At 39.8% G+C, this 72,089-nt stretch overlaps 1 protein-coding gene across 1 annotated transcript; it reads left to right on the top strand.

Annotated features, from left to right (window-relative positions):
- Nucleotides 1-25,374: 25,374 nt before the first annotated feature.
- Nucleotides 25,375-58,304, top strand: Btla (B and T lymphocyte associated). The gene is made up of 7 exons (XM_027412597.2): nucleotides 25,375-25,401; nucleotides 26,571-26,664; nucleotides 47,186-47,506; nucleotides 51,157-51,192; nucleotides 52,856-53,014; nucleotides 55,128-55,174; nucleotides 57,873-58,304. Exons 1-7 carry the CDS (start codon nucleotides 25,375-25,377, stop codon nucleotides 58,119-58,121), a joined length of 933 nt encoding a protein of 310 aa, XP_027268398.2. The 3' UTR covers nucleotides 58,122-58,304.
- Nucleotides 58,305-72,089: the final 13,785 nt, after the last annotated feature.

Genomic DNA, 72,089 nt, shown 5'->3' with positions numbered 1-72,089 from the left:
GAGGTTGTATAGATGACTTATCTAGTGCTGACCGCTCAGTCTCTTATTCTCTCCGTTTACTGCTGTCCAATGTGAAAAAGAAGTTTCTCTGACCAAGGTTGAGAGCAGCATGAATCTTATAGATATAGACATAAATACCAAGAAGGACTCTTAGCTGCTTGACCATTCAGAGAAACACCACCAGTAAATTATCCTCCCCAAAGACCTATGAGCTCCCAGTCTTTTCTCTCTTTTCTTTCTTTCTTTCTCTCTCTCTCTTTCTTTCTTTCTTTCTTTCTTTCTTTCTTTCTTTCTTTCTTTCTTTTTCTCTTTCTTTCTTTCTTTCTCTTTCTTTCTCTTTCTTTCTTTCTCTTTCTCTCTCTCTTTCTTTCTTTCTTTCTCTTTCTTTCTTTCTTTCTTTCTCTTTCTTTCTTTCTTTCTTTCTTTCTTTCTTTCTTTCTTTCTTTCTCTCTTTCTCTCTTTCTTTCTTCCTTCCTTCCTTCCTTCCTTCCTTCCTTCCTTTCTTTCTTTCTTTCTTTTTGAGGCCACCATTTTAGACCTTGAATCCAATCAGAAAAGTTGTTTATCCCCCTACTGCCACTGTGGTATCAGTGGGTACAGCTGTGCTGGTGAGTTAGTACTGTAGTGGATCCATTGATGCCTTTTCTCTCCCATAGTAGCCTGTAAGAGCACCTTGTGATTCTATGAAAGCTAGCTAGCAGGGAGGTTTCCTGGTCACTCTGGGGTTGATTTCTCAATGTATGGAAACCAAAGTTGGCAGTGTCTTCAGAAACAGGGTTTTTAGTATTTATGGTGGGCAACCAAGAACAATGGAAGTAGCAAGTTGATTTGGGTGCCTCAAGTTCTCTGTCACCAATAACTGGTAAGAGAGTCATTCTGTGCCTGGCATTTAGATTTTCATTAAGCAACTCATGTCTTCTGAGAGCAGTATTGTCCACCCTTACAGGGTACCTCTGCCCAAACTCCCCATTTTTTATTTATTTTTAATAAGCTTATTAACTAGTGTGTTTCCATAAAGCTTCGTCATTTATCCTTAATTTTGATGAACCCATCCCCTACCCTCCTATTTCTCCTACCACCTTGCTCCCATCCACACTTAAACCTTTAACTCAATATCTCCACTCCCTTTCTATTATGCTACAGTGTTCTATCCCTCTACTTGGTGTGTAAGATCATAGATTTCCATATAGCTTTTTCATAGCACGTTTTTGGCTAAGCCTTCCACTCCATGTTTGAACCTTTACACCCTCAGTGTTCTCACCAGTTTCCACTCTCAATGTCTGTTGATAATTATTGGCTTTCACATGTACTCTAAATTAAAGATGATTCAGAGATGATAATTACTTGGCTTTCACATGTACTCCAAGTTATACAAAGACTCTTCAGAGCTGGATCCACATAAGAGAACATGCAGCATCTGCCCTTTTGATCCTGGTTGGCTTCAGTGTGATCATTACAGTTTAATCCAGTTACCTGCAAGTCTGACGATTTTGTTTACTCTGAAACAGTTAAGGGCACAAAGAAGGGGGGACCATCAACTTGTAGGTAGAGGTATGGACTTTCTTAATAGGCCTCCCATAATGTGGGAAGTAAGATCAGCAATTGACAAGGGATCTCAGACCGTAGAAGGCTTCTGTTCAACAAAGGAAACTGTCCTGGAGTGAAGATACCATGCAGAATAGGAGGAAGTTTGTCAACTATACATCCAACAGAATATACAAAGAACTAAAATATCTGAACATGAAACAACAAACAATGGGCTTTGTGGGGCTGGATAGATGGCTCAGGCTAGGATGACATGCTGCTGTCATGAAGGTCCCAAGTTCAGTTCGCAGCTCCCACGTTTGGATGCGTACAGCCTTCTGTAACTTCAGCTCCAGAGGATCTGATACCATCTTATAATCTTTACTGGCACACACATAAATGTGTGCACACATACATGCATGAACATAAAACCATTTTTTTTCTCTTAAAGGTAAGTTCTCAAATACAGATGGCTTGCAAACACAAAGTGTTCAACATCCTAGCCTGTCAGGGGAATTAAAAGTACTTTACAATTCCATCTCACCACGGTCAGAATGGCCTTGATGAGGAACACAAATAACAGCAAGTATTGGCCTTGTGTGGGGAAAGTCGCACTCTTATATATTGTTGTTGGGAGCATAAAAATTAGTGCAGCTACTTTGGAAATCAACTTGGAGGGTTCTCAACAAACTAAATAGAACTATCCTGTGACCCAGCTATACCACTCCTTGGTAAGGAAATCAACGGATTTTACATCCTACAGCAGAGATGCTTGCACATCTGAGTTCACTGTTGCTCTGTTCATGACAGCTAGGAAGTGGGATCAGTCCAGTCGAGCTGATGAACGGATGAGAAATGTACATATACACAATGGATTTTACTCAGCTGTAAAGAAAAATGAAATCTCACTTGAATGCCTTTGCTTTTATTTTTTAAATGGTCATCCAAATCTTACTAAAAGGAAATGCCCATGATGAAGATAATTTAATGGCTGTGATGTGGTACTTGCTATGGTATAGAATGAAGATTTAAAGGTGGCGAACACTGTCTTCTCATACATCCCGTAGGCCTGTCTCCTTTCCCTTTTAATCTTGTTAAAGTTACCATGAAAAACAGGTTTCCTTATGACATTTTTTCATTCATCCGCATTGTTCTAACCTCTATAAGTCTTCCTTAATTTTCTGAACTTAATTTCCTTGAGTATCATAATTTAAAGCCTTAATACACCTTTATTGTAAATTATGTGTTATATTAGCTATCATTGGCGTGTTTATCCCAGTTAAGTCTTCCTTATGAGAAAACAGATACCTTCAGTTCCTTCTCCTTTCTGTTTGGGTAAGTAGCTGGTCATGTTTATCTCAGAAACCATTTGGTGGCTCAAATATACATACATACATGCATACATACATACATACATACGTATATTCTGCTAGATCTTTTTGGTTTCCATGATCTTGACATCTTCAGAGCTTAATGGTAGAAATTTTGTTCAGTGTCCTGAGTTTTAGTTTGTCTGTTTTCTGGTGACTAGTCTGCAGTTGGGAATTTTGGAGACTACTGCAATAGTAGTGTGCCTGCCCTTTGCATTATAACAGGCAGTAATTGGTGTCACCTAGCTTCTCTGTATTGTACTATTACCATTTGTTCTGCATTATTACAAATGGGTCTGAGCTTTTACAACTCACATATCAGAGGTTATGAGCTCACTAGGGAGAGGCTGTGGGATGGCAATATTTCTGGAGAAAGGAGTGTCAAAGAATGTGCTCTGTGTTAAAAGCACTATAAAGCTGGTAGACTTTAGGGGAGATACTCCGAGTTACCACAAATACTCAGTTTCTAGTTCCAGATTCTTCCATGGCTCTTGTCTGAAACAGGCATTACTGTGGGGTTTTAATGGTATGTTCATCTTTTTTTTTTTTAGCCTCTACCATATTGCCCAACTTACTGTAATAAATCTTGGAATTGGGTAGTGAGACTTTCAACTTTTTATTTTAAGCAGTTGTTTTTGGCAATTCTAGATTCTCTGCTTCACGTGGCAATTCCAAGATAAAACTATATACAATGGACTTTGCTGGGGTTTCAATAGAAAGTGAATTGAATCGGTAGATCAAGTAAGGGAGACTTCATATCATAATAAATCTTCAAATCTGTAAGTGTAGCATTTTGCATTTGATTTTTTAATGATGCATTTATTTTGTTAGACATACAGTTTTATGAGATTTGAGCACGACTATATCTTTTTGTCATTTCTAATTCCAATATTTTATTCCTTATATATGGAAATACAATTTATTGTGATACGTTTCCGATTGTGTATCCTTGTTAGCGTCATTAAATTACAGTGATTTCTAGGTAGGCTCTGCAGTTAAGACTGCTTGCTGCTTTTGCAGAGAACAAGTTTGGTTCCTAGTACCACCACTAGGTGGCTCACTACTGCCTGTGACTCCAGCTCCAAAGGATCTGTTGTCCTCTTCTGACCTTCAGGGGCATGTGCACTCACATACATTCCTTCCCACACACATGATTAAAAATAAAAAAGCCTTTAAAAAATTCTAGTGATTTGTTGTTTATCCTTTCCGATCTTCCTTCATAGAAAATTGTCACAGGCAAATAGTTTTACTTTTTTTCTAATCTATTTCTGTTTTCTCATGTTGAACTGTCTAGGAACTGTCAAGTACAACATAGATGCCTTTGTGATCTTTGAGAAAGATTAGTTTCTTAATTCTGTAGCATCAGCTGTAGTTTCGTATAAATAACCTTGGACTGAGAGTTACTGTGATATTGAGGTCCCCCCCTTACGTTTATTGAAATGATCAGTGTTTTGTTTTTTCAGTAAATTACTTTGATTATTGAAACAACTTTGCACTCTTTGGACGAATTGTGTGTGTGTGTGTGTGTGTGTGTGTGTGTGTGTGTGTGTGTGTGTGTGTGTTATCTATAATATATATTACTTGAGTTCAGTTTTCCTATTATGTTGATGAATTTTGAATCTATGCACACTAGGCACATGGATAGTTGAGAATGGCCTTGAAATTCTGAGTCTCTGGCCTCTGCCTCCAGAGTTCTGTGATTACAAGTGTGCACCACCATACCCAGTTTATGTAATACTAGGGATCAAATTCTTCATACATTCTAGGACAATTTCTTCTTGGGTGAATTTGGTGATTCTTTTTTAATGATTTTGGCCATCATGGAGATATCCTGATGGAATTTCTCCATATGATGCATGGCTACCATCCCACCCCCAACCCGAGTTATGTACAGCAGTAAACATTTCTCAATGCTCTCTCTGGTGTTTTCTGTTGAGTGCCAGATGGACTTTTGATAGTTTCCCCCTATTGTCCACCCTGTCTTCACCAGTTTGTCACCTGTTCTAGCTGATAGACATGGAGGGAACATGAGTCAGTGCTTTTTGATCAGGTCAAATTTTGAACCTGGTAACTTGTGTTCCTATATGTTTGCATAAAGTCTTGAATATGAATCTAGTTCTGCTCTTTAAGGATAAAAATCAACACTTCCAAGCTTCATTCTGAGACAGAAGTATCTATTTTTTTTTCTAAGCACCAGTTCAATTCCACAATAGGTTACTCCGTTAGGACAAATGGTGGGAGGTATTCTGCTCTCTGCAACAAGTAATTTAATCCTGGAGGCATAAGCTAGGGTGATGTGCACTGTATTAGAACTTGAATGTAACATTTTGATACTTATATTTTTTAGCAGTGTAAAAATGATGCATTTAAAAATCTAACTCAAATAAATTGATGATTTGAGAGTTCTAAATGTCCTCATCAAAACCGGGCTGTTTTAAGGATGCATAGAATGTGGACTTATATATCAAAGGAATGGCAAGAGATCAATTTAAAACCAAAGTCTCAACACAAAGTCCAAAACAGGTGTCTAGATTATCTTTATACAAAGAATTCCCACAAGTCAGCAAGGAAATCAGTGGGAGATAAATGTGTTTACATCTAAACATTACCCTGTAGCTCAGTAGCTTATAGCAATGACCAGCACTCATCTCTTACAGTTTGAATCCTGTGGTGGTTTGAATGAAAATAGCCTCCGTTGGTTCTTTCATTTGAATGCTTGTCGTCAAGGGGTCATCACTGCTTGAAAGGGAATAGGAGATGTGGTCTTGTTGGAGTGGGTGTGACCTTGTTGGAGGAAGTGTGCCACTGGGGTTCAGATTCGGGGTTTCAAATGTTCAAGCCAGTCCCAGGTGCCCAGGCCAGCCCACATGAGCATGCGTGGCAGGCACTTCCTCCTTGAGCCAAGCCTGACCAGAGACACCAATGAGAAAACAGGAATGCAACAAAGCCACCTGAGCCAATGGAACCTTGGGAGGGTGTATAAAGGAGGCCTAACTTCCTTAATAAATGAGTCTGCAGCATGCTCCCCTGCTCACTGACTCCCAGTTCCTTTGTCGTTGGTACTGCGTCTTCTCACCCCCCCCCCCCAACGAGTGTCCTAGCAGGATAACCAGCAACAAGCATCAATTTGAATAAAGTCAGTTATTGCCCTTTTAGTTTTCTCTAATTCCGCTTTTAATTGCATATTTATTTTGCATTTCAGACATAGTATGAATAGCTTAAAATTTCTGAATTTACAACTTCCATAGCTGAATGAACAATAAGACTCCCATGTCCCCACCAAATTCTTCCCATTACTACTAAACACCCAGTTGCTGAGCCAGTGCTAGGCGTTCTCTTAATACCCTCTCTTTCTCTGCCTCACTTATATTCTATTCCTCTGCAACAAGTCCTGCCTCCTTAAAAATATCTCGCTACTTGGGATGCTATACGATGACGTCAGTCCAGGAGATTCATGGCGCACTCGTTGAGAACCGTTTGTCCAGCAGAGGGCAGTGAAACAGCACAAACTTGGAGCATGTTTGTATCTCAATCCTGCGCTTCTATTGTCCTTCACATTTAGCACAGAATGTTTGAATGTTCTCTTGTAAATGAGGGGAATTGACCAAACCAATTATTTTTCCGTGATAATATTTTTAAAGTCCTGTTTCCAAGCGGCTTGATGTTGAAGAACTACTTCGGGGGATGCCAGGAGTTGGGGGCTCCAATTCTCTCCCTACCACCTCCAACAAGATGAATATGTTATTGTGTGGTATGCTGGAATTTCTCATAGCATTTTGGGGGATGGGAGAGTTTTATATCTAAAATTTCTATAAAATTTTTCTGTTAGATATTTTTATTGAGTTGTTTTGAATTTGTAGATAATATAGAGAAGCAATATTTAAACAGCTTATGTGTCACTACATGAATGTAGTACAGAAATGGGCCTGGTGGGGAAATAGATACTTTGAAGAAACATGTGTTTCCCTTATTTCAGTTTCTAGACTGGAATTATTCCAGGCATCTTCTGCTACACACACACACACACACACACACACACACACACACACACACACACACGTATATGTGTATCACTGTTAGACCACCTCACTCAAAAGACAGGGATGGGTCAATGGTGGGCACTGCTTAGATGTTCTGACCTCTGGCCTTCACTCCAGAATGCAGAAGGCGGACTTGTAGCAGGAGGGTATTTCTGTGTCTCTTTGTTCATCTTCCTAGTGTGGCCACATTGAGTGCACCACCTTTTCCTGCTTTTACTACTAAATTTGGCTGTTCCAATTGTGTTACTGAGGATGGATGGCAGAACCTGACTTCTTGACCCCAAGATTGGTAATAGTATGTCTCATTGTTTATTTAGAACGTCTATTTACTTTGATTTCTTTTTTTTTTAGTTTCTCTTTCTAAATATTTTTGGAACTTTTAAATCAATTGATGCAATATTTTAAAATTACAATTGTTGAACTCCTTCTTCTATATTTCATTGATCTTTGTTTTTTATTACAGAACCAGAAAGGTAGCTGCTACCCCAGGATATCTGGGAAGAGAAATGTTGAATTGAATGGATAGAGCAACATAATTTTCTTCAGATTTTATGTTAAGAACATTCAATATTTCATTATCAGGAGATAATATTTTACTAATTATATTGAGTTTTGAATTCTAACCTGCTTTGATATTCCTGGGATATTTCCTATTTGTTTGCAATGTGTTATTGAGTTTTTTCATCCAATTTTTGCTTTGCTAACATTTTGTAAAGGACCTTTTACACCTGTGTTCCTGGGAATCTTTTTTCTGGGAAGATTTTTGTTGCATATTTAATTTCATCCTATAGACTATTCAAAGATGACAAATTTGTTTGCATAAAGTTATTCACTTTTTTTCTTATCATTTTAATGTTCCTTTTGCATTTCTTCTGCTTGTAATCTCTAGTTCTCTTGGCTCCAAATGAATCGCTTTCATTAATCTTTGCAAAGGTTGAACTTCTGGCTTTCATACCTTTGTTTTGTTTCGTGTTTTTCTTTTTTTAATTGTATTATTTTCTTCTACTACTTTAGGATTTTCTCCTTTTGCTTAAATTTTTGTTTGGAACATAAGCTCATTAATTTTTACTTTTCTTCTATTCTAAAACAAGCATTTACATTATAAATTAATTCCAAGGCTATTTAGTGCTCAATGGTATAGAGTGTTTGCTGCTCTTGCAGAAGTCCATTCCTAGCACCTATTTCAGGTGGTTCACAACTGCCTGTCACTCCAACTCCATGGGATCTGATGCCTCAGGCCTCCAAGGCACCTGCACTTATGTGCATATACCCATATACAGACATATGCACATAATTAAATATAAAATATGTTTTAAATTATAAGTCTCCATTAAGAACTGCTGTGGCCTCATTCACAGATTGTATTTTGGGGTTTTTTTGTTGTTGTTGTTTTTTGAGACAAGGTTTCTCTGTGTAGGTTTGGAGCCTCTCCTGGCCCTTGCTCTATAGACCAGGCTGGCCTCAAACTCACAGAGATCCGCCTGCCTCTGTGTCCTGAGTGCTATCATTCACAGATTGTGATGCTATACTTATCACTTAATTCATAATAGTTTCTTCACCAAAGCTTAAGAAAGATACTCTTATTGATAAAATTGTGTATATTTATACAAAGTGAAATGATCAAACAAACTTGTGGACATGCTCTTCATATTACACACTTGCCTATTTCTTACTGTGAGAATGTTTGAGATCACTCTCTAGGCAATTTAAAACTATCCAACAGACTGCCATTCATTATAATCACCAGTCTTTATAATAGACATGCAGAACTTATCTATCCTAATTTGAAAATTCTAGGGGTTTATAGTTTCTCTTAAGATTTCTTTGACCCTGTAGATTGCTTTTGGCAAGATTGCTATTTTTATTATGTTGATCCTACCTACCCAGGAACATGGGAGATCCTTCCATTTTCTGGTATCTTCTTTAATTTCTTTCTTTAAAGACTCAAAATTCTTATGATACAGGTCTTTTACTTTTTTTGGTTAGCATTACCACAAGGTATTTTATGTTGTCTGTGGCAATTGTGAAGGTTGATGTATCTCTGATTTCTCAGCATGTTTATCATCCATGTATAGTAGGGCTACTGATTTTTTTGAGTTAATCTTGTATCCTGCCACTTTGCTGAAGGTGTTTATCAGCTGTAGGAATTCCCTGGTAGAGTTTTTCGGGTCACTTATGTAAACTATCATATCATCTACAAACGGTGAAATCTTGACTTTTTTCTTTCCAATTTGTATCCCCTTGATCTCTTTTTGTTGTCTTATTGCTCTAGCTAGAACTTCAAGTACAATATTGAAGAGATATAGAGAGAGTGGACAGCCTTGTCTTGTTCCTGATTTTAGAGGAATAGCTTTGAGTTTCTCTCCATTTTGTTTGATGTTGGCTGTTGGTTTACTGTATACTGTTTTTATTATGTTCAGGTATGTTCCTGTTATCCCTGATCTCTCCAGGACCTTTATCATGAAGGGGTGTTGGATTTTGTCACAGGCTTTTTCAGCATCTAGTGAGATGATCATGTTTTTCTTCTTCAGTTGGTTTATATGGTGGATTACATTTATAGATTTTCAAGTGATGAACCAACCCTGCATCCTGGGGATGAAGCCTACTTGATCATGGTGGATGATTTTTCTGATATGTTCTTGGATTCGGTTTGCCAGTATTTTATTGAGTATTTTTGCATCAATGCTCATGAGTGATTCCAATTTTTTTGTACCTGTTGAGGTTTACTATGTTGCTGAGTATATGGTCAATTTTAGAGAAGGTTCCATGTGGTGCTGAAAAGAAGGTATATTCTTTTCTGTTTGGATGGAATATTCTATAGATGTCTGTTAATCCCAATTGGGTCATAACTTCTGTTAGTTCCTTTGTCTCTTTGTTAAGTTTCTGTCTGGTGGTCCTGTCTAGTGGTCAGAGTGGGGTGTTGAGGTCTCCCACTATAATTGTGTGAGGTCTTATTTGTGATTTGAGATTTAATAATGTTTCTTTTACAAATGTTGGTGCCTTTGGATTTGGAGCATAGATGTTTAGAATCAAGACTTCTTCCTGATGGATTTTTTTTTTCCCATGATGAGTAGGAAGTGACCTCCTTCATCTCTTTTGATTGATTTTAGTTTGCAGTCTAATTTGTTAGATACTGGGATAGCTACCCCAGCTTGTTTCTTGGGTCCATTTGATTGGAATATCTTATCCCAACCCTTTACTCTGAGGTAATGTCTGTCTTTGAATTTGAGGTGTGTTTCTTGTATGCAGCAGAAGGATGGATTCTGTCTTCGTATCCACTCTATTACCCTGTGTCTTTTTATAGGCGAGTTAAGACCATTAATAAATATTGAGGGAAATTAAGGAACATTGAGTGCTTATTCATGTTTGTTTTTTATTTGCTGTTGGTAGTGGTATTGTATGTGGATTTACTCTGCTTTTTCTTTTGGGTTTTAGTAAAGTGGGATTATATATTGCCTATGTTTTTGTGAGTGTATTGAATTTCCTTAGGTTGAACTTTTCCTTCCAGTACTTTCTGTAGGGCTGGATTAGTGGTTACATCATATTGTTTAAATCTGGTTTTGTCGTGGAATATCTTGTTTTCTCCATTTATAGTGATTAAATGGCTGAAAGACACATAAGAAAGCATTCAACATCCTTAGCCATTGGAGAAATGCAAATCAAACAACTCTGAGATACTGTCTTACACCTATCAGAATGGCTAAAATCAAAACACCGATGACAATGCTGGAGAGGATATAGAGAAAGGGGAACACTCCTCTACTGCTGGTGGAGTGCCAACTCATACAACCACTTTGGAAATCAGTATGGCGATTCCTCAGTAATATATATACATATATATATATACATATATATATATATATATATATATTATGTTAAGGCACTGGGGTTTGAAGGTTGTTTGCAGTTGTATTAAAGTCTAATATATTCTGATTAAAACAGAGAAAGCTTGAGTGTGAACTTGAATTTTCAAAACTCTGACACCTAGCATTTTTGGTATCATCTTTTCCCTTTCACTACACACACAGGAATAAGGGTGGTTCTAGTAGTAGCCAGAGAGAGAAAAGAGAAAGAAAAACTTGGTGAGGTTAAGCTAGGTGTGAAGACTTTTGAAGGACATGATTCATTCATTTATTGACTTATCTGAGAAAGAGTTCAGATACCTTCTATGTGCCATAATACTTGGCATTAGGTATGTATAAGAAAAGCAGTATTATAAATAACCACTGGCCATTCAAGTGGGAGGAAGATGGTAAAAACACTGAAAGATTTCTGCAAGATGCTGGTACCTAGGAATCTGGAGTGAGTCACAGATCCTGTTATGTAAGTTGGTGCCTGTGGTTCAAGGTAATGCTTTGTTGTTGGTTTCCTGTGACTTTCAGGCCACTGTGATTTCAGATTAGCCTAGATTAGTTTTACAGATAAGGCCCTTCAAGGCCTTTCTATCCCTCATTAACCTTTTGGGCTCCAACTCTAGCCTTATACTTCAAGTATTATAGAGGAACAAGGCAAAAACTCCTGGAAGAAAAACCTCCTCTGGCAGAAGGAAGAGAACATGGGCAGACTTACAAAGTTGTAAGTTTCATGCAATTTAGAAAGTTTTAGGGCATGCTTAATTTTTGTTTGTGAAAAAGGAACTTAAATCCAGATAAGATCAAAGGTTTGATAGTATCACTAAGACAAGAAATGACCGAGCCATCATCAACCCACTGCCACTCAGTACCCGCAAAGTGTCTTCATATTTATTTTTATAAACTAAAATGAAAAACCTAAGAATCAGAAGTGAGTTTGCAGAAAATTTTATAGCAATCTAAACACTTAACATTTTTGACACCCATTATTGATTTTAACATAGTATTGAACACAACTAACTGGGAAGACACAAGGGACCCTTTTCTGCAGATGGGCTGTGAGGCACTGCTGTATGTGGCGTGGTATCTCACTTGCTGAATGTCCAGTCTCATTAGGCTGGTTGTTTTTTTCTTGGCTTTCTTTAGATTCTCTAAGAGATTTGTTTATTTCTTGAATTTTTTGTTTGTCTTTTCCTCCATTTCAAGTATTTTTTGTTTGTTTGTTTTTTCTGTTTCTTTAAGGGATTTTCTGGTTTTCCTCTTTAAGGGTCTCTATCATCTTCATAAAATAGTTTTTAAGGTCCTTCTCTTCTGCCTTATCTGCGTTGGACTTTTCAGGTCTTGCTGGTATGGAGTCCCTAGATTCTGGTGGTGTCATATTGGTCTTTCTGTTGTTGAGTGTGTTCTTATACTGTTATTGTCTTCCCATCCCTTCTTTGAGTGGGTGCAGGTGGGGTCTCTCCCTCTCCTCTAGTCTCCCTGTGGCGTAGGTGGACCAAGACTTCAGTGTCTGCAACTCTGGATGGTCCAGACTCTCCTGGTGTTCTTCTCACTCAAGCAGAGGGTGGAGGGCAGAGGGCAGAGGGCAGAGGGCAGAGGGCAGAGGGCAGAGGGCGGGCCAAGTCTGAGGTGTGGCATGACTCAGAGTGGTCTGTCCTGCCAGGGTGGGTCCACTCTATGCTCAAAGCAGGCCCAGGAAGATCCAAGGAGGGGGGAGAGGGCTGGAGTTGGGCCCCAAGCAGAGCCCACACTCACCTCAAGCAGAGGGCAGAAGGTGGAGGGTGGGACAAGCAGTAATCATATCTTGTGCCTATAACAAGTAAGCTAAATAAATATGACATATGGATTTCAATTAAAATATGGTTTTGTTTTAGACTCTACCATTCCTTCAAATGTTTATGGCAGATTGTAGGCGATAGCACATCTGTTCTTTCTTGAGTAGATTATCCTAGAATCTTTGTGCAAACTCAGTGACATTTTAGTAACCACTTTTCTATTCAACTCAGTCACTTGAGCTCTTCTATAGTCCTGAGACGGATATTCTGCTTTCACTCTTTCCTCCTTTATTCTTCCACATTTGATGGGTCTTAATAAAGTATGATTATTATCCATTTATAAGAAACTCAGTAATTCCAACTTTGGCCAATGGGACTTCTTCAAGTTGTCTTCACGTCCCTTTGACATATCCTTAGTAACTTCATGCCCTTGGTTTACATGTGTGTTGGGGGAAACTCTCATTTTTCCTCTGATATTGTACTGCAAACAACACAGGTTCGTATGAAGAAGTATACTGATTTCTCATCACCCACAAATAAACAATTGCTTATGGGAAAAGGCTTTGTATCTTTTACTTCATTTGACTTTTGACATTACCTACCTTGAGATTGAATCAGATAATACAAATTTAGAGCTTAGTCTTCAGTTTTCTCCTGCTCCAGATGCCAGTCACAATCCCAGGTTGTTTATCTTGTCTTTCTGACTGTACAGAGTTGAACTTTATCCAAACAAACAAAAACCTCAAATGACACTATCCTAATAGTTCCTACTCTAGTCATCAATTCTCCAGAGGAGGATTGTCAGGAACTGCAGAATGGCTTCAATACTTGTCAGGTATCTGATCCTTGCAGAAGGTCAATTAGGTTTTAGAATTCCACATCTTCTATGACATTACCTCATTCACCCTCTTTCTTCTCCTTCCTTCCTTCCTTCCTTCCTTCCTTCCTTCCTTCCTTCCTTCTTTCTTTCCTTCCTTCATCTTCATTTTAAAAATTACATTTTAACTGAATACAATTATATCACTTCCCCCCTCTCTTTTCCCAATCCAGCCCCTCCCATCTACCTTCTCTCAAACCCATCCTATTCCCCCCCAAGTTGTTAGGCTCCTTTTCTTTATTATTGTTACATACATACATAAGTATGTATGTGTATGTGTATATACATATTTGTTTGTGTGTATATGATTTCATGGCTGACCAGTTTGCATTGAGCAACCAATATGGGGACTCATGCCTTGGAGGCTAATTTTCCTTCTTCCAGCAGTCATTAATTGTCTGTACTTCTTTTTCTAGGGGTGGAACTCCGTGCAATCCCCCTTTCCATGATAGCATGTTCATTGATATTGCCATTGTTCTGGTCTTGTTTATGCAGCCACTTTTAGGAGAGACAGTTTCACAGCAGAATTCCTAGTATTCTGGCTGACGATCTTTCTGCCCCCTCTTTCTTGATGTTCCCTAAGCACTGGATGTAAGGACTGTGATGCAGATATATCCACTGGGGCTAGTCTCCTCATGATCTGTTGATCTCTGCATGTGTCCAGTTGTGGTTCTCTGTGATGGTCTTCATTTTCTATTATGAGATGCTTCTTGAATGAGGGGTCATAGCTTCACTTATCTGTGTGTATAAAGATGAATTTTAGAATGTGGTAAGGAATTACAGTAGTCCAGCAAAGTGGATTCTAAGATCCATGACCTCACTAGTCTCAGGAAGTTGGCTAGGTTTCCAGAACTAGGCATGATTTCTGTCCTTTTGAGTTGGCTTTCAGTCAAATTAAGCATCTGTTGGTTGCCACTGACATTTAAGTGCCATTTCTTGCACCTTTATGCATAGCCTGCCATGCTGCCAATTACTGTAGTCCATAGGTGGCTAGGAATGTTTAATTGCTTCCTTCCCTTGAGTGCTTGCACAGTATTTTCTGCAATAATGGAAGCTATGTTGCAAAAAAGAGGCTTTTAGGTCAGCTCCAGACCTAAGTCCTGTGTCTTAGGTGTGTTGTGTCCTCAGTAATAGGGAACCACTCTCAACTCCTGAGAGGCAGCCAGGGTCTACATCTATAAATATTGCTTTGCAAGCCACTTGACTACCCTGGCCAAGCATCCTAAGGGATGTTTTTCATGCCTGATACTGGGGTCTCATTACTCTCTGGTTCTTGTGGGGAGCATTGTTAGCCCAAGGGACATCATACTCCACAGATATTCACTCAACAATGTTTAGTGCTGCCCTATACACAGTAGCTATGAACAGAAACAACCTAAATGTCCTTCAACTCATGGATGATAAAAATGTGGTACATATAAACTGTGAAATGGTATGCGGCTAATAAAGAAAAAATGAAATCATACAAGTAAATGGATGATGCTGGAAAAAGATTATATGGAGTGAAGTAACTCAGATCCAGAAGGACAAATGCTACATGTTCTCTCCCACCTGCAGTTCCCAGCTCCAAATCCTCAGATATATGTATACAACATGGGGTAGCATCAGAAATCAGGAAAATATAGAGGAGCTGTAGGTGTATGTTGGATTGGGGGTTGGGAGATGTATACAGGATACAGGTGATATGAAATGGGAAACAGATTAACAGAGGGGCTCCAGCTGTGGGGAAGGGTGAAAGGTAAATGGCAGGAGAGGGAGGGAAAAGGGATAAATAACACCAGAAATCCTACGAAAGGTTTGTATGGACACACACAAACCTTCAAGATTTCCCCTTGAATAACATGGAATACTTAATGAGAATTGGACATTTACTGGTGATTTGGGTGGTAGAGTATAAAATAACATCACTCTATGACATTTGTTGGCATGGCAACAGATTACCACACATTTAGTGTCTTAAAACCTAAGTATAGTCTCATAACTTACTAGAGATCAGAAGACAGAGAGAATCTTATGAAAATAACATTAAATACCAGGAAGTTGATTCCCTGGAGACTCCATGGAAACATAAGCTCTTCATCTCTTTCAATTTCTAGAGGGTGTCAGTGTCTCTCGATTTGTGGCTTCTGCTGCTACACTGCCTGTTCCTCCAGCCATGGGTAAGGACCTATGTCCTTTTTGTGAGGACTCTTGCAAGCTCATCAGGCCTACTTGAGTAGTTCAAATAAATTAAGTTTAATATCCTTTATTTTTTCATTTTGTAATTGGTATAAATTGGGTCATTTGTTTTTTTTTTATTTTCATGCGTAATTTGGTTTGTTGATCTTCCCCCTAGGCTCTTCTCATTCCCCCATTTGTCCTTCTAATTACTCTTCTGTCCCTAGTGGCTCTATTTCTGCTTTCATGTCACATGTGACTGACTTCAACACTTCCAACTCAGTGACCCAGTTCTGCTTTCTTGACCTATACCCACAATCGTACCAACGTAGGCACACATACATTAAAAATCAAGTTCTAGGACCCACATGTGAGAGAGGGCATGCACTACTTGTTTTTGTTACCCCAACTCAATATAATAATTTCCAAGTCCATCCATTTTCTTGAAAGTTACATTCTTTATAGCTAACAATGCTCCACTGAGTATGTATTTTCCTTCTCAATTCATCAGTTCGTGGACAGGTGGGCCCATTTTATTTCCTTACTATTGTGAGTACAAAACTGCAGCAAACAAGAGTAGGCAAGTATCTCTGTGATAGAGATTTCTTGGCAGTAGATGCCCATAGCTGTAGTTCTATTATTTGTCCTTGAGAAACTTCCACCTTGCTTTCCATAGGTCTTTAAGTTATTCACAACTGATATTATATATATATATAATATATATATATATATATATATGTTGCCAAGTAAGGTAGAAGGGGTTCCAGGTGTTTAGAGTTAAGATGTATGCACACATGGAAGGCTATGAGTCATCTCATTAAATATTTCTAGATTTCTTGACTACAGAACATCCAGAAAAAGGTTTTTATAATTTAGAGACAATAGAAATGGATAAATGTGTATACTTTAAGGAACCCTTCTATAAATCAAAACTTACTATTAAAATGCTATCCAGAAAAAAACAAACCACACTGGCTATCAAGGATATTTTTTGGTGTTCATTTCTTCAACTTATCAACTCTACTTTGGGGACGTTACCTAAAATACAGTAGAGGAAAATGTGTATGTCAAATATTAGAAAAATATAGTGTCTTTTTTTTAAAGAAACAATCTCATTTTACATACCAATCCCAGTTCACTCTCCCTCCCAGCCTCCCATGACCCCCACTGATCCCCTATCCCACCCCTCATCCACATCCCTTGGAGGGTAAGGCCTTCCATGGAGGAATCATCAAAGACTGTCACATCATTTAGGGCAGGACCTAGGCCCTCCCCTGGGTATCTAGGCTGAGTGAGTATCCATCCATGGGGAATGGGCTCCCAAAATCCTTTTGTGCATTAAGGATAAATGCTGGTTCCACTGCCAGAGGCCCTATAGACTGCCCAAGCCTCCTAACTGATACCCATGTTCAGGAGGCTTGGTTCAGTCCTATGCTAGTTCCTCAGCTGTCTAAATGGGGTCCATGAGCTCCCACTGGTTCAGGTCAGGTGTTTTTGTGGGTTTCCCCAAGCATGATCTTGACCCCTTTGCTCATCTCTCCTGCCTCTCTACAACTAAATGCCCTTCCCCTATAATGAGATTGATGACTACCTTAAATGCCATCCTAGAGCCTTCATCCAGTAGCTGATGGAGGCAGAAGCAGAGATCCACAGCTAAACCTTGAGCTGAACTCCTGGAAAATGTAGTGTCTTACAAAGAGAAAAATCTTAGTATTATAATATGTCAAGCTATTCAAATGTGTGCCCTGGAGAACATGTTTTCACTTAGAAAGGCTTACAGCAACATTCTGACAGGGCAGCTAAGTGGGTAAAGGAGTACAAGGGGTGAAGGAGCATGCTACTCAGACCTGGGCTTTCTGAGTTTCTTTCCAAATTGCATTTGTATTGGTGACTTAGGTAGATGGTTACTGGGGTTTGTTGGTACTGACATCAAATAACACCAAAGGGATAAACACAGCTGAAGCTCAACCAGGGCACTGCTGTGGCTCTGCCAAGTGTTGAAATTTGCAGGGTTGTGTTTCTGAACTAGTGGCTAATGATCAGCAGTTTCTGCCCTGAGTCCTGGGGTAGTCCCTGCTGCCTTGGCTTCCCTGGGCCCTTTCTTGGGACCTTCATTATGATTCTCCTCTTTATTGATCAACTAAAATGTCCTACTTCCAGCTTCCAGGAAGCTGCTCCAGTGTTCTGGATTTCATGTCTCTCACTACTGCCCTTTCCTATACTGGTTAATGTATATTTATTACCCCCATACTCTCCATACTCTTTCTTTCCCATACTGGTTAATATGTATTTATCACTCCACCCACACTCTTCCTGAGTGAATGATCAGATTCTTTGATCTCACTATGTTCTGCAAAAATAAATAAATAACCTCCCAAATCAAAATAAATCAGCCAACCAACCAACCAACCAACCAACCAAATGACCCTCATTTTGCACTGAATTACTGTTATTCAGATGTTCCCTTTCTTGTTGCAAAGCCCTGTTGGTGCTGGAGACGTGGCTCAGTTGGTGGAGTGTTCAATTAGCATCAGAAACGCTGGGCTGGATCCATAAATAAATAGGGCATTGTGGTCCATAAGTGTACCCATGGCACTCTGGAGGTAGAAGAAGAGATAATCAGAAATTCAAGGTCATCTTTGGCTACATATGAGTTTGGGGCTAGTCTGGCATGCATGAAACCCCACCTGAAGATAAAACAATAAATGGATCCCATGCCAAGAAAAATGTGGTAGTATCTATATTGTGGCTCTGAAACACACACTTACACTTTATTTTGTTAAATTCCCACTATGCTCTTTGATACTCGTGTTTTTATGGCTAAAACATTACTCTCCATGTTTCTGTTTTATGTCTGCTTTGCACATTGGCTAATATTTAATCTTCAATTGATTGATTTAATCATATTATTTTTACTATCTTTAATACCCTCCCACCTCCTATGAAACAGATACCTGTTGTGAAAAATATTGCCTGTCGAACAAAGAATGAAGGGATATAGAATAAACCATTGCGTGTTTAATATTGGCACACTAGTATAATACTGCTGCATTAAGAGATGCCAAAATAGGATTAAATATGCAAAGATTTTATCGTAGGGAAATTCCTGTGAGGAAAAAAATGGGAAGTAGGAGAATTATTAAGTCATAGAGCAAGTTCATTTCAGGTAAAAGAAATAGGAAGTAGTGTGAGTATAAGGATCTGAGACCATTATGCAAAGCAGTATTGTACAGTCCGTCAGAGAGTCTTGCATCTTCCAGGAATAAGCCTACTTAGGCACCCCTATTGGATTTAGCACAAAAGTAGTGATGAATTGTCAGAGTCCAGACACTGGAGTATCTTGTTCAATTACCATCCTTAGAATTGGAGACACATTATAATACTCTACGCCCCATGAAATATTTCTGCCCCCAAGACTCTAATTGCAGAACAATGTCATGGATTCAGACCCTGTTATTTTGCTGAGATCTCAAAGCTGAGACATGTTGAAGTATATGTATATCCACCAAAGTAAGAGATGAAGAAGTGTGTTAATCAGTCATTATGTTGGTTTCACAAAGGAAGCAATGAAATAAAGATAAACAATACTCATTTGGGGGGTTGGACTGACTGTGTACAGGGATTGGGAAGTATGGGAAGTGTGTGCAAACCTTGCACAGTGGAAACTTCCCTGGAATCTATGAGGGTGACCCTAGTGAGTATTCCTAGTAATGGGGCATATAGAGTCTGAACAAAAGGCAGCCATCTTTAGTAGACAGGCAAGGCTTCCAGTGGTGGGACTGGGGTGCATTGGATTGAGTTATTGGATTAGGGGTTCCTGTGGAGATCCCTAAACAACCTAGGACACAAGATCACTCTCTGAAATGACACCAGGGCCCTACTGCTGAAGACAATTTCCACTTACCTCATTGAACATATAGGTAGAGCTGGTACCCACTTAGAACCTTCACCCCTGTATTCTAGTGGCTTTGGCACATGAATGTGCTCTACAGACTGTAGAAAGAGAAATCTGGACCCCATCATAGTCACAAAACCCTTGACAGACAATCTGTCATGCCTACAAAATGTGCCGGGGCAATGATTGGACTGAACTTGGGTAAGTGGCCAACCAAAGTTTGGTTTAACTTGAGGCCCACCGCAGGAGTGGGAATCCATGCCCTACATTGCCTGAATGGTCAGGAACTTGAGACTGGATAGCCCAGAGACCTAGGGTAGAACCAAAAACTACTGAAAAAATGAGATAATTCCAATGAATCTCTTCTATACTCACAAATCTGTACCTTTTCCAGTGGTCATCAGAGAAGCTTCTTCTGGCAGCATACAGGAGCAGAAGCAGAGACTCCCAGCCAGACATCAAGAGGAGGAAGAGTCTAAATTGAAGGTCTACATAAAATTCCTCCCCTCCCCTCAGAGATTGGGAACCCCATAGAAGAGGGAGAGTAAAGTCTATAGGACTCAGAGGACACCAGGACAGAATGGCCAGCTGAATCAACTAAGCAGAGCTCATATGGTCTCATAGAGACTGAAGAGTTCTTTGTTGGTCTGGACCAGGTCCTCTGCATATGTTTGCTGTTAGCTTGATGTTTTTGTGAGACTCCTAACAGTGGCAGTGGGTGTGTCTCTGACTCTTTTGCCTACTCTTGGAACTCTTTTCCTTCTATTGGGTTGCCTTTTCCAGCATTGATGTGAAGGGTTTTGACTTCTCTTATTGTGGCTTGTGTGCCCAGTTTGGTTGATCTCCCTGGGGGGCCTCTTTTCTGCAGAGGAAATGGAGGTGAAGTGGATCTGAGGCAGAGGGGGGTTTGTGGGCAATTGGGAGGAAAGGAGGGAGAAGAAACTGTTTGGGATGTATTTTATGAGAGAAGACTATATTTTCAATTAAAACTTAAAAAATAAACATTAGGCATATAAGCATATAAAAATACACTTTACACATGTGCATGGGATCTAAGAGAAGCCAGGTAGCTCTATTTTGTCCATGCTTTGGAGATACAAAGAAAAAAAAATCTCTAAGAAACTTAAAACTTTCCATTTGGAATGAAAGAAAGGAAAATGCATGCATTAGAATCTTTTATAAATTTTTGTTGCTTAGATTTACTATTTTATGTGCATGCATGAATGTATGTGCCCAAGGAGGCAGAAGAAGAGGCATCAGAGCCCCTAGAACTGAAGTTACAGTTATAAGCTGCCATGCAAGTTCAGGGAATTGATCTCTTGTTCTCTACAAGATCAACAGGTGTTCTTCACCACTGAGCCAACTCTCCAGTCCTTAGTTTCAGGCATTGTGGTAGATGTTTTCATATATATTAAATTATAATATGCTTATACTTCCATCAGCTGCTGGATGAGGGCTATCTGGTGGCATATAAGTCAGTCATCAATCTTATTATCAGGGTAGGGCATTTAAGGTAGCCTCTCCTCTGTTGCTTAGATTGTTAGCTGGTGTCATCTTTGTAGATCTCCAGACATTTCCCTAGTGCCTGATTTCTCTGTAAACCTAAAATGTCTCCCTCTATTATGGTATCTCCATTCTTGTTATCTTCTATTCTTCCCCTGACTCAACCTTTCTGCTCCCTCATGTCCTCTGCATCCCTCCTCTTCTCCCCTCTCATTCTCCTAGCTCCCTCCCCCCTCTTCCCGTGCTCCCAATTTGCTCAGGAGATCTTGACCCTTTCCCCTTCTCCAGGGGACCGTGTATGTCTCTCTTAGAGTCCTCCTTGTTTACTAGCTTCTCTGGAAGTAGAAGTAGACACCCACAACTAATCACTGAACTGAACTGGAATCCAGATGCAGAGAAGGACAAGAAGAGCAAAGGGGTACAGACAAGGCTGGTGAAACCCATAGAAATAGCTGACCTGAACATCAGGGAACTCTTGCTCCCCAGTCTGATAGCTGGGATATCAGCAGGGGACTGATCCAGACCCCAGGAACATGGGTTTCAGTGAGGAAACCTCGGAAATCTACGGGACCTCCTGTAGTAATTCAGTACTTATCCCTAGCATAGGTGTGGACTTTGGGAGCCCATTCTACATAGAGGAATACTCTCTGAGCCAAGACACATGGGGGTGGCCTAGGTCCTATCCCAAAGGATACGATAGACTCTGATGATACCATATGAAAGGCCTCACCATCGAGGGGGTGCAGGAAGGATATGTGACAGGTAGGGTTTTAGTTGTCGGGGTGGGGGTGGGGCCGCGGGAGTGGTAGGGAAGGAGGGTAGGAAGAGGGAACTCGGATTGTCATGTAAAACAATCTTGTTTCTAATTCAAATAAAAAATCTGCAGAAAATTATAATATGTAAATCTTTATGTCACTAGTCCTCATACCAACCTTCCACATGGGTGCTAATATTCTTGTTTTACAGATGAAGCGATGTAGATATATTATAAAGAATGTAAATATTATATAATTTCTGCATTCTAAATTCCTAATAGAGACTGGAATCTTCAGGCCTGCTAAGGAAGTGCCTCATTTTAACTCATTATTATTATTATGTTTTATAGAGGTTTTTGTACTGGTTTATTGATAACAGAATTAATAAAACAGTTTATGTTCTTATTTATTTTCTATTCCACACTCTGTGACTTCCTTTTCCTTAATTCATTCCTTTAAAAAAATAAGAACTCTGTTGGAGATGTAACAACAAAAAAGATGTGATATAATTTGTGTTAAGATATCATAGTGAGTAAATGGAAGAAACATAGTGTATACAAGTCTGTCAGTAAAATTGAGTAAGATGTTCTTGGAGTGTGGTGTTTGTCTGTGTGCTTCTACCATCATTAGTTGTTTGGCTTATTAATGCAGTATCTAATTTCTCCAAGTAAAAACTAACCATCATTTGGGGATAATTATAGCTACAATTGCTGATCACTGTGAAAATCACCTCAGTTAACCAACCAGCCTAATAGAACGGTATTATTACCATCTTTATTCTACAAAACTAGGAATAGAGATATGAGTGGATTTGTTTCACTGGGAGCAGATATTGAAATGATTAAGAATCCACATCTGTGTAAAGACAGAATTAAGCAGGATAGGGTGTAATTAAACTGTGTTGCAAGCCTGACAACCTTGGCTGCTGTGAAATAATCCTTCTGTACACTGTGAATATGTTTTATTCTCAGTTAACAAAAAGCTGACAGGCCAGTAGCTGGGCAGAAGTTAGGCAGGAAAGCCAAACTGAGAATGAGAAGGAGGGCTGAATCAGAGGAGATGCCATCCAGATGCCAAGAAAGCAGGATCTGTAGAAATGAGGTAACAAGCCACGAGACATGTGGCAATACATAGATTAATAGAAATAAGTTAATTTAAATGTAAGAGTTAGCTTGGAACAAGTCTGAGCTATTGGCCAAACATTTATAGACAAAATTATGCCCCTGAGACAGTTGTTTTGGAAGGAGCTGCCAGTCATTTGGGAGCAGGTAGTTGGGTCAGAAAAACTCCACCTGCACCTGGACAATTCAACGATGCATGCTAGAGCAAGAATGTCCCACCAGCATTCCATGTTGAGTGAAAAGAGCCAATGATTTGCACACTTCCCTTGGTCCATTATTGCATGCAGAGCATCAAGAATATCATGACCTTGGGTAAAGTGCTTCTCAATGGAAAACACACTGAGATGAGTTAATGTCTGAGGCTGTGTTAACTACCATCCCCAGAGCTAAGAGAAAACACATCTGTAGAGGACAATCTATGTGGGGTATCCCTAGGTCTGCCTTGGGCTCTAAGAATTTAAAAAGCATGACAACTAGTGAGTATCAAATATTTGCTACCACATGTCAAAAGTTCACCAATTCCACCCAACCAGATGATTTCTAACCATACTTTTAATCCAATGTGTCAGAAGCATGTTTGTATCTATTTCAAAAGAGCACTCTGGCCACAGCTCTGTGGGATCTGAGCCTAGCAGGTTAAGGGCTGGATCATAAGAGTCAGTCATTTTCTTTCCTTTTTGTTTTTCTGTTTTATATTTATTTTTATTATTTTTTAAGCAATCTTATTTTACATACCAATCCAAGTCCCCCCCTTCCCTTTCTGCCACTCTTTCCACTCTCTCCCTACCCAACCCCACCTCCCATGGGGAATTATCCAAGTCTGTTACATCAAGGCAGGTCCAAGGCCCTCCCCACTATATCTAGGCTGAGCAAAGTATCATCCCTCCATAGGGAATGGGCTCCAAAACGTCAGTCATGCCCTAGGGATAAATACTTGTCCCACTACCAGAGGCCCCATAAACTATTTCAGCCCCCCCAACTATCATCTACATCCAGGGGACCTAGTTTGGTCTTACACGGGTTCTGCAGCTGTCAGTCTGGAGTCAGTGAGTTCCCGCTTGCTTGGGTCAGCTGTTTCTGCCGGTTTCCCCATCATGGTCTTGGGAGTCCCTCATTTTCTAACATTACTCAGGCTGATTGTAAAGAGCAGCCATGTCTAGATGCCACTGCTAGCAATAACATTAGTGAGGAAAGCACATACATTAGAACGACTATGGTCTTAGATGTAGATTGATGCTTCTGGAAGAGGCTATGGAATATTATTTGGGTGTGGCTTAAAAAAATCAGGACTAAGAAGGATCTGATGTTGTCTAACATTGTTGTATCTAAGTTTGTGACTGCTGCTTTTTCGATCACCTGGAGGAAATATTACAGGAAATAAGGTTGCTTTACGATTCACAAAAGTAACTGAGTCAGCAAGTGAGTGAGCTAATTTGTTGTGTAAGTTGCTCCTGGGTGTTTGTAAAGCTAATTTGCATCTTGCCAAATCCTATTTTACTTTTTGTCATTCAACTTAAAACTATCAATTTGTGTTTTAAAGTTTGTGTTGTAAAAACTGTTCCTAGTATACAAAGAATCAAGTCTAAGAATTCAGTAAACTCTTCAAATATGTGCATTGACATGGAAATTACAATTTTCAGATCAAATGGCACATGATTATGGGGGGATGGTTTGAGATAAAAAGCCTAGTTACTGGATAAGTTATAAACACAAAGCAATGCAGACTTGTGACTGAGCAATGCATTTCTGAATCTGGCTTCTTTCGATTCTTTACTAGAATAAAAATGAGTGTGATTCTGAGGCAAAGTCTTGGTTAGTGGCATGCTCAGTACCCCCTGCTGTGAAGGAATAAATAGCCGGACACACTGATAAAACTATCAGAATGGACATCACTTAAAATGTTTTGTAAGTTTTTTTTCAAATTTTATTTATTAAGTCTAAACTCCTTTATATGAAAATAAAGTCATGAGGCTGGGAAGATGGCTCAACCAGTGAAGTACTTGAGGACCCAAATACAGATATCCAGAAGACACATAAAAGCCCAGATAGGGTGATGTCTATTTGTAATCCCAGGGCTGGGGAGTGGGTGAGGAGGGATGGATTTCTGGAGTTCATGGCCAGTTTGCTCTGGTTCAGTGAGAAACCTTGTCTAAAGACATAAGGTGAAGAATGATTAAGAAAGAAACCTGACCCACGAACACTCTCAGAATGCACACAGCATGTCTGCACATGTGCACGAACATTTACATACACCACACACACCAAAAGCAGAAGGAAAAGGAGGCAGGGGAGGGAGGAGAGCAACCACCAGGGTAGAGAATTATGAAGATCTGGACTTGACAGGCTTTACTTCTGGTTTAGATGGCTTATTGGGCTTTACAGTGGGTGACTCAAGGCTTTCATTTTAAACCTCTTAGACCACTTTAGAAGAACAATGGACCTTGCTTTAACTGCCATAGGAATTGTGCATCCATTCTGAGCAAGGGAAAGGAATGAGTTGTGTAAAATGCGCCATAAAGAGGGTGCTTCCTTGGTCAGCAGTCAGCTTCTAAGAACTCTGTAGACTGTATTACCTGGTGTACCTGGGGTACATGGCTGTCAATACTGGCTGGCCAACTTCCTTAAATTCAGGAGTAGTGTGTTCATTCATGTTTGTATCTCCAACTACTGTGGCTTCTCTGTTTGATCAATAAATACACAATAACTACATAACTGGAGTTTGGCCTTGAATGGATGTCACCAACTTCTAAGGGAAAGATTTTTCTATTTCTACCAATGACTACAAGTGCACAAGTGATACAAAACAAGCTTTTTCATTTGGAATTACATAAGTACCTGTTGTTATATGCTTGTGATTAAATGTGGGCCAGGAGTCCATGGCCCCCCAGCTATCCAATTTAGAACTTTTCCACTTCTTACTTTCCTGCTTAATCTAGACAACAACCACATGAAACATACTGAAAATGTATGTTTCCCTTAATTTGTATTCAAGATCTCATTTTGCTTAGAACTTTAATATTTAGAGAGAACATGTAGCCAGTATTGATGGTGATCGCGTTCCGTTGATAGGCATCTCCAGAGTGAAGAAGGAGGCCCTGTCTTCTTCTGTTAGTGAAGTACATCCTGTCAGTCATTTTCTCCATAACCTCAGATGAGTCTTCATTGCTTTCATGTCAATGAGCATTCTCATCTTACTTTGACATGATGGGGTGGGGGTGGGAGCTCTCAGATCCACTACGTAGAAGTATCATAATTAGAAGCCATGAAAAGGGGACATGCATGCTTACCATAGGTACTTTTACCATTAATTCCCCAACCCTGATTTGATCAAAACCTAAACCTAAAGGCTGGAAACTTGGATTTCGTTCAAGTTTGATTGTTCACTTTGAGGAAAAAAAAAAAAAACCTCAAGGTGATGCAAGAATGGTGGCAGGGCGGAAGAAGAAGCAGGGACCCAGCTGCTTTGCACATCAGAGGGACTGAAAGTGAAGAGCAGATTGGATCAGCAGCAAAACCACAGCACAGTCTCTGTTCACTTGCCTTCACAAAATCATTCAGGCTCTTCGTCCTGTCTTCTCCCACCTGTTCTCCTCATTTGTTTTTCCCCTAAGATGCTGCTAGGGTAGATGACACCACCCAGCTCTGAAGATCCCTAGGAGGAAGAGGAGTCTTCTGCTTGAGGAGTTCACCTCTGCCTTACAGGTGCTGGGAATCAAGACACTGCCTGCCATGCTTGGGACTCTAGGGTTATTTAGGGAACTCTTCATCCTCCACCTGGGCCTTTGGAGCACCCTTGGTAAGGCACCTCCTAAGAGGACTTCTGATTTTCTTCCTAAGTGTTCATGTCTGAGATAGTTGTCCTTGTCAAGCTTGTTCAGTGGAGAGGGACTTTTGTGTCCAGGGTGTAGCTCAGAGTGTTTAACTTTGCTTCTTGAAAATGCTAGAGGATATAAGTGAAATTAGAACATGCCATTCACCTACCTACAAGAGCAGACACTGAATCCGTAGCTTGGCCAAGTTTCCTGAGAACATATCCGGAGGGTAAGTAAAGATATTTTAGCAGATGTTATAAATACTTAAGTACAAATTCATCACTACTACTCATGAAATCTCTCTCTGGCTAATGGGAAAGAAATCTCATGTTTGCTCTGAACAGATGTCAGCAGGAAGCTGCAGTGCTTAATTGGGTGGGAAAGGTGTTGGATACCTGAGTTTATATATTGTGGCCATAGTTACTCTCAAATAATGTTCAATCTAAAAAAAATCCCTCCGTGTTTCTGTGAGACATACTATAAGAACACTGAACAAGCATCATAACTGTGACATAGAGGAGCAGAGCACTGGTGGTACTTCATTTTGTTGGACGAGATGACTTATAAGTGGTTGCCAACTGAGCATAGAAAATAGTTCTCCATAGGTGACCCTTGTTCATCCCTACAAAGCCTCTTTATGAGCCAAATCTGCAATTCCTTCTTTATCTTGCCATTTCTTGTGACTTTGCACCTGTAAGGAACCATGCACTTTATAGGGGAGAGGCCTGTGGAATGCTTAGCAGAAGTTTCTTATTCCTCAGTTAATTCTAGGCTCAAGCATATCTTAAGCAATTACCTCCCACCAGAACACATGCATCAATTTTGCACATTTGTTTTATACTGGGAAGTATAACCACTGAAGTCTTGTGGAATGTCATCTTGAGTCCGAGAACTATGATGTTTGGAATTTAACTCAGATGTCATCAGACCACACATCTAGGGGCAGAGTGAAACACCTCCTCAGTCATCCAAGCCATTATGTATTAATAGTCCATCACATGGCTACATCCGGAGTCAAATGTTAAACTAAATCTATTTAATTCTAAGGGATTATTGTAGACTGGCCTCTGTGGAACAAAATAAATTTTAATTCAGCATCACAAGTGTGTTGTATTCCATATTCCATTCTTTCTCCCAGTGTGCTATAAACTGGTATTCATGCACATAAACTTGGTTATCAGAATTGGATTCTTTCGTGGCTCTGTCACTTACATTATAGATCCAGTTAAGTTTCTTTTCCTTTCTTAGTTCTCCTTTCATTTAAAAACATATAATAATTTTATGAAGTCCCTTTGTGATGTCTATAGTGCCTAGCTATGGTAAATACATAAAGTTAAAGTTTGATAAATGTTAATGGAATTTTGCTAATAGTTTTTTCATCAGTACCTCCCATAAAATCCAATTAAATGAGAATTAAGTTTTAACATGAACGCTTTAAGTAGTTCTGGTTTTAAACCTTTTCAACTTTTTAACATTGTCAAGTACTATATATATATATATATATAATATATATATATATATATGTGTGTGTGTGTGTGTGTGTGTGTGTGTGTGTGTGTGAATGGTGATGTAGAGTTATAATACAGGCATATATTATAGAATGCTTAAATCAAGTGAACTAACTTTCCTATGACCTCATATACTTATTATTTTAAATCTATCCAGTTACTAATTTTAAAATAATTAGCTGCAGTCACTGTTCTGTGACTAAAATACTTCTATCCAGCTTTGAGTTCGTGCTTTGTGATCAATGTTTCCTTAATACTTTTTTCAAAGGTAAAATAATTAATAAAATATCTTGCGTGAAATTTTTAGACCCAAATGTAATAATCAATAAATGTAGAAAATGAAAGATTTAGGCATTGCCTGGTGTCTTGTACAGAAGTTGGTAAGGTGGATTACAGTGTTACTTCGGTTGAATTAATGGATTAGTGGATTGCAGTGGTTCTCTGAATCATGAATATAGATCAGATGCTGTTGTTATGGCTCAGTGGGTAGTGGGTAGAGATGCCTGCTGCCAAACCTGAAAACTTGAGTTCAGTCCCTGGGACCAACATGGTAGAAGGTGAGAACCAACTTCTGCATCTTGAAAGTTGTCCTCTGACATCTAAACATGTGTTGTGTACACTCACACACACAAACACACACACTCACACACACACTTATACACACACATACACACACACACACACACATTCCTGTGTGCACGCATACACATATACTAAATAAATAAATGCAATAAAATATATTTTAAAAGAAAATCAGTTGAGATAGGAGCTTTCTATGCTGTTTGGAAGTGTGGCTCCATGATAGAGCGCTTGCCTAACACTTGTGAGGGCTTAGGCTCTATCTTCAGCACCTCAGCCCCCTGCTGTCCTCTCCCTCCAAAAGAAGAAAGTAAATGGTAATCTTTGGTAAAAATGTGTTATTCTGCAAATAGTGAAAGTTTTACTTCATCCTTTCCAATTTGTATCCCTTTGATCCCCTTTTCTTGTCTTATTGCTATAGCCAGAACTTCAAGTACAATATTGAAGAGATATGGAGAGAGTGGACAGCCTTGTCTTGTTCCTGATTTTAGAGGAAACGCTTTGAGTTTCTCTCCATTTACTTTGATGTTGGCTATTGGTTTGGTATATATTGCCTTGATCATGTTTAGATATGTTCCTGTTATTCCTGTTCTCTCCAAGATCTTTATCATGAAGGGATGTTGGATTTTGTCAAAGGCTTTTTCAGCATCTAGTGAGATGATCATGTGGTTTTTCTTTTTAAGTTTGTTTATATAGTGGATTACATTGATGGATTTTCGTATGTTGAACCATCCTTGCATCCCTGGGATAAAGCCTACTTGATCATGGTGGATGATTTTTCTGATATGTTCTTGTATTCGGTTGGCCAATATTTTGTTGAGTATTTTAGCATCGATGTTCATGAGGGATATCGGTCTGTAGTTCTCTTTCTTAGTCATATCTTTGTGAGGCTTGGGTATCAAAGTGATTGTAGCCTCATAGAAAGAGTTTGGCAATATCCCATCTGCTTCTATTGTGTGGAACAGTTTGAGGAGTACTAGTCTACATTAGTGACCCGAAAAACTCTACCAGGGAACTCCTACGGCTGATAAACACCTTCAGCAAGGTAGCAGGATACAAAATTAACTCAAAAAAATCAGTAGCCCTACTATACACAGATGATAAATCCAATGAGAAAGAAATCAGGGAAACTTCACCTTTCACAATATCCACAAGCAACATAAAATACCTGGGGGTAACACTAACCAAAAAAGTGAAAGACCTGTACAATAAGAACTTTGAGACCTTAAAGAAAGAAATTAAAGAAGATACCAGAAAATGGAAAGATCTCCCATGCTCATGGATAGGTAGAATTAACATAGTAAAAATGGCAATCCTGCCAAAAGCAATCTACAGATTCAATGCAATCCCCATCAAAATCCCAACACAGTTTTTCACAGACATTGAAAGAACAATACTCAACTTTATATGGAAAAATAAAAAGCCCAGGATAGCCAAAACAACTCTTTACAATAAAGGATCTTCTGGAGGCATCACCATCCCCGACTTCAAGCTCTACTATAGAGCCATAGTTCTGAAAACAGCTTGGTATTGGCACAAAAATAGACTGATAGACCAATGGAATCGAATTGAAAACCCTGATATCGACCCACGCACCTATGGATACCTTATTTTTGACAAAGGTGCTAAATCTATACAATGGAAAAAAGACAGCATCTTCAACAAATGGTGCTGGCACAATTGGATGCGGACATGCAGAAAATTACAGATAGATCCATACCTGTCACCATGCACAAAACTTAAGTGCAAATGGATCAAAGATCTCAGCATAAATCCAACCACACTGAATCTTCTAGAAGAGAAAGTGGGAACAACCCTTGAACAAATTGGCACAGGAGACCACTTCCTGAACATTACGCCAGAAGCACAGACATTGAGGTCTGCAATTAATAAATGGGACCTACTGAAACTGAGAAGCTTCTGCAAGGCAAAGGAAACAGTCAGTAGGATAAAACGACCACCCACAGAATGGGAAAAGATCTTCACCGATCCCACATCTGACAGAGGACTGATTTCCAAAATATATAAGGAGCTCAAGAAGCTAGCCACCAAAACACCAAACAACGAAATTAAAAAGTGGGGTGCAGAACTAAATAGGGAATTCTCAACAGAGGAATCTGAAATGGCTGAAAGACACTTAAAAAAGTGCTCAAAATCATTGGCCATCAGAGAAATGCAACTCAAAACAACTCTGAGATACCATCTCACGCCTGTCAGAATGGCTAAAATAAAAAACACCAATGACAATCTATGCTGGAGAGGATGTGGAGAAAAAGGAACACTCCTCCATTGCTGGTGGGAGTGCGATCTTGTAAGACCACTCTGGAAATCAGTATGGCGGTTGCTCAGAAAAATGGGAATCAGTGTACCTCAAGATCCAGCCATTCCTCTCTTGGGTATATACCCAAATAGGGCATGTACTTACAACAAGGACATATGTTCAACCATGTTCATAGCAGCATTGTTTGTAATAGCCAGAACCTGGAAACAACCTAGATGCCCCTCTATTGAAGAATGGATTGAGAAAATGTGGTACATTTATACAATGGAGTACTACTCAGCAGAAAAAAGCAATGGAATCTTGAAATTCGCAGGCAAATGGATGGAACTAGAGGAAACCATCCTGAGTGAGGTAACCCAGTCACAAAAAGACAAGCAAGGTATGTACTCACTGATATATGAATTTTAGACATAGAACAAAAGACTACCAGTATATAATGCTCTTCACCAAAGAAACTAGGAAACATGAAGGACTCTAAGGGTTAAATGGTCCCCAGGAATGGAAATGGCATGAACTCCCGAACTAATTGGGGGCATGAGGGTGGGGGGGGGAAGGAGCTGCTACAATAAGAGCAAGAGAAGAGGAGAAGAGGAGAGGAAATGGAGGGGCAGAAACATTGAGTTGGGGGAAGAATAGAGGAAAGAGAGCAAGATGAGAGAAACGATATCAGAGGGAGCCACTGTAGGCCCGAGAAGGGATCAGGAACCAGGGAGATCTCCAGAGACCTACAAGGATGACACGATCTGACAATCCAGGCAATGGTGGAGAGGATAACCTAAAAACCCTCCCCCTAAAATGAGATTGATGACTTCTCTTTATGCCATCCTAGAGCCCTCACCCAGTGGCTGATGGAAACAGAGACAGACATCCACAGATATACAATGAGCCGAAATCGGGAATTTAGTTGAAGAGAGGGAGGAATGAAGAACGAAGGGGTCTGTACTAGGATGGAGAAACCCACAGGAACTGTTGGCCTGAACAAGGGAGAGCACATCGACCCCAGATGCTGTCCAGGAGGCCTGTACAAGACTGATCCAGACCCCAGAACATAGATGTCAATAAGGAGGCCTCTGCACTCCAGGGAGCCTCTGGTAGTGGATTAGTATTTTTCCCTGGTGCAAAAAGGGACTTTGAGAGCCCATCCCATATGAAGGGTTACACTCTGGCCCTGGACACATGGGGAAGGGCCCAGGATCAGCATAGGAAGACTTGGTGGACTTTGCTGAGCTCCCGTTGAGGGCCCTACCCTGCCTGGGGAGTAGTGGGTGGATGGGGTTGGGGGGATGGGCTGGGGGTGGGGGAGAAAGTTTGGGGGTGAGGGGAGGGAGAGGGAGAAGGGACTTGAAATAAGCTTGTTCCCTATCTAGAACTAATAAAATAAAATAAAAAAAAAAAAAAATTGCAAGTCAAATTAAAGCTAACATTCTGTCACCATCTGCAAAAAAAAAAAAAAAAAAAAAAAATGTGTTATTCTGGGCAAAACTTATGGCAGTTCCATCCCTTAAAATTATATTAATGACATAAAGAGCCTTTATATCTAGAAGAATTCCTGTGACTTTCAATAACTACTGAATTCTTTATGGGAGTGTATTCTCAAACTGTCTAAGGATGGTTTAAGCATGTTTCCCACAGTTATAGTAATATGAAATGCTCAGGAGGTGTGCTTTTGTGTTTGTCAAAAAAGAAAATAATAGAGGAATTCTCCCCCAGTTTCAAGAATGTCATTTCTCTCTGGATAGAAATAGACTATAAACACCTGTGTCTTGTGATGCTGAGAAGTTCTTAGTACAGGTGGAGATTGCTTAGTCTCTGAGGGCCTGGACCACTCATTCAGCTGAGGCTCAACTGAGGAATTCAGTGTGTGTGTATGTGTGTGTGTGTATGTATATATATGCGTGTGTGTGTGTGTTTGATCTGGAGTAAAGGCAGTACAAAATCTTTGATTGATCATTGATGGTTGTGATAAAAACAGTCATAATATGGTCCAGTAAAGAGACAGCATTTATATTTTTGATTGTGAGCTTAGCCTTTATCAGCTGAGCCATCTCTTCAGCATTTAGCCAGGCGTTGGTGGCACATGCCTTTAATCCAGCACTCGGGAGGCAGAGGCAGGTGGATCTCTGTGAGTTCGATACCAGCCTGGTCTATAAGAGCTAGTTCCAGGACCGCCTCCAAAGCTACAGAGAAACCCTGTCTTGAAAAACAAAAGCAAAAACAAAGCAACAACAAATAAACAAACAAAAAGAGACAGCATTTAAAGCCTGGCTCCTTTGAGATCACAGTGAATAGAGTCATATTGCCAACTTGGCCTTGCCTGTGTCTTCTTTCTCCTGAAGGTGAGCATTGTGATGTTTCTGTGCGGAGCCACTTTTAAATTGGGTCAGAGCAGACAGGTGCTCGGAGTCAGTCTATTATCCCTTGACAATGTGGCATGTCCTCACCTTACTTTAAAACATTTTTATTTTAAAGTTTTGTTTATATTGTATGTGGGAATATGTGTCTACCATGTTGTGGGTGCCCATAGAGTCCAGGAAAAAGCATTGGATCCCCTGGTACTCCCATTACAGTGGTTATGAGCCACCTGATATGGATCCCCTGGCACTTGATATGGATGCTGGGAACTGAACCTGGGACTTCTGGAAGAACAGCAAGTGCTCTTATTTGCTGAGTTCTTTCTCCAGCTTCTCTCTGACTCATCTTCATGACTCCAGTTAGTCCTGTTGAAATGTTCACATGGAATACTGGAAAGAGAGCTGCATCTTTCTCCAAATTCCAAACACCTTTTGTGTATCACCAAGTGTCTGGTACTTATGCAAATAGTGAGAAATATACTCCTAAGCTTCGGGATTTCCTGGATTGAGTGCAAACAGATTAAGTCATGTGCTGATTACATCCTTGACTTGACTCACTAGTATTGTGAGGCTCTTTAAATTTGCGTCACTTCCTTTACTGCACTGTAAAACAATCTTCTCTTGTATTACCGAAGATGAAACTATTACCAAACCTCCATGGGACTTTCCTGTTTAACTACCATTACCTGTATGCTTTGCTGTTACCAGGTGCTGAAAATTGCTGAAAGAACAATGTTGAAAAGTATTTGTAATCAGGATCATATGATGCAATTGACCTTTTGCTTGATTTCTTGGAGAAGCTCTGTTACACAAGTGCTTAAGAATGGGGGTCTAAAGACAAGCTGACCAGATGGCTGTTACTGGTTATGTGACTACAGCAGCTCTAGTTCTCAACTCCTCGTCTAAAAAAGAAAACAGTAATGGTGGTCCCTTGAGGTGTTATTTTGACTAAGTGCCTTGATTCTGTACAAATACCCAAAAGAGTGCTGTGTAAACTTAGCTAAGAGTGATTATTTGTTATTGTTTTCTTTTGTTTCAAACTTTAATTAGCTTAATTGTTTCCTTAATTGGTATTGGGCAGCGGTATTTCCTTTCATGCTAGCAGACCTAGTAGTTCTCCATATGATCTGTCATCATCTTGAATGCCAATATGTGTTATCTTTTGAGAGTTATTCAGTTTCTCTCACACAGTGTCAGTAAGGTGAGGTATTTGTGATTTGTAATTCACTTCTCTCAAGTTCTCAGTTAACTTACCTTGAAGTTACTTAATATTGCGCCTGTCTTATATGTTCTTGCATTTATGGTTTATGTGTTTATCCCATGATAAGAGTGTCTTATGGGCTGGGCTTGTGTTCGTGTACATGTATGGATGTCATTCTTCAAATCCTCAGAGTCAGATGTGTATGCTTTGACATTCCTGTTAAACACAGATCAGGGAATGTCTGATAGACCATGTAGGACAGTCACAAACAAAAACAAGTTTATCTGGTAGGTCTCTCTAACACCTTGTCCTCTTCCCTAATTGGCATGTTCATCTAACGAACAACCTGGAGTTCACACCCATCACAAATAGTCCACAGCTCAGAAATCCTCAGCTGGAGAAACATTCAGATTTTAGCTGGATGATCATGGCTTGTTTCATTTTCTTTTGTAATATTAGAAAAGGAAAGTGGACACTGGGGAAGTTTCTTCCCACAAACTAGCCGTGTTTCCCACAGGTCAACCATATCGGGAGTTGGGGAGCCACTGAAGTATAACATGTCATTTCCGTAGCAGGCTGTATTAGGAAGTGAGGAAATGGACTGAAGGGAAGTGAAAGTGGACTTTGCTGTACCTTTCTGACTTAACACACTCCTACTGACTATCACAAGGAAACACCTTTTTCCTAACAATGTTTGTAAAAACTTGAGCTGGTTCCTGGTATAATGAAGTACCATAAGTCAACTTGGAAAGAAAGCCAAAGTCAAAGCTGTTTAGTTTGTAGTTGGGGGCATGTCAGCCAAGCCTTGCTGGTCAGTATAATTCCATAACAATTCTATTTATATGAAAGAATTACATCTTTATACAGAATTACCTTTTTCATCTCTATATTTGTTTACCTGGCACAGATCCCACTCATTACACACCACAGTTAATCCCTTGAAAATAGTTAGGGTTAGTTTTTCAGAACGGAGGTACTTGGGAAAGACCTTTGGATTTTTATTTTTGCTGCAAGACTCATAGGTTTTATTTTTAATGACTTTTGACAATTGCTCAATTTATATGTCAGTTTTATAAATCCACCCTAGGAAATGCAAATCAAAACAACTCTGAGATACCATCTTACTCCTGTTAGAATGGCTAAAATAAAAAACACCAATGACAGTTTATGCTGGAGAGGATGTGGAACACTTCTCCACTGCTGATGGGAGTGCCAACTTGTACAGCCACAGGAAATCAGTATTGCAACTCCTCAAGAAAATGGGAATCAGTCTACCTCAAGATCCAGCAATTCCACTCCTAGGCATATACCCAAAAGAAGCACATTCATACAACAAGGACATCTGTTTAACGATGTTCATAGCAACACTATTTGTAATAGCCAGAAACTGGAAGCAGCCTAGATGCCCCTCTACCAAAGAATGGATAGAGAAAATGTGGTACATTTACACAATGGAGTTCTACTCAGCAGAAAAAAAAATGGAATCTTAAAATTTGCAGGAAAATGAATGGAACTCGAAGATACCATTCTGAGTAAGGTAACCCAATCACAAAAAGACAAACATGATATATACTCATATGTGGATTTTAGACATAATGTAAAGGATTGCCAGCCTACAATCCACACTACCAGAGAAATCAGTAAACAAGGAGGACCCTAAAAGAGACAAACATTGTCCCCTGGAGAAGGGGAAAGGGTCACAATCCCCTGAGCAAATTGAGAGCATGGGAAGAGGGGGGAGGGAGCTACAAGAATGAGAAGGGAAGAGGAAGGATGCAGAGGTCATGAGGGAGCAGAAAGGTTGAGTCAGGGGAAGAATAGAAGAAAGGATATGTGATAGGTAGGGTTTTAGTTGGGGGAGTGGTAGGGGAGGAAGCAAAGGAGAAGGGACCTGGGATTGTCATGTAAATCAATCTTGTTTCTAATTCAAATAAAAAAATGATAAAAAATAAATCCACCCTAGTATAAAAATATCAACACTTGGCATTTATTGTTGCTAAGTATAATCTAAGTGTAGTGCCAAGAACTCTCCCTACATATTCTCATTCACAATAACTTGTTTGGATAACAGTCTGTACCTTGGAGTGAGCAATCTACCTGGGTTTAAATTCTAGCCCTGAGTTTTTTTCCCAATAATTGGTGACCTATGGTAGATGACTTACTTGTTCTATAACTCAGGTTATTCTACTTAAATAAAAGATAATACCAATGATCACCTCATAAAATCATTGTGGTGATTGATTGAAGCAACATTATGTATGATACCTTAATTAGAGTGGTTCAATTTATAAATTGTCAAAACTTTACACTGGTTTATAAGTAGCATGAATTCAGCAGAAGATACACTTCAAAATTTGAGTTTTGATATTTTCCACAGATAACAATATGGGTTGTGATAGTCTTTTGAGATGCTGGCTATAGCCCTACTCACCTATGCATAAGGAGTGGAGATAGCATTGTGAGGACAAGAGGACTGGGTTTCCTTAGAGATGGGGTGGGGTTACATTCCTCTTCTTTCCTGAAATCTTCCTTGACCAAGTCAACCAGAAGGGGTCTCTCCCTCTTAGGATCTGAAAGCTAGGAGATTATGCCATGTCTAATATTAAAAAGTCTAATTGTAAAATTCTAAAGAAAGAAATTAAAGCAGATACCAGAAGATGGAAAGATCTCCCATGCTCTTGGATAGGTAGGATCAACATAGTAAAAATGGCAATCTTGCCAAAAGCAATCTACAGATTCAATGCAATCCCCATCAAAATCCCAACTCAATTCTTCAGAGAACTTAAAAGAACAATACTCAACCTTATATGGAAAAACAAAAACCCAGGATAGCCAAAACATCCCTATACAATAAAGGAACTTCCAGAGGTATCACCATCCCTGACTTCAAGCTCTATTACAGAACCATAGTCCTGAAAGCAACTTGGTATTGGCACAAAAATAGACAGATAGGCTAATGGAATCAAATTGAAAACGCTGATATGAACCCACACACCTACAGAGACCTGATTTTTGTCAAAGAAGCTAAAATTATACAATGGAAAAAAGAAATCATCTTTAACAAATGGTGTTGGCATAACTGGATGCTGACATGTAGAAGATTGCAGATAGATTCATATCTATCACCATGCATAAAACTTAAGTTCAAATGGAATCAAAGACCTCAACATAAACCCAGCCACACTGAATGAACCTCTTAAAGAGAAAGTGGGAGGTACCCTTGAACGAATTGGTACAGGAGACTGCTTCCTGAACATAACACCAGTAGCACAGACATTGAGATTGACAGTTAATAAATAGGACCTCCTGAAACTGAGAAGCTTCTGTAAGGCAAAGGACACAGTCAACAAAACAAAACAGCAGCCCACAGAATGGGAAAATATCTTCACCAACCCCACATCTGACAGAGGACTGATCTCCAAAATTTACAAAGAACTCAAGAAGCTAGTCTCCAAAACACCAAATAATCCAATTAAAAAATGGGGTACAGAACTAAATAGAGAATTCTCAACAGAAGAGTCTAAAATGGCTGAAAGATAAAGTGCTCAGAACCCTTAGCTATCAGGGAAGTGTAACTCAAAACAACTCTGAGATACCATCCTACCCAGCCAGAATGACTAAAATCAAAAACATCATTGACAGTCTATACTGGAGAGGATATGGAGAAAGATGAACACTCCTTCACTGCTGGTGGGAGTGCCAACTCATAAAGTCACTTTGGAAATCAGTATGGCAGTTTCTCAGGAAAATGGGAATCAGTCTACCTCAAGATCCAACAGTTCCTCTCGTGAGCATATACCTAAAGAATGCATATTCACACTGCAAGGACATATGTTCAACCATGTTCATAGCAGTATTGTTTACAATAGTCAGAACCTAGAAGCACCCTAGATGCCTCTCAACAAAAGACTGGATAGAGAAAATGTGGTATATTTATACAATGGAGTATTACTCAGAGGAAAAAACAATAAAATCTTGAAATTCACAGGCAAATGGATAGAACTGGAAGAAAACATCCCAAATGAGGTAACCCAATCACAGAAAGACAAACAGGGTATGTATTCACTCATATATGAATATTAAACACAGAGCAAATGTCTATCATTCTACAATCCACACCACCAGAGAAACTAGGAAACAAGGAGAGCCCCAAGAGAAGAACAAATGATTCCCTGAAGAAGGGAAGGGGGACAAGAGCCCCTGAGCAAAATGGGAGCATGGGGTGGGGGTTGGAGAGGAGGAAGGTGGGAAGGGGAGAGGGAGAGTAAGGGAGGAGGGAGGAGAATAGGAGAGATAAAGAGGACTGAGACAGGGGAGGAATAGAGGAGGGCAAGAAAGGAGATGCTTTTATAGAGGGAGCCAGTATAAGTTTGAAGAGAGGTCTGGCACTGGGGAAATGTTCAGGGATCCACAGGGATGACCCCAACTAAGAATATAGGGAGTGGTGGAAAGGCTGCCTTTGACTCCTCTCCCCTATAATGAGATTGATGACTGCCTTGGTTGCCATTTATCCAGTAGCTGATTGAAGCAGGAGCAGGCACACACAGCTAAACATTGAGCCATACTCCTGGAATCCAGTTGGAGAGAGGGAGGAGGGATGAGCAAAGGAGCCAAAACTGTGCTGGAGAAACCTATAGAAACAGTTGGTCTGACCTAGTGAGAGTACAGAAACCCTAGTCGTAAAGCTGGAGAACCAGTATTGGACGAAACTAAGCCCTCTGAATGTTGGTGTCAGTTAGGAGGCCTGGGAAGTCTATGGGACCTCTATCAGTGGAACCAGTATTTATCTAGTGCACAAATGGACTTTGGGGGCCCATTCTCTATGGAGGGATACTATTGCAGCCCAGATACACGAAAGAGGGCCTAGGCCCTACCCCAAATGATGTGACAGATTTTGATGGTCCCCTGTGGTGAGACTCACTATCCTTGGGGAGTGGGTTGGGGGGGTCAGTGGGGAGGATGGGAGGGTGAGGGAATGGGGAGATTGATATGTAAATTAAGAGTGCTTCTAAATTTAAAAAAAGAAACCATCACATTCCTAAATGATCATAGGCAGTGGGACAACTGTACCCTTAGAGTATGGACAATAAGAATGCACTATATCCATACTATCTAGCATTGATTATCACCATGTATTAGAAGTTCTGAACAATGTCCATGGTAAAACATTCCCCATGAGAGTACTTTTAGTTTAAATTCTAACTAGTTAATATTTTACTATTGAGTTTTAGTAATATGTATGTAATTTGTGAGTCAATTATGCTTGTAATATTTATCCCCGGAAGGAATTTCACTCTTCATGAAAGTTAACTCAGAATTGCCCAGCTGTAGAGCTGGCCCTGAGCACATTTGAGTTCAACTCCTTGTGGTTACTTTAAGCATTATACTCAGAATCACTAGAGTGTGATTTTGGACAGTATCGTCACATTCTTTGTAATAGTATATATTCTTAAAAACATTTTTTGTTTGGTGACTTTATTTTGTATGTATGGTCATTTTGTTATTTGTTTCCTTTTGCAATTTCAGGAAATATATTTTTCATGAGGAGATAATAGCTGTTCAAAATAGTACAACCCAACCTTCTCATTATTTAAACACTACCTGGTTATCCATTTGTATGTAGAATTTATATAGAACATAACTCAAAGAAGCTTTTGGAAGACTTTTTCAGAGGCTCCTCCACTTCCAGTGGCTCACTTAGATATATTATATGAAATACTGGCGTGGTAGGTTGTCTTACTGAACATGCTTTCATTATTCTTTGTTGAAAGTTCCCTATCAGATATGAATGTTTTAAAAAAGCAGCAGGAACAATAATACGAAGGACAAAGTGACTGGGAGCTGGCAGATAAGTCAGAGATAAAACCAACTGTGACTATTTCCTCATCAGAAAACGTTTGCATGTGAAGACAATCCAGTGAAGAGTAGCTGTGTGTCACATAATTGATTGGCATATTTAGAGGCAGGCAAAAAGGAACTGGCAACTACCTTGCCAGATAGAAAATTAGAACTGAAACATCTGACTCAGTGGATCATTCTTGACCTACTAACATCAGTTATAGGCTTTGAGGATAAGAAGAAAAATAACCCTTGCCTTATTTGCACACAGAGTGACTATTCTTAATTTCTATTGTTGTAAAAGCATCCATCTTCTATTTATTCTAACATTAAAAAAATCTGTACCAGATAATGTGATTGTCAATCACCTTTATCCCACTGAGATAAATAGTCGGAAGCCACAATAATGTTTCTGTCATTGCATTCCAAATCAGTGATGCAGTCAGGGCTAATCACAAGCTCTTTTCCATGTGTGTTTCCTCTCAAGAGTATAGTCAAAGAATGCTAAAGATGGACAGAAGGTTTGACTGTGCTATTACCATGAGGTAACAGCTCTCTGGCTGAATGAAAGAGTAATACATTGCAGTGGGGACAGAATTTGTAGACCAGGCAGAGTTTCACAGTCACACATTGAGGGAAGTAAATGTGTGTGTGTGTGTGTGTGTGTGTGTGTATGTGGAGGGTTAATACTTGAGAACTTTCCTATTTTTATAGTTCAATGTGTATCTCATTTTGAAGAAATTGAGGGTTAGTTTGATTGTTCCAAGTGTCAATTCCAAGTACACACACTGTACTGTCACTGAAATAACTATGTTAAGTAAATGTTCCCATTTTTCAGCAATTCCATGCCTTTTATATGTCTACCCAAGTTAGACAACATATTTTTGTTCTTCATGAATAGGAAAAGTTTCAATGTCCCTGAACTGTGCTCATCCTATTCATTGTGGAACAACCAATGATCTTTATCACTTCCAGAAAGCCATGATCCTGCTATGTATCAGTTCCTTGAATCTGCTGTGAGACTGCTCAATTAATGAGAAGACTTTGTTTTCCCACTTCATCAGAATCTAATACCTCAACAGTCTCTGCTCTGATGGCCAACGGCTGTTCATACACTGAAGGGCAGCTCAGCTTTCAGGAAAGCACACCAGCAGCCCAGGCCAAGTGCTTTGTACCTATGAACAGGGTTATTCTCCCATTGTTGCACATATTTATTTCCCAAAGGTAGACATAATTCCTAATTCCTATACTCTCTAACAATGAGGACACAAGACTCCTTCTAACCTTGCTCTCAAGCTTGGGTTCACTTGAAGAGAAAAAGTCCTTATCATTGCATAATTGCCCCATGAATTGAACAGTAAGTTCATTGAGGACAACAGGTCTTTGGCTACAACCACCTTGTTGTTCTGATGTACTCAAGAAAATAAAGAAAGGGAAGTGAGGAGGCTGAGGTCTCTTAACTTGATAGAGGAACGGACTTTGGAAACAGGGTTTCACTTGGCCTTTCCACCCGTGGCTTCCTTGCTTTTTGCCATAAATCTGACCACATCAGGTATTGTATTGTTAGGCACTTCCTTTTGGTCAACGACCTTACCCTTTCTCTCCAAGCTTTTGAAAACCCCACCCTTATAACTTACCTTTTGATTTTCTTTCATGCTTATTCTAAAAATTTTGAAGTAACTGAGCTATGACATCTGAAGGTGAAGTTGTTTGAGAATCCAATACAGTTGTAAATAAGTCAATAATTGGAGATGCTAAATGTTTTCTGCAAGTCCCTTGTCTCTACCTGGCTCCTGAGAATTGAATCAAATTTCTGTTTTTTTTTTTTTTTTTAGCAAGAGTTGATGATATCTGGGCAAAAGTTAGAGTGAGAAATGTATTGTTAGGAAATAGTTAAAATAAGGTCCTGAGCATTCTTCATCTTTAAAGGATGCTTTGACTATAATCTCATTTAGGCATCATTATAGCCCATGATGCTATAAGTCTACTCAGAAAAAGTACTTGAGATGAAAGTTAGTGAGGAGGTGGAGTAGGTTTATTTCCATGAAAAAGAATAGTTTAAAACTAAGGAAGAGGCAGGTGGTAGTGCATGCCTTTAATTGCAGCACTTGGAGGCAGTGGGAGGTAGATCTCTGTGAGTTTGAGGCCAGCTTGGCCTACATGATGAGTTCTATGACAACAAGGGCTACATAGTGAGATGCTGTCTTAAATATGCAAACCAAAACAACAAAGCAACACAACAATAATAATAACAAACTAAGAAAGATTCATAAGGGTGGAGGAAAAAGAACTTGAAATATTTTAATAGATTTTATTTAAATTAGAAACAATTTTATTTTACATATCAATCCCAGTTCCCCTCCTTCCCAACCTCCCATGCCCCCCACAGATCCCCCATCCCATCCCCTATCCACTCCTCAGGGAGGGTGAGGCCTTTTATAAGGGATCATCAAAATCTGTTAACTCATTTGGGGCAGGGCCTAGGCTCTCCTCTGTGTATCTAGGCTAAGAGAGTATTCCTCCATGGGAAATGGGCTCCCGAAGTCTGTTCGTGCTCTAGGGATACATCCTGGTTCCACTGCCAGAGGCCCCATAGGCTGCCCGGTGTTCCTAACTGACACCTGAGTTCAGGGGGCCTGGTTTGGTCCTATGTTGGTTCTCCAGCTGTCACACTGGGGTCTATGTGTTCCCACTTGCTCAGGTCAGTTGTTTCTGTGGGTTTTCCCAGCATGGTCTTGGCCCCTTTGTTCATCACTCCCCCCTCTCTGAAACTGGTTTCCAGGAATTTGGCTAAGTGCTTAGCTGGATCTCTACTTCTGCTTCCATCAGCTACTGGATGAAAGCTCTAGGATGGCATTTAAGGTAGTCATCAATCTCATTATAAAGGAAGGGCATTGACGGTAGCCTTACACTATTACTTAGGGTGCTAGTTGTTGTCATCTTAGTGGATCTCTGCACAATTCCCTAGTGCCAGATTTCTCATTAAACCTATAGTGGCTCCCTCTATTGATGTGTTTCTTTTCTTGTTCTCTTCTATTCCTCTCCCCACTCAATCTTCCTGATCCCTCATGTCTTCTCCCCTCCCCCTCCCCATGCTCCCCATTTGTTTAGGGTTCTTATCTCTTTCCACTTAGCTGGGGTACCATGTACGTCTCTCTTAGAGTCCTCCTTGTTTGCTAGCTTCTCTAGTGGTGTGGATTGTAGGCTGGTACTCCTTTTCTCTATGTCTAATATCCTTATATGAGTGAGTACATACCATGTTTGTCTTTCTGTGACTGGGTTACCTCACTTAGGATGGTTTCTTCTAGTTCCATCCGTTTGCCTGCAAATTTCAAGATTCCATTTTTTTTTCTCCACTGAATAGTACTCCATTGTGTAAGTGTACCACATTTTCGATATCCATTCTTCAGTTGAGGGGCATCTAGGTTGCTTCCAGATTCTGGCTATTACAAATAATGCTGTTATGAACATAGTTGAACAGATGTCCTTGTTTTATGAATGTGCATCCTTTGGGTATATGCCTAAGAGTGGAACTGCTGAATCTTGAGGTAGACTGGTTCCCATTTTCCAGAGAAACTGCCATACTGATTTCCAAAGTGGTTGTACAAGTTGGCACTCCCACCAGCAGTGGAGAAGCGTTCCGTTTCTCGACATCCTCTCCAGCATAGACTGTCTTTGGTGTTTATGATTTTACCCCTTCTGACAGGTGTAAGATGATATCTCAGAGTTGTTTTGATTTGCATTTCACTCATGGCTAAGGATGTTTCTTCACTTGATCTTAGCCAAAAGGCCGAGAAGCGATCTAAGGATGTTTCTTAAGTGTCTTTCAGCCATTTGCCTATTTTGCTTATTTGGTTTTACCAGCTCAAGGAATCCTACCCAGTAATTTTTTAATGCATCATACATAGCAGTTATAAGATGGAAATGACGCCCAAAGCCTCCTAAAGTCTTCATGATCATGCCATGTCCTCTGCTCCTTTTCCATTTGGATTTCAAAAGCAACAACACAGCCCTTCATTAATGAGAGAGAACACTTAACACACCACTGTTTTCCTGAGCAATTGAAGCTTGTGACTTTGAAGCTAGCTTCTGTTTTGAAATACCCATACTGGTAGAAGGTTTTGTAGACCAAATTACACACTTGTTTGTTTCAAGAAAGGTGTGTGGTTAAACATAATTTTAAGTTTTATGATTTTCGTGGTTTAATATAACACAATTATAGGTTGATTAGAAAATGATAATGAAATTGTAAGAACTGTGTGTAAAGTGAGGTAAATTTGGCATCTTACATTGTCTGTCTTTTTTGCTTAGAGAAGATTTTCTTCATGTGCCTGGATTCAAGTTTATTTTATGTGTTAAGATTACAAGGTGCATGATAAATTAATGATAAAATAATACATAAGTTAATGATAAAATAACTTATTCAGTGACATAGGAATTTTAAATAGTTTTTCTATGCTGTAGGTTGTTTTCATTTGCTTTTTTTCTTTTGTATTGCTTTTTAAGACAGTGTCTTGCTATGGAGCACAGGTTGGCCTGAAAATTACTATGTGATTCAGTCAGTCCTTCTGCCTCAGCCTTTTAAGTACTGGTATTATCCATATGAACCACTACTCCTGGCTTGTGTGGCTGTTTTTATAAACTCTTGGCAATTATTATCTCACGGTTCATAAGTCATTGGAGAAAGACACATTTCCAGGAGAAAAGCTCACTTTCACCCAAACAAAATAAGACATATTTCCAAGATATCTGTCTGGTAGGTATTTCCTAAAGAGTTTGGGTGCTGTTTTTTTCTTTCTGATTTGTAAATTATACAAACTTCAGCTGTTACCAGAACTCATCCTCCTTGTGATAAATTATTCTTAATTGCATGTCTTTCACCCAGATTCCTGGGAAAAATGAAAGACAGTATTAAAACCATTGATAAATAAGGGAATGATTATGCATACTATCATATCATCTGCCAATAACAAAACCTTGACTTCTTTCTTTCCAATTTGTGTCCTCTTTATCTCATTCCATTGTCTTATTGATCTATCTAGAACTTCAAGTACCTTGTCTTGTTCCTTATTTTAGTGGAACTGCTTTAAGTTTCTCCCTATTTAATTTGATATTGGCTATAGGCTTGTTGTAAACTGCCAGGCAAGGCTTTCAGTAGTGCTACAGGTACACCAACCTAATCACAAAACCTTCAATCTACAATCTGTCAGGCCTGCAAGATGTGCTGGGACAACGGTGGCACAGAACTTGTGGCAGTGGCCAAGAAATGACTGCAAACAATGGCTGGTTTAATTTAAGACCTACACCAGGAGAGGGGGTCCATGCCCAACACTGCCTAGATGGCCAGGAACTGTAGACTGGCTAGCCCAGAGGCCTAGGGTAGAAGCAAATACAATTGCCCTTCACCTCCCCCCCCCATAAAATCAATGAAATTATTCCTGGTGATCAGTACTTAGCCCAGCTGTCTTCAGTGAGGCTTCCTCCAGAAGCTGATGGTAGCAGATGTAAATTCCCATAGCCAAACATTAGGTGGAGCTCAGGGGACCACATAGAGGAGGGAGAGGGAGGATTATGGGAACCAGAGGGATTGAGGGCACCAGGAGCACATGGTCCACAGAATCAATTAAGTAGGACTCAGGTTCCAGGTTCCCATAGAGACTGAAGTAGCAATCACGGAGCCTGCAAGGGTATGCACTAGGTCCTTTGCATATATGTTATGGTTGTTTAGCTTGCAAGGTGTTTTTATGAGACTCCTAACAGTGGGAGTGGGGATGGGTGTCTCTGACCCCTTTGACTGCTCTTGGGATTCTTTGAGCCCTACTGGGTTGCCTCTTCCAACCTTGATATGAGAGCTTGTGACTATTCTTATTGTATCTTGTTAGGCAGTGTTTGTTTGATATCTAGGTGGTCCACTCTTTTCTGAAGGGAAATGGAGGAGGAGTGGATCTGGTGGAGAGGGAAGTGTGGGTGGGGGACCTGGGAGGCATGGAGGAAGTGGAAACTGTAGTTGGGATGTATCGTACGAGAGAAGGATAAATAAATAAAAAAAATCAATTCTAAATAAAATAACGATAAACATAAAGAAAAACAAACAAAAGGAAAAAACCAAGGGAAGAATATTACTAATGCCAAGTATTATAGGGAAGTGATTTTTTATAATTCCTTTTGAAGCTTGACTATAGCAGTGCTGATATTAGAAAATGTGTTACTAGCCAAGAAGTAACACAAACAAAGTAATGCTAATAAATTACACAGTAAAGGCCTTATTATGACTTTGAAGTCTCAACTTCCCTAATTACTAACATGTAACCATGGGCAAATTCTGTAGTATTTCAACCTCATTTGTAAAACAGAACTCATCATATTATTTTGTGGAGAGGATAAAATTAATTAATTAATTGTTTGTTACTTGAGACAGCGTTTCTATGCATAGTCCTGGCTGTCCTGGAACTCTCTCTGTAGACCAGACTGGCCTCAAATTCAGAGATCTGCCTGCCTGTGACTTCAGAGTGCTGAGATTAAAGGTGTGTGCCATCACCACCCAGTAAAATAATTTATTTTTAAAGCAGATATTTACTATGTGCCAGCTATGTGCCACACTGGGCTAGTGGAGGTAAAGTACTAAAAAACAGTATTGAGGAATATTATGGAATTATGCATAAGAACTCTTTGGTGGAAATAATTGCTGTGGTATCTATGGTCCTTCTAGAAGATCATGCTGATTCCAGTTTTGCTTTTGTGTTTCAGGTGAAGAGTCATGTCAAGTACAACTTACCCCTAGCAGGCATTCGAAACATGCCACAGCAGGAGAGTTCTTTAAAATTGAATGTCCTGTGACATACTGTGTTCACAGACCTAATGTGACTTGGTACAAGTACAGTGAAAAAAACTTTTTACCTCTTGTGATTGGACCTCATCAACGCACTACTTGGGATGAAAACCAAAAGCTTTCAGTTTTTATTCTCCATTTTGAGCCAATACATCTCAAGGACAATGGGTCATATAGATGTTCTACAAACATTAATTCTGAGGTTATTAATAGCCACGCAATAACCATCAATGTAACAGGTGAGTACTCTACCCTAGCCCATCTATAGCTTTTCTCATTGTGCTTCTGTGAAAGAGACAATCCAGGCCTTGGGGTGCTTTGGTTAGAAATTGGACCACTTGTATCACTTCCACAGTCTACCACATCTTCCTCATTGTGACAGTCATGAGGACATAAAGTATTTGTGTAGGGGGAGAGAAGGGTGAGGTCAAGAACAGTAGAAGAAAAGTAATGGAAGTTACTGGTCTTTTTTGAGACGGGATCTGGCTGTTGTGGAACTCTCTTTGTAGACCATGTTGTCATGAAACTCACAGAGATCTACCTGCTTCTGCCTTCTGAGTGCTGGGATTAAAGGTGTGCACCACCTCATCAGGCCTTTAGAAATTAAAACATTTATTTCATAGGCTCAAAAGTGATCACAGCAACATTGCTTTCTTTTTCCTTGATTGTTTTTCTCTTGTTGACTTTTATTTGATTAGAATTTGTAAAAGTCATGTTCATATAAGCAGCAGATTTTTAGCATGAATCATCAAAGAAATTAAGATGTAAAAATACCCAGTTGTCATCAGCTGGGAAGACTCACTATTATAACAGATGACAGACCCCAAGATTGAACATCATCTCCATCAAATCATACTTAATTCTAAAATTCACATCATATTGTATAGCAGACCTTGAGTAGCCAAAGTAATTTGAATAAAGAAGAGAGTTAGAACATTAAGACTTCTCTATTTCAAAACCCGTTATTGAGCTATAGTTATTTGAATGCTGTGGTGAGATCAGCTTAGTAGAGTTGAGAGTATAGAATGAAATTCTATATATGATCAGTTGACTTGTTATATTATCTTTATTTTCTGTGCCTGGGTGTTTTAGTCTGCATGTATGTCTGTGTACCACATACATGACTGGTGCCTCTGGGACTGGAGTTCCAGATGGTTTTGATGCTCTCAACCACTGAGCATCTCTACCATCTCTACAACAAAAGAATTGACTTTTGTTGTTGTTGTTTATTTTTGTTTTGTTTTGCTTGATTTTTTGGAGACAGTGTTTCACTATGTAGTCTTTGCCAGTCTGAACTTGATGTGTAGACGAGGCTGCACTGAAACTCACTATCTCTTCTTTAAAATACTGGGCTTAAAGGTATGTGTCACCTTGCCCCATGGCCCTCAACTGATGTTGGAGAACTGAGTTAAAAATCACTTACTTAAAAGAAAAGTCTTATTTAACGATAGCATCTGGGAACTTAGCTCAATGGTAGCACTCTTATGCGCCACACTGGAGGCTCATGATTTGATCACTGGCACCAAAAGAAAAAATATCCACCAAAAATGAAAAAGAAAGAAGGAAAAATAACCCCAGCACAAATGATATTGACACATAATTGTATATACCTATGCTGAAATTGAATTTGAACCTTCTGCTGCATGTAAATAAGTAAGTCAGCAGGAGAGGGAAGAATGTGTCAGAAGGAAATGATGTGGGGGGCGTTGGAGAGGAGCAAAATTCATTATATATGTGAATGGAATGTCAAATAATAAGAAAAAATCCTCCAAGTTGAACAGAGATTTAAATATAAGAAATCAAACTACAAAACTACTTTTACATCAAACTATATAACTGCATAAAGAAAACTAAGTCTTGGTCTTGGATTATGTCATCATTTCCTAGAAACGATTACAAAAGCATAAAACAATTCAAGAAGATGGAGTAGACTTTGTCACAATTCAACACATTTCTGCATCAAAGGACGTTACCAAGAGTGAAAAGGCACCTCACAGAACATGAGAAATGTTTGAAAATCACATGCCTAATAAGAGACCATTGCCCAAAATACATAATGACCTTCCAGAGCTTTCTCCCTACCCTCCTTGGTCACTTCAGGAAGGAACCTTTCCAAGCTGAGCAGCCCTACTTTCCATTGCCTCATCTTTGTGTGTGTGTGTGTGTGTGTGTACAAGTGCACACGTATATTCATGTGTACATATATGTGTCTGTACATGTGTGTATGTGGAAGGCAGAGGCTGATGTCTTCCTCAATTGCTCTCCACATTATTTTTTGAGATAATAAGGTCTCTCAGTGAAGCTGGGACTTAATTGAATTGTTAGGCTGGCTAGTCAGTGATAACCCAAGATGCTCCTGTTGCTGTCTCCTTAGCATTGGGGTACAGACAGGAGCTGTATTCTGTCTCTTATGAGGACACTGAAGATTCAACATAGACCCTCAAACTCACACATGTAACACATCTCCCCAGGTCCAGCCTTATTACATCTCCATCATCATCCTTGCTATGCCATTCTCATCTGTTTCAGAATATCCACGTCCATACCTATCACAATTATACCTTTGCTTTGTAAAGTCTATGTCTCTCATTTATCACACATTTCCTTTCCCTGTGTATTATATAAAAACATGACAAGTTCCATAAAAGCTGATAGTGCCTTACAAAACAGAAATCATATCTTTCTTTTGGGGTTGTTTTTCCCTTGTAGAAGTCAAGTACATTTCTTTTTAGGATTTTTAATTTTTTTTAATTTTTTAAATTTTTAAATTTTTAAAATTTAAGCTGAGTACATAGTCTCATTTAGTGAAATGGTGATTTCCAGGAAAGAGTAAAAATATTCCTTTATTTTTGAACCCAAGAGTGCTTAGGGAACTGCTTGTGAAATGAGGAAAGAAATATGTCTTAAACTGGGCGTTGGTGGTGCATGCCTTTAATCCCAGCACTCGGGAGGCAGAGGCAGGTGGATCTCTGTGAGTTCGAGACCAGCCTGGTCTACAAGAGCTAGTTCCAGTACAGCCTCCAAAGCCACAGAGAAACCCTGTCTCAAAACAACAACAACAACAACAAAAGAAATATGTCTTAGAACTATGTCCATACTGATAATTAGTAAAATTTGGAGATATGATACAAGTATTTTGTTTTGTTTTTCCTTTGAAATATCTTTCTGAGAGGATATTGAGAATTTTTTTTTTTTTTATGTTCACAATAGAAATTGGTTTGTGTAAGGACAAACGTGGACAGAAGAAGGCTTGGGTATTCTTGAGAAGGTGATTGTCTCCTAGAATGAGAAAAGGCACCTTGTGGAACAAAGCTGGTCACAGAGGTTATCTCACAGAGCCAGAAACAGCCACTACAGTGTATACATTGATGTATAACTCCATGCCTCTCAAGTGTCCCAGGTCAGTTTCTGATTGGGGACTGTAGAAAAGAATGCGGAGGTCACTGTGCAGGATGAGTGTTGAGTGAGAAGGCAGGAAGTGAGAGAGACAATCTTTGTTTCACAATGAACACTTCTCATCTCACCCAGAGTATTTTCTCCCTGTGGCCACCCACAAGCTCAGGAGCACCTGTGGGTTGCATTATTATATTGGAGGTCTATGTGTTCTCATGCCTCAGAAATGAGGAAGGGAGTACCAAAGATGTCAGACAAAGGTTATATTGTGTTGATAGAAATCTTCCTTTAGGCTTGAAAAGAACCCCTTTGCTTTGTGTACCGTGATCTCAAGGTGAATATCTATGAATTATGCAAACTGAACTTGACCTGGATTACTAGATTCTCTATTGTTGTGGCAACACTGGAGTCCTTTCTATAGAGCTCTGACTTTAAAGATAACTTTGATAGGGTTTTATCAATCCATTTTGCTACTTAATCTTGTTTTCTATTTCAGAAAGGACTCAAAATGATTCAAAGCACCATCTAATAAGTAAGTATCAAACCAATCAAAATTAGCAAGTTTGTTTGATGTTCAGATAAATGCTAGGAATAAGGTCTTCTTAATTGAGTGTGTTTGTATTAGATTATCTATTGTTTACCATCAAACTGCCACCTCTCAGACAGCTGTGTCTGCTTCTTGGCTGCTTGCCCGACCTAAACAGCAGCTGCAGTATATTTGCCACCATTGTGTATCATTAAACTGTATGCCCACTGTATGTCCCCTTCAATTGCTCCTAATTGTTTTTACCCTCAAAGAAAGGATCTGGGGTATGGGGGCAGAGGGGTCACACATATAATTCAATGCTTCACTTTCACTGCTTTTGATACTGTGTTAACAGTAACCCCCAAGAAGCAGTGCATCTTACATCATAACCCAGAACACACACACACACACACACACACACACACACATAAAAGGCAATCCACAAAAGCCCACAGATAGGGGAGTTGTTTCATTTCTGTGCTATGGGAATGGAGGAGTGCCCTGCGCAATGCAGGGAATTCTCAAGCCCCTGACTTCTTACTAGATGCAGACCCTCTCCCACCTTGTGATACCAGAAATATCTCCCCCAAATACCACATGTTTCTGGGGGATAAGACATTTTCTGGTTTAAGACCACTGCTGTAGCGTGCATTATGAATTCCGATGTTTTTAAGTTTGTTTTATATTATTTAAAAATACTATTTTTGATCCACCCATCGGGGTAAGTTGATAAGTTGCAACCAACCTTGATCAAACAGGGACCTGGTGAATGTTAACACTGAGCAGTCATAACGAACATTAGCTGGATGCTAAGCAAAGCATATTTGGTAAAAACAAAACTACTTTGTGTTGTCGATGGAACACAAAACAAGAGATTCATTAACCATGGAGTTTATTAAAGGGGGGAGAGCAAGAGGGAGGGATGAAGAGAGAGAGAGACGACGAGAGAGAGTGAGAGAGAGTGAGTGAGTGAGTGAGGGAGGGGAGGGAGGGAGGGAGGGAAGGCGGGAGGGAGGGAGGAGGGAGGGAGGAGGGAGGGAGGGAGGGAGGGCGGGCGGGCGACTGGGGAGGAAGATGGGGCGAGCAAGAGAGCAAGAGTGGGCAGGGGTCTGTTTTTTTAAAGGGGTCCTTGGCACCTGTGTGCAGACTAGTACTCATGGAACCCTAGGCTGACCAGAGTACTGCCTGAGTGCATTCTGCCAGGTGACAGGGGCGGGCCAGCATAATGCCTGAATCATTACACTTTGTGTTTGGAGATAATGATGACTTTTAAGAGGGAGCAAATTGTACCATCAGAAACCTGCTGGTGTGGGTCCCTACTGCCATTCATGAGCTGTTTGTCTTTGGGCAATTTTTGGAGCAATAACATTTCTCTCTCTCAAGTTTTAAAACTATGTAAAGAAAATGACTTCCTGATCACTGAACTAAATATATAAAGAGAAGGGCCTGGTGGAGTGGTTTGTGAGAACTATCATAGAGATATTCCTACAGATGAGTCATTCAAGCAGAATGTGAGATGTCCACAAAAGTTAAAAAGATGGGTTGATGGTACTAGCACCCCCAAAGGAGAAACAGAGGGCTTAGCCTGAAAGTTCCTCTATTCAAATTATGACAATGCAAAGGGGTATTGCCAACTCTAATGCTTCTAGGACTTCTTAACTGTTTTCAGCAGTGTCTGACATTCCAGATGCCATCAATGCCTCAGGACCACCCACCATGGAAGAGAGGGCAGACAAGACCTGGCTGCTTTACAGGTTGCTTCCTTTGGTGGCATTGCCTTTGTTGCTTGTCTGTTTCTGCCTGGTCTGTTTCCTGAAAAGGCACCAAGGTGGGTTGCAATTTCCCTCTGCCCTCACCTGCCACACATTTTGAGGTTTATTTTCTAGAGTTGATAGATTTTGTTTTTAGCTGGCTAGTGTTTGCTTTCTGGATGATTCCTGGGGAACTACTGTATTCTACTAGAAAACTGAATGGCTTAATTTGGGCTCCCTCTAGGCATGGTAAAGCATACTCACCACATCACAGTGCTAACCAGGGTTGTGGCTAAGAGGACACATTGCTGGAACTTTCTCATACTATCACATCAATCTTAGGTGTGTTCAAGAAAGCATTTCCCCAAACTTCAATCACGTTGAAATAATCTCTTGAATCAACATGTTTGGTTTGAGTTATTCCTTTTGAGCCCTTTCCACAACTCTACCACATAATTCCAATGATACACACCCTTATCTAAATAAAGAATCATGGTCTGCAGAAGGATTTCATATGGGTTTATACTTTCTATTCCTGTTATAAACACATACTTGAATTAGGCTTTTACTCAATAGCACTGCATTTGAGAATGTGAACTTGCCTATAATGAAAGAGTTGTTAGATTTTGAAAACAGTTGCTTTTTCCTTTTGAAATCATGTCATCGTCACCACTGAACAGTAAAACTCAGCAGGAGAGGCATGCTGGTCCATCTATATTCTCTATTTCGCTGTTCCTCTCCACGTCTTCCCCTCCCCTTTTCTACAATATGAGCAACAGTGTGGGTGTAGAAACTGAGTGGGACAAAGCATCCCCTGTTTGGCTGCCACAAGAGAAGCTTTGTCTGGGCGGAAGTGCTTCTGGTGTTTTGAAGTAAGTGCTTCTGGATCCCAGAGCCTTTTCACAGTTATGAGGAACCCCCTGTAAACCTACCTCTGTAACTACATAGCACAAGAAACTAGAATAATCTTTATTGGCCATCATATCCAAAGAGAACTGGGAACATGGATGTGACAAAAACATTAGTTACATTTTTCTAATTTTGTTTATTGAGAATTTCATACAGAATACATTGCATTTTGATCATTGTCACCTGCTCCTTTTCTTTAACCCCTCCTAGATCTCCCTATGTCTTCCTCCCAGTTACACACATTCTCTCTCTCTCTCTCTCTCTCTCTCTCTCTCTCTCTCTCTCTCTCTCCTTAGGGGTTTTATTGCTGTGAAGAGATTATCATGACCAATTGGAGTGGCTTGCTTACAGTTTCAGAGGTTCAGTCCATTATCATGACGTGGAGCATACAGTGTTCAGGCAGATGTGATGCCAGAGTATTAGCTGAGAGTCCTACATATTCCAGGCAACAGGAAGTCAACTGACACACTCGGTAGTATCTGGAGCATAGGAAACCTCAAAGCCCATCCCCCACAGTGACACACTTCCTCTAACAAGGCCATAGACATTCCACCAAAGCCACACCTTCTAATTGTGCCACTCCCTATGAGATTATGGGGGCCAATTGTGTTCAAACTACCACAATATATATCCCATTGGGTCAATTAGTGTTGCTCAAATACATACAGCCATGGAGATTCACTGGGGCATTGTAACCTACCAGAGACCACACACATAAAAGAACTGACTCTTCCTCTCCTAGCAGCCATTATCTGTCATCAGCTAAAGGTTGCAGGGCTCCTGTACTGGGATGCTGGCTGGCTTAATCTTGCACAAGTCTGTGCAAGAAATCACAGGTGTTATGAGTTATTTAATACAATGGCATAGTCATGTCCAGGAGACAGTTTTTTCCTCAGTCTTCACAAACCCCTGGCTCTTACAATATTTCTTCAGTGTTACCTGAACCTTAGGGAAGGAGTATGATATAGATGTCCCATATGTCACAGAGCTGGAAAAAGCGTGTTTACCACTGAGTATACAGTGACTCCCAAAATTTGAAACTGTCCTACTCCTTCCTCTTGGATGTGAAGACTGTTGGGTGATGTAAGAAGTGAATGCAGGGAAGTGGGCATCTGCATTCTTACAGGCTGAGGTGTGTGATAATACTAGCCAAGACAGTCAGCAAGGCAAAACTAACAAAATGACTGCTGGCATGCAATGAGGTGGGCATAGTGGGAAGATAATTTACCTTGCCTTCTTAACACCTTTTGATTACCCCCCCCTTTTTTTTCAATCTTTCAGGGAAAGAAAAGAAGCCTTCTGACTTAGCAGGAAGGGAAATTAACCGGGTATGTTTGAAATATCTGTTAAGAATACATACACATTTTATATTATACCATATGTATTTTCCAGCAAATTTATATGACATCAATACATACAGACACACACACACACACACACACACACACACACACACACACACACTCACTCCAGATTTTTTTTACATCAGCTGTGATTATCTGCATAATACTTGTGTAAGTTAGGGCCAATAAACAACTTTGTATGCAGTGGGGAGGGATTCACACAGTAGTCAATAATTGATGGGGAGTGAGAGCCTGTTTCAGTGTAGTTACTGTAAATAAACCCTCACTTACATTATTGTTAGCCACCAAAATGAAATTCACTGAGGGAGAACCATCAAAATAGAAAGGGAACAAGTTGGAAAAAGGAAGGGGATGGGGAGGATTGGGAATGAGAAAATAGTGAACAAAGGAGGGTGAATATGAACAATCTATTGTATACATGTATGTCATAGTAAAACATTATTGTGTATAGTTGCTATAGGCTAACAAAAAAACCCAGAAAAGTCCAAAGTTCTGATCTTATTTCAGGTTGGCCCTTCTAAGGCAGTGGTTCTCAACCTTCCTAATACGTCGACCTTTAAATACAGTTCCTCGTATTGTGGTGACTCCTAAGCATAAAATTATTTCCATTGCTACTTCAAAACTGTAATTTTATTACTGTTATGAGTTGTAATGTCAATATTTTTGGAGATAGAGGTTTGTCAAATGGCTTGTGACCCACAGGTTGAGAACCACTGTTCTAAGGGACTAAAAGTGGTTACATAGCAAGTCCATTCAGTCATAATACACTTAAAAGGGTGAGGCTTTTGGGAAGTTAATTATAAGTCAACAAGTTTATTTTTAAAGGAGCCTTACCACTGTAATAGGCATGCAAGGTGAGATGGCTGCCTCTGTCTAACATCTCTATCATCTCTGGCCACTACATCGTAGTGCACCTGCCTTGTGGCACCCAACGCTTTTATAGAGTGTCACAGGAGAACTTCAGGTACAAAGAACATGTTCCTGCTAACAGAATTTTACATGAGATGAGCCATTCTGATGAAGGAGACAACTCAACTGACAGACCAGTAAAGACTGGAAAGTATAGCAGGGACCTTGTGATATACAGAGAATTCACAATTCTTGATCAATTAATTTGACAGTCCTCTGAGCCCCACATGCAGGCTCATTTTGTGTGGGGGCACTTTCTATCTTAGTCAACCCACCATTAGTTCTTCCAGACCTCAAGCCTTACTGTTATTTCTAGGTGCTCACCTCATAGGAAAATTATAGCTTATTGTCATGTATTGCCTCATTTCTCAAGTTAGGACTAAGCATGTTTTTAGGACAGAGATTTCCTCAGTAGACATAAAACAAATCCTCCTGCAAATGTCACAGTGAGACTTATCAAGGGCCACAGGAGTATGAATAGTCAAAGATGAAGAACCTAGTAACTTGTAGGAAGAACGTAACTTGGCTGGCAAAGTGGAGATTAATAAAAAAGTCAAAGTGGAGCCCTGGTGGAATGGATCAGTGGGTTAAGTACTCTGTGCAAGCTTGAGGACTGGGTTTGGATCCACAGCACTTATGCCAGATCTAGGTGTAGTTGTATACATTTTAAAACCCCATGTTGTTGGAGGAAGTGAAAAGAGGTTGAAGCGGGGTCGTTGGCCATCCAGCCTAGTTTAAATACTAGTGAATTCCCCACTTTAGTGAGAACACCTTTCTCAACAAATACAGTAGAGACAAATAGAGGAAGAAACCTGACATTGACCTCTGACCTCTTCATGTACACACATGGGTGAATGCACCTTACCCACACACATACATAAAAATTAAAACCCTTTATATTAACACATCATAATTTTTACCATCTGCATTTTTCGTGTTAGCCAGGAGCAGTTAACAAATAACTGAAAGGAGGGAGAAAATAACAGGATTCACTTTAGTTTCCACAAATTCCCCTCTGTCTCACACCATTTAGGTCTCTGATACTATTTGAAAGTACAATGATTTTCTTGTGATAGAAACAAGAACTAGAATATTATTTTAGGACTTAATCCAAATTTTGTTCTTTCAATATTGGCTTCCATTTTTCAATTTAGCTCTCTGATCACAATGTGTATTAATTGGATAACCTGCGATGGATGCTTCCCGTTCCTGCTCTCCTGAAGAGGTCTCAGATCTTTTTGCTTTTGGCTTGATCTTTTGGTAGTTTATGGACCATATGCCAATGTTTTATAAACTGCCTAAAGTTTTTGTGGGACTATGAAGTTTTCCCATGAACTGGACTGTGGTTTTTTTCCATTGAAAGAGCCTTGTGTTTGTGTTCTGTGAGCTCAGATGGCCCATAATGCAGTACAAAACAACTGTTTGGGAAGAGCATAATGGACTTCAACTGTTTGGCCTTTGGGGCTCAGTGGTCAAATACCTGCCTAGCACTCATGAAGACTTGAACATAACATAAAAAGCAAAACAAAAACTCAAAACAAACAAACAAAAAGACCAAACAACAAACAAACACTTTCATCTTTTAATATAATGTAGATGTAGTGTACTGTAAATGTAGATATTAGGTAGCTTATATGAGGAACAATAGACAGTCTATCTCAATGTGCATGACACCAGGTAGTCTTTCACTCAGAATCTAATAATGACTATGCCTTTTCACGTCCTTACGTGGTACATCTCTTTTCTCTTGTAGGTTGATATTCCAGTGAGTCCCAGGACAAATTTCCAAACACTGCCATCAGAAACTAGCATTTACGATAATGATGACTTGTCAGGTGTCCAGGAAAGGTCTGAATCCACAACTGACTCACAATTGGAGGAAAGCAAACAGAGCATTGTTTATGCTTCTCTGAACCACTCTGTCATTGTAAGGAACCCAAGACAGGCAAGCAACATCCAAGAGGCACCCACAGAATATGCATCCATTTGTAGGAGAAGCTAAACCTTGGCACTGAAACACACAGGCTGTGAGCACTGCATGGTGGACTTATCAATATCATCTTCTGGACCTTCAATGTCAAATAACAACTTTCTTCAACCTGGAAATTTTCACATTAAGGTGGTTTGTGCTGGGGTTGTGTCTTAAAGGTCCATGGAATATTTAGTTGAATTTCTCCTGAAAACTTTGGAGGCATTTTGTACAAGAGTGAAAACTCATAGCACAAAAAGCAGAATAATAGAATGTTTAAATTTGACCATGTCTTACCTAATGTATGAATATAATATTTCCTTTGGAACTATCAGAGAGACTTATAGGGAAGAAAGAAGTATGTTGTTTGAATCAGTTCACTACACATTCTAGAAAAAATATAAATATAGTAATGATTGTATGTTCCCAGTCAATCTTCTGTGATAAGACACTTTCCCATGTCAATCTATAGCCAATGTTTTATTTTTTGAGTGTAAAAGAAAATTATCTTGGACTCAATTTAGAAAAAGGTTAGAAAGGGTAATTGGTGCAATACAGATACAGAATATTCCAAATAGATGTGGGGCCAAAGTGCATTATCTTATGAGATGCTTATCTCCCACCCTGTTAAATTGAGAAAGTCAGGTAGTAAAGGACTTATCAATGTATAGTGAGTTCCTTTGTAATCAAAATGGTAGAGTAATGTACGTGAAAGTGATGCAATGCTGCTGAACTAGTATACATATGAACTTATGAACAAGAGTCAATGGGAATAGATATTATAAGGTGAATCCACAATGAACTTTTAAACCACCTTGTGCTTTCCCTGAGAGCAAACTCAAAGAACAGCTCATGAAAGAGTCTGGAATATTTAGTTGATCAGTAGGGGCTGGCATACTTTCATTAATGTCTGTTTCTTATTAAGTGAGTCAGGACGAATCCTATGTAATTAAGCATGGCATATGGAGATCATTCAGGTTTAAATTCTGACATTGTAGCTGCTTGAGAGGCTAGTTAATTTTCAGATTACTTGAGTCTAATTATTTAACATAGCTCATAATTTTACTCATCAGCTTGAGGTTTGAGTTCTCAGACTTCTGAAACTGAATAGTGTCATCCTTTAAGTATACAGTGGATGACAAGAGCTAGAAGCTACTAGAACAAACACATGAGCTGCTAGATGAGTGAATGTGTTCTACTTAATTGCGAGTTTGCATGAGTGTGTTTGTGTACATGCATGCTAGTGTGCAAATGCAGGACGTGACTTACAGGAACAAGACAAGAGAGACCTATCAGATTGCCACCCTATTTTTAGTTTGCTTAGCAGGTACAAAGCACTAGAACAAATTAGTCACTAAATGAAATAATGTCTGAAATGGTGAGAATAGGAATGAGAGTAGAGAATGTATTCATAAACAGACAACAAAGAAGTTTTCCTGCAAAACTTTACTCACTTATGGCTCATATCAGGTTTCAGTTCCCTGGCAGACACTGTTTTCAGATACTGTTGCAACCAACCCAAGATAAGTTCCTTCAGTTAGGTGCATTTGTGGGCATTTATGCAAAAAAAATGCCTTAGAATAGCTGCTTTAAATAGAAGATAACAAGAATGGAGATACCATAATAGAGGGAGACATTTTAGGTTTACAGAGAAAGCAGGCACTAGGGAAATGTCTGGAGATCTACAAAGATGACACCAGCTACAATCTAAGCAACAGAGAAGAGGCTACCTTCAGTGCCCTCCCCTGATAATGAGATTGATGACTGACTTATATGCCACCCGATGGCCCTCATCCAGCAGCTGGTGGAAGTAGAAGCCGGCACCCACAACTTATCGCTCTACTGAACTGGAATCCAGATGCAGAGAAGGACGAGTGAAGAGCAAAGGGGTACAGACCAGGCTGGTGAAACCCACAGAAACAGCTGCCCTGAACATCGGGGAACTCTTGCTTCCCAGACTGATAGCTTGGATACCAGCATGGGACTGATCCAGACCCCAGGAACATGGATTTCATTGAGGAAACCTCAGAAATCTACAGGACCTCCTGTAGTAGTTCAGTACTTATCCCTAGCATAGGTGTGGACTTTGGGAGCCCATTCCACATAGAGGAATACTCCCTGAGCCAAGACACACAGGGGTGGGCCTAGGCCCTATCCCAAAGGATATGATAGACTCTGATGACACCCTATGGAAGGCCTCATCATCCAGGGGGAGCAGAAAGGATATGATAGGTAGGGTTTTAGTTGGGGCTGGATGGTAGGGGAGGACAGGAGGGAGAAGGGAACTGGGATTGTCATGTAAAACAATCTTGTTTCTAATTCAAATTTAAAGAATCTGAAAAAAAAAATAAAAAGAAAGACTGGCAAGAAACAAGCCAAGCTAAGGCTGAGTATTTATAAGAAAAAAAAAAAAAAAGAATAGTTGCTTTAGCTGTTCATCTTCAAAATAGAAACAGGAAGTATGGGGGGATGAGCGCAGCACCCTGTCCCTCTTACCGGATCAATGTGAGAGTTGAGAAATTCTATCAGGATTGTCTCCAACTTTAAATACCAAAGCCTTCTATTTTGTATAAAATATTCTTATAAAATCTTTGTGTGTATATGTATATCTGTGTATGCATGTGTGTGTGTGTTTGTGTGTGTGTGTGTGTGTGTGTGTGCGTGGTGTATGACACATGTGTGTGCAGGAGCCAGAAGAGGAAATCAGGTGCCTTTTTCTATTGGTTTTCACTAACTCTGTTAAGGACATGTCTCTCTATCAGTGAATCTGGAGCTAGGCTACCAGGCAGCAAGCAAGGTGATGGATTCTTCTGCCTCTGTCCCCTACATTGCTTGGACTGGAGTTGCTCATGCCCAGCTTTTTACATGGGTGTTGGAAATCCAAACTCAAGTCTTCATGCTTGCACAGCAAGCACTCTTACTTGCTGTGGCCTCTCCTATGCTCCCTATTAACAATTCTCTTAGCTAGGCAGTGGTGATGCACACCTTTAATCCCAGCACTTGGGAGGCAGAGGCAGGCAGATCTAAGTAAGTTAGAGGCCAGACTGGTCTACAAAGAAAGTTCTAGGATAGCCAGGACTGTCACACAAAGAAACCCTGTCTTGAAAACCAAACCAAAGAAACAATAAAAGAATGTTCTTATTGTATTTTACAATGGAAGACACAGGTAGAGATTTCACCTCTATGAATGACAGATTATGTTTATGTTTGTACCATGCTTGTCAAAAATCACATATCATTTATGCTTTTATTCCTACTTAGTGTAATATATATATAATATATATATATATATATATAATATATATATATATATCCTCATTCTAGGATTATTTTTGTGTTCATTTAAGTTACAATTGGTAGATAATTTAATGATTTCCATGAACTTTAAAATTGTTGATTGTTCCCAGTAAGATGTAAAATTGTTAAAAAATTACCTGAAATTGAAGAAATGGCAACTTACCAGTGGTAAAATACTGAAGAAGACCCCTCCCATTTCTCACCTGACAATAGTTCAGCTGGTAGGGGTGGCCATCATATAGTCCCTTCCCCATCCATGGGGGACATTGATGGCACCACCAGTTTTGTGCAGGTTTTGCACAAGCAACCTCAGCTGTTGTGAGTTCATGGGTGTTAGTATTCAGGCATCTGTACTGGCCTGTCCTTGGGGTTCTGACAGGATATGCCCTCAGCTGCAGCCACGAAGAGCACCTCCTGTGCATAGTCATGATGTTCCCTTTTGAAAGGCCCCTGCCTACCTCCCATCCTTCTCTCTCTCTCTTTCTTTTTCTCCCTCTCTTTGTTCTGCCCTCTCTCTCTCCCCTTTTTCCTCTCTCTCCCCTCTCTCCTGTTGCTCCTGTCTCTGAAAGTGGTCTCCCCCTCCCGTTTCCATTCTTTATGATCCCTTTCTCTAATAAAAAAAACTTCTCTCCTTGAACCCTGTCCCATGGCATCTTTCTCTTGAGTGCTGCTTTTCTTAAATTACAACAATGGGTACAATGCTCATGTCATGTCCAGAGGCCAGCATTTTATAACACTCCTTCCTATGTCCCACCTTGAACATTTCCCCTGTCCCTCTTCCTTCACCTTTCTTGAGCATTGGAAGGGGTGCTACGGATGCCACATTAACAGGTGAGCACTAACCAGTCACTTATTCTTGATCCCTTGACTAGGGGTCAACCTCTGCATTGACCACACCCAGCACAATAAGTAGCTTCTCTCACCAGGGCTGAGCAAGGTCCATATCTATGGGTATAAAACCTGCTTGACCAGCTGACAATATACTGAGCATTATCTTTTATTGAAAAATTTTTTCTTCCCATACATTATATTCTGATTTCGATTTCTCCTTCCCCAATGCCTTCAAGACCCCCCATCTCCCCTCCCATGCAGATCTACACCCTTTCTGTCTCTGCTTAGAAAACAAACAAGCATCTAAAGAATAATAATAAAGCAACACAAAGACAAACAAATCAAAGTAGAACAAAATAGAAGAAAAAGCACAAGAAACAATGGATGCAATGAGACACATGTTCACACACATAGTAATACCTTGAAAACACAGAACGAGAAGCCATGATACAAACACAAAGGACCTGTAGGGTTAAAAAATTGCCCTGACAAAATATGAGACACAGTGCCTCCAAAGATTCCACTGAGTTCATTTTGTGTTGTCCATGTACTACTACTGGGCACAGGACCTGCCCTTAAGAGTAGTTTGTGTATCTAGTAAGATTCCATTGAAGAAAAATAACTTTCCATTTATGAATGGTTATCAATTGGAGATAGCTTCTGGGTTAGGGAGAGGGCTTGTGTCTTTGTCTTTCAGCTCAAGAACCTCATCTGGTACAGACCAGTGCAGCTCCTGTACATACTACCTCAGTCTCTGTGAGTTCTATGTGTGGTCTGTTCTGCTGTGTTTAGAAGGTCTTGTTTTCTTGGTGTCCTTTTCCCCTTCTGGCTCTTAAATTAATTTTGCTTCATCTTTTGCAAGGCTCCCCAAAGGGAAGGTTTTTATGGAGACACCGTGGTTAGGATTGAATGTTTCAAGGTGTCTCGCTATTTACATATGGCAGGTTGTGGGTCTCTGTATTTGTTCCCACGACCAACACAAGATGAACTCAGCGGTATTTTTGTAGACTTTTGTCTCATATTGCTTTGCTTGGAAATTTTTTCTTTACTGGGTTAGGGAGTATATTTTGCTTGTATATTATAGTTTGTGATTTTGTCTTTTTATGGGTTTTGTTTGTGTTTGTGTATGTGTGCATTTCTTGTGCTTTTCCTTTTAAAAAATTTCTTTTCTCTACTTTGTTTGGAAAGAGATAATGGGTGTGGAGTTCAGTGGGTGGGGATGATCTGGCAGGATCTGGGAGATGGGAAATCATATCAGAATATATCATATGAGAAAATAAAACTATATAGTTTTCAATAAAACTATATAAAGAATTAGAATAATTAAAAAATTAAAACTTTTCATCAGAACAAATATAAACAAGAAAGCACAGAAGTTTCCCATGTGTCATTTTTTCTGTAATACTCAAGGCTGACCCCCATCTACATCCTGCAGGACCAGAGACTATTAGTTAAATGAGAAACCATGCTAAGATGTCACTGTCAACCAAAGTCTCCAGTGTGCCTTAGGGTTGATTCTTGGTACTCTTGTTTCTGTGGAGTTTAGACTTGTAGAATGGCCTGTACCCATCATTATGGTGACATGAAGAATAACTTCATAGACATTTACCCTCCCACACACTGTGTTCCACCCTTTTGTCCTCTTAACTCCTGGAAACTGTATAATCTATGCATTTTGTCTATAGCTTTGCCTTTTTCCAGAACAGTTGGAGTCACATTCTACGTGTTCTTTCATACTGGCTTCTTAGATGAAGTAACATGTATCAGTTCCTTCATGTTTTTTCGTAGCTTAATAGTTTATTTCTTCTCAATGTTGAATGAGAGTTCATTGCTTGGATAACTTATAGTTTATTCAAGTTCTTTCTGAAGGAAGTCTTGGTTGCTTCTAAGATTTTGGTAATTTTGACATGCTATAAACATCCGTGCAGAAGTCTTTGTGTAGGAATAAATTCTTATTTTATTTGGATAAAAGCCAAGGAGCATGATGGCTGGCCTGAGGTTGTGTTTACTTTTGCAATAACTGCTACAGTGGCTCTGCCATTTTATACTTCCACCAACTTCCTAGCCAACATTCTAATGTTTATCGATAATATCTCATGGCTGTTTAAGTTTTAAACTCCATATTGGCATGTGGTCCTCATCATATTTTATAGGCTTATTTGCCCTCTCTGAATCTTTGGTGAGGTATGTGTTCAAATGTCTCATCCTGAACTATAGTTCATCTTCTTATGTTCATGCTAATCATGGAACAGATTTGATATGATGGCTACCACATTAGACTGCAGACTTAAAGGATTATTTCATATGCATGGGTGTTTCTTCTGCATGTGTTATACGCATGCAAGCTGTCTAGTGCAGATGGAATCAAGAACAGGGCATCAGATTTCTGGAACTGGAAATACAGACATTTGTGGGCTGCCTTTTGGGTGCTAGAAATTAAACCGGTGTCCTCTGGAAGAGCAGCCAGTGCTCTTAACATCTGAGCATCTCTCCATTTCTATCTGTGGGCTTCTCTTTAAACATTTAAAAAATTTATTTATTTATTTTACATTCTCTCACTTCTCTCCTCCAAGTCCCACCTCCCACCTCTCCTCTCCATCTGTATTCCCAAAAGGGCAAGCCTCCCTTGGATATCAATAAAGCATGGCCTATCAAGTTGCAGTAAGATTAAGCATCTAGCCTTGTGTTAAGGCTGCAAGGAGACCCAGCATGAGTAATTTCTCATATTGGATGAGCCATCTCTCCATCCCTATCTGTGGGCTTCTAAGGGGTAAATATTGTTACATTCCCATTTAGTTTCACAACCCAGTGCTTGGCATGTGTTATAATTAAATAGTGTTGAATGTTTGTGAAGCAAACCATCAGTTCCTTCAAAGGCAAAGGATGATCTTTGTGCCAGAAGCATGGGATCTTTTGGGAGCCGTTTAGTATGTGAAATCACACTCTTCACACCCTAAACAGGAATCTGCATCGAAGCAAAACCCCAGGTGGGATACATGCACTCTGCAGCTCTTACAAGTCACTGAGCCTTTGTGAGCCTCTCTCCCCACCCTCAGTCAAGTGTGGCAAGAAGCAAATGTACATTTATAGGAGAGACGAATCTAGAAAGTTCTATTTTAAGTGGGTACAGGAAGGGCCTCACCACCCCATTCAGAAAGTAAAAATGGCAACTAAGAAAGAAAACACAACTTTTTTTTTTTAAGAAGCTTGTGCCAAAGAACTTGAGAATATGAGAACTGAAAGCTCTGTGCTAGAAATCAACCTACAGCCTCATAGATGTAGACTTTCAAAATGAGGCCCTGTTCCGAAGTCAGAACCAGGAAACATTCTGTGAGCATTGCTTCGCCTGTGTTTCTGAATACATACTTGCACCCACTAGTTTGCTGGCTTGAGACCACACAATGGACCAAGATCCTATTCCTGCAGGACACTGCATGCAGATGGATCAGCTGTAACTGAACAAAAACTGTAACCCAGCATCTAAATGAGGTCATAAAGGAAGATACAGAACATGTGGAAACTCCATGCAACTCTCAGTCCCCTGAAGGTAAATTTTGTTTCTTTACTAGACTCTTCATACCCTAGAAACTCCCTGGAGAGTTATGAAGAAAAACCCAATTCACCAGTCCCCTTATGTACTGCTTTTTAACCAAATAAGAAATGGGGGAGTCAGATCAGGAAAATTATCGATGTCGGTAGTAAAAGTGGATTGGTGAACATGGCTTGAGCCCAAAGACAAAATCAGTTTCCTGCAATTTCCTTTGTAAATCCTGCTTGACCTTGCAGCTCACATACAGAGAGCTGATCTACAGAGAGATGCTGTAGCCCTGTGGAGGGTGCCAGCTGGCTCCAATCTTTGATTGCAGACACAGGAGGAGGGACAGGATTACAACTTCCTGACCTTTAATTTAAGAGTTTCTTCCCGAGGTTAAAGCGGTCAAAAGGGCAAAAGTCCTGTCCCTCAGAGCCAGCTAAACATCCTTTCTGGAGGCCGTGCCTGAACAGAGGGTAGGCCAAACAAAGATCCTATTTTGTGGCTGAGGTAAAGCCATGAGGAAACCAAAAGGATGGTGTCTTGCTTACTTGAGTTTATAATGTGAATGCACAAAACCATACACTAATTACTGGGTGGGATCAAATTAAAAGTGTACTTCTGTGGAGGAGATCAAAGAAATAGAACTTATTCTTTCTCTGCTAGCCAGACTAAAGAGAGAAAATTTTAATTGGAGATAGCTACTCTAAAGCTTTGGGGTACTTAAAGTTGTTTCTACTGTGCATATATATGGTATATATACTTAAACACACACACACACACACACATATATATATATATATAATACACTAATTGGTTTCATTGTATTATCTTTATACAGGTATATAATATATTCTGATCATATTTACATATATAATATATAATGCACTAATTGGTTTCATTGTCCTATCTTTATACACATGTATAATATGTTCTGATCATATTTACCCTCTGGTCCCCTTCCCAGGTGTCCCCCTACTAGTATTATGGTAATCCAGGCAGAACTAAGCCCGCCCCTTGAACTTGGCACAGTGCCTCTGTGTACCCTGGCTCCTTACTCAGGCATGGAGGTCCCTTTAAGAGAAAAACTCCGCCCACTTCCCTTCTGTCATGTCCCCCTCAAGACTGTCTCTATCTCTGTGTCTCTGTTTCTCTTTATGTCTTCTCTCTTTCCTTTCCTTATTTTCCTTACCCCTCCCCAATACTTTCTCACCAGCCATCATCCCTCCCCCCATTCTCCCCTCACCCCCACCCCATCCCAGCCTTCTGCCCTACCCTGTCAAGATCCCTGCTCTATGTTCCTTTGTCACCATATTCCTAACAATGTCCTTTTGGAGTTTTGTTTATTTGTTTCTGGTGTCTCAGTAAGTATCATCAGGGTTACTTAGGAGAGCATGGGTGGGGAAGTTGCTTACGGGAGCATAGACACTTTATCAGTGGCTATATCATTGAAGAAAATGTTACTCTGTTTCCAGAAGGCTTTAACTGTTTATAGATCTTTCGGGTTGTGGGGGTAGGGGGATGCCCCTCCCTGCTCCATGAAGAGATGTTGATAGGCCTAATTTTTTGCAAGTACTGTGCAGGTACTCACAGTGTTGTAAAATGAGAGTGTGATGATATGGGCCCGCAAGATGGTTCAGTGGGTAGGGCTGCCTGCTACCAGTCCTGATGGCCTAAGTTTGATTCCAGGGACCCACAAGATTGAATAAAATAATTGACAGTTGTCCTTTGACCTCCACGTGTGTGCTGTGGCACACACACAATGCCCCCACCAAAGAAAGAAAGTAAAATCTCATTTTTAAAAAAGACCTCAATGGTTGTATCCTGTCCAGAAGTCTGCATTCTACAATGGCCCGCTCCTTCCTCCAGCTCTTCGTTTGCTCCTCTTCGTTGACATTCCATGAAACTTGGAGTGGGAGATATAGATATCTTATTTATGCCTGAGAACTCCAGCTCTTATCATGAACATGTTGACCATTAGGAGTCTCTGTAATTACTCCTGTAAGCATTTCATATCTTGACAATGTTGGAAACGCAAACATGAAAATTTGAGTTTATCTCCCCTGCAAACCATGTAAAATAACAGTGACACAGCACAGCTGTGATCTTAGGTCTGAGGAGGTAGAAATAGGAGGGTCCCAGGAGCTTGCTGACTATTTGCTCTAGTCAAATCGGTGTGCCCTAGGTTTGGTGAGAGACCTTGTCTCAAAAATTAAGGGAAAGAGCAAAAGATGAAAACACCTGATATTGCTTTTTGGTCTTCACATGCATGTACACATTCATGAACATACACTCATACACAACATAAATGTACAGTCACATGCATATAACAGTGAATTTTATTTTTATTTATGACAGTGCTATGGACTTAGCCACGTCTTAGTAACTATGTTGATAATTTTATTTGACAGGAATGCCTAGAATTTTATCAAGCCCTGTGAAATTGTAAGCAAATAGATATTAGAAAACTTGAACTCAGTAGCCTGGAATGGTGCATACCTGTAATCCAAGTACTCAGGAGTCTGAGACAGGAGGGTCACAAGTCTGAGGCTAGTCTAGACTATTGAGTAAGCTATTGTCTGAGCAAAACAAATCAATAGACAAAAGTACAACAAAAACCCTTCACACTTTCTAATTTTTTACAAATGACTGAAGATGGTTAAAATGATAGCTCCTACCACAGATAATGCTGCTTTTAATTTTCTTTGGATGATAATCAATATAGATCTTGGACCGATGTGATCTTCAAGTTCATCTTATGTCTATAAATGCTCAGTGTACCTTCTTTCAAACGTTGAAAAGAATAACTTAAATCATATGATACATTTATTCCAATCAGTGAGATATAAATTGAGATTTATGCTATTTAGGGCCTTTCTATGGCTCCTAATTGTACATTGTGAGCACTACTGTCCACAGTAGCAGGTAGCTACTGTTTGCCTTTTGCTTTTCCACACACCAAACACTGTTCTAAGAACTTTACATATACAGTCTATTTAACTCTCTCAATCACTATATGACAGAGGTGGTTATTGTGCTCATTTTCCTGGTCAGAAAACTGTGGCACTCTTAGGGTCCTCTTTTTTTACCTAGCTTCTCTGAAGTTGTGGCCTGTAGGCTGCTTATCCTTTGCTTTATGTCTGATATTCACTTATGAGTGAGTACATATTATATTTGTCTTTGTGGGTCTGGGTTACCTCACTCAGGATGGCTTTCTTTAGTTGTGTCCATTTGCCTGCAAATTTCAAGATGTTATTGTTTTTTATTGCTGAGTAGTACTCCATTGTGTAAATGTACCATATTTTCCTTATCCATCCTTCAATTGAGGGGCATCTAGGTTGTTGCCAGGTTCTGGCTATTATGAATAATGCTGTTATGAACATGGTTGAGCAAACATCCTTGTGGTGTAAGTGTGCATCCTTTGGATATGTGTCCCAAAGTGGTGTTACTGGTTCTTGAGGTAGATTGGTTCCCAATTTTCTGAGAAAACACCATACTGATTTCTAAAGAGGTGATACAAGTTTCTACTCTCACCAGCAATAGAGGAGTGTTCCCCTTTCTCCACATCCTCTCCAGCATAAGCTGTCATCAGAGTCTTTGATCTTGGCCATTATCACAGGTTTAAGAGGAAGGAGAAAAAAGACAAGATCTCCTGAGTAAATTTGGAGTGTGGGAGGCAGGAGGGAGGGTGAACGGGGAGAGAGAATGAGGGAAGAGGAGTGGGGGAAATGTTTTCAAAAAAGAAAAAAGATAATAATAAAATCTAATTTAGAAAAGAAAAAAAATTTTTTGTGTGTGAGGCACACAATGGTCAAATAACTTGCCAATACTCCTACCATTAATAACTTTGAGGAGTGAGTTGCAAGCTAGCAGACTTGTTGCAGAACCTGTGTTTCTCTTACTCAAGAAGCAGCAGAGCAGTTGGGGTTGTTCTGGCCTTTGTAGTATGCACAAGAGCTGAGAGCAGTGTGAAGTCTTCAAGCTGTCTGCTGACTATGACTTGGGAGTGTTTGCTGAGTCTTGTGTGAGATCAGTGGTGCTTGTGCTTGTCTGGTTATCTGTGGGAGCTGAGCAGTGGATGAAAGCAATCACTGCCAAGGGAGTGTATGGCACTGTATTGGAGAGGGCAGCTTGATTGGGAAAGGAAAGGGCTGACCAAAAGGTGGCCTTCAGGGCAGGTATGCTCAGGAGGAGACAAATGGGAAGACTGTCAATGAGAGATCAGTGATGCAAGAAGGAGTAGTGGGTGTCCAAGCAAACGGCACAGAAAATTAGCATTTGCTCAGGCCAATTATGTGTGAGTGTGGGGGCTGTAACATACTCCCTACCTAGGCCTGTTCCCAGACTGGAGTGGGCTTCAATCTGAAGATGAAGACACTCCAGGATTTTCTGGACAAGAGTAATGTGGAATGAGAGAAGGTGGGTGCTTCCAGTAAGAGTTCCAGGAAAAACAGTGTGTAGGCAGAACTGACAGCTCTTAACCACACTTCTTCTCACTCAAGAAGCATGGATATGTTGGAAAAACAAATAAAATAGGATCAGCAATAATGCCAAAGAAGGAAGAAGAGGCTGGGGTGGGGGCAAACTGCTGAAACAAATATATGGTTAAGGATAAGTCCCATTACCCATAAGCTAAAAATGAACTCCAGTGGTCTTGGGAAAATCAGAGGGTTTCCATTTACTAAAACCTAATTTTAGTGTGAAGACCTAATTTTACTCTCTTTTAGCTGACAACTCTAAAATATGCTGGTCTTGTGGTTTACAGTTCTATGGAAACCATAACAACTTTTAAACAGGCACAACCACATGATCAAGCTGTTTTGTTTTGTAAAATTCTTATTTTGTACTATAAGGTTTTTTAAAATCTCATAAACTCCATCAATCAAAAAATATAACATATATATATATATATATATATATATATATATATATATATATATTCTCACATAGGGTACACAGATACAGACATTTTCATGGATTCATATGTATATTTAGTTCAGAAAAATAAAAACTAAAAAATTGTAAATTGTTACCTCTTGGTGGAAAGAAATAGTATAGAATAAGCAAAGAAAAAGTCTTGCTAGGCATGATGGTGAAAGCTTTTAATCCCAACACTGGGGAGGCAGAGGCAGAGGAAGCAGGGGGACAGGCATGGGGAGGCAGGGGAGGCAGAGGCAGGGACAGGCATATTTCTGCTAGCTCAAAGCTACCTTGCTCTATAGTGAGTTGTAGGACAGCTGGGCCTACGTAGAGATACTCTTTGTCAAAAAACCTGAAGAAGAAAAGAAAATGAGTTAGTGATGGTGCATGCCTTTAATCCCAGCACTCAGGAGGTAGAGACAGGCATATCTCTGTGAGTTTGAGGCCAGCCTGGTCTACAGAGTTAGTTCTAGGACAGACAGAGCAATACAGAGAAAACCCGTCTTGAAAACAAAAACCCCATATCTTGTAGAATTTGACTTTGGAATCACGGAAATTCTTTGCAAAGTTAGGTAATAACAATACTTCATAAGTAATCTTTAAAACTAAAAACCAAACCTGAAGTAATCTCAAATTTATGTTGGGTTGATGGAATGACCAGATACATAAAATAATTGTGTCTAGTGATTTTAATCAGATTGATATGTTATAAGGAAAAAAGGAGGTGGGAAGGTTTTGTTTTTTTTTTTTTTTTTTTGGTTTTTCGAGACAGGATTTCTCTGTGTGGGAAGGTATTTTAATCTATAATTTTTCACAGTGAACTAATACTTTATTTCAGAAATAATACATAGAGAGTTAAGGATATGGTTCAGTCAGTATTGTGTTTGCTACATAAGTAGAAGGATCAGACTTTAGTCCCCTAGAATCTACATCAAAAGCCACGTGCAATGATGCCATCCTATAATCCCAGCACTGGGGAGGCAGAAAGAGGAAGATCCTGAGGCTTGCTGGCTAATCAGTCTGGCTAAATCTATAGGCTGCAAGTTCAATGCAAGATTTGGTCTCAAAACACTAATAGGGAATGGGACAGAGGCAGATACCAACATCAACCCCTGGCATCTACCCAAACACATTGTCTGAATACGTGTACACACACACATGAACACAGGCATACAACCCCTCAAGCATTACCCCCAAAATAAAAATGGATGACATGTGGAGAATATAGGGTGCTACAAGCCTGTGTGTATGTGGTTGATTGGAAACAAAGCCTTCCTGTGTGACACAAATGAACACAAGCATAAACTGGATGTTGAACAAGAACCTGAAGTTCAATTCTAAATTGAAAGTACACTTATAAATTCACAACTTTTCCTTTCTAGAAACTCTTTCCAAGATCTGTCTACTGAATCAAAAGAAAC

Source organism: Cricetulus griseus, chromosome 4 (genome assembly GCF_003668045.3).
Source record: "Cricetulus griseus strain 17A/GY chromosome 4, alternate assembly CriGri-PICRH-1.0, whole genome shotgun sequence".
Classification (NCBI taxonomy): Eukaryota; Metazoa; Chordata; class Mammalia; order Rodentia; family Cricetidae; genus Cricetulus; species Cricetulus griseus.
Note: the sequence above shows the minus strand (reverse complement) of the source record. Positions and strands in the feature narration are given on the sequence as shown.

Excerpts from the sequence above, each read along its gene's own strand:
- Btla (XM_027412597.2), top strand. The coding sequence starts at position 25,375 with ATGCGCCATAAAGAGGGTGCTTCCTTG. Across the intron at positions 51,193-52,855 it reads TTCAAAGCACCATCTAATAA|CAGTGTCTGACATTCCAGAT; the intron begins GTAAGTATCAAA and ends AACTGTTTTCAG. Across the intron at positions 55,175-57,872 it reads CAGGAAGGGAAATTAACCGG|GTTGATATTCCAGTGAGTCC; the intron begins GTATGTTTGAAA and ends TTTCTCTTGTAG.